At 37.6% G+C, this 59,099-nt stretch overlaps 1 protein-coding gene and 1 long non-coding RNA gene across 2 annotated transcripts; one reads left to right on the forward strand and one right to left on the reverse strand.

Annotated features, from left to right (window-relative positions):
• The first annotated feature begins 14,341 nt into the window (after positions 1–14,341).
• Positions 14,342–29,784, forward strand: LOC133235880 (uncharacterized). The gene is made up of 4 exons (XR_009732690.1): positions 14,342–14,420; positions 18,006–18,289; positions 18,892–19,050; positions 28,478–29,784. It is a non-coding gene; the product is annotated as an uncharacterized LOC133235880 (long non-coding RNA).
• A 9,084-nt stretch (positions 29,785–38,868) lies between these two features.
• DEFB114 (defensin beta 114) lies at positions 38,869–41,540 on the reverse strand. Its single transcript, XM_061397671.1, has 2 exons — positions 41,458–41,540; positions 38,869–39,141 (listed from the first exon to the last, which is right to left on the reverse strand). Exons 1-2 carry the CDS (start codon positions 41,513–41,515, stop codon positions 39,005–39,007), a joined length of 195 nt encoding a protein of 64 aa, XP_061253655.1. The 5' UTR covers positions 41,516–41,540; the 3' UTR covers positions 38,869–39,004.
• Between the last annotated feature and the right edge of the window lie 17,559 nt (positions 41,541–59,099).

Raw genomic sequence — 59,099 nt, forward strand, 5'->3', positions numbered from 1 at the left:
AATAATTTTGACATAGTCTTTAACAGGATTAATGTCTGGAAAGAAAATGAATGGTTTAGGAATGGTGTCAGATTAAAGGAGACTGAGAGATATGAAAACTAACATGGGTGATTTCCTGTTCAGTTCAGTTCAGTTCAGTTCAGTTCAGTCGCTCAGTCGTGTCCGACTCTTTGCAACCCCATGAATCGCAGCATGCCAGGCCTCCCTGTCCATCACCATCTCCCGGAGTTCACTCAGACTCATGTCCATTGAGTCAGTGATGCCATCCAGCCATCTCATCCTCTGTGATCCCCTTTTCCCCCTGCCCCCAATCCCTCCCAGCATCAGAGTCTTTTCCAATGAGTCAACTCTTCGCATGAGGTGGCCAAAGTACTGGAGTTTCAGCTTTAGCATCAGTCCTTCCAAAGAAATCCCAGGGCTGATCTCCTTCAGAATGGACTGGTTGGATCTCCTTGCACTCCAAGGGACTCTCAAGAGTCTTCTCTAACACCACACTTCAAAAGCATCAATTCTTCAGCACTTAGCTTTCTTCACAGTCCAACTCTCACATCTGTACATTAGATCCTTGTTGGAGCACACTGCAAAAGAATTTTTTATTGAGACAATTTGATAGCCCTTGAATATGGATTTTACATTAGACAATAGTATTGCATCAACTTACATTTAAATTTTTAAGTTTACTGTGACTTTGTAAGAAATGTTTTTGTTCTATGAAAATATACAGTGAAAATTTAGTGGTAAATGGTCATTAGATCTAAAACTTACTCTCAAGTGATTTAGTAAACAAATAAATAAATAAAATGCATGTATGTCTATGCACTGTGTGTCTATTAAGAGAAAGTGAAAGAGAGGAAAAGCACACGCAGGGAATTATAGCCATTATCCTGTAATAATCTCTAATGGAATATAATCCACAAAAATACTGGATCACTATGCTGTACACCTGAAACTAACACTGTATTTTTAGTATTAGTGTCAAGTATACTTAGCAGCAGCAGCATACTTCAATAATAAATTAAATTATGAAAAGCATGAATGGCAAGTTGATTTTTTGAAACTTTACATGTTGACAAATGACTTTTATTTTAACATCATTCTCTATTTGCATCTTAGGTGGGTAGACAAGTCTTACTAAGACTTCCAATCTTTTCCAATATCCCTTCAAGTCCTAAGAACATGGAACAACAACCCAAGTGCCCGTCAACTGATGATCAGATTTAAAACTGGACTCTCTATACGTATATATATATATTATATATATGCATAAATATATAATGGAATATTACTTCACCATAGAAAATAATGAAGTTCTGCCATTTGCAGCAATATGGATACACTCATAGTATATGTTGCTTACTGAAGTAAGTCAGACAGAGAAAGACATGTACTGTATAATATCACTTATATGTGGGATTTTAAAAAAACACGAATGTATATGCAAAATAGAAACAGACTCACAGATATAGAGAACATTCTTGTGATACCAAAGGGAAGAGGGAAGTGATAAGAGACAAATGAGTATGGGATTAACAAACTACCATACACACATTTAAGGAGTGTTCTGTCTGAAATTTTGTAATAGGTAAAAAAGAAATTTCTAAGCAAATATCAATGGTTGCTATTTCAAATTAAGCCCACATAATGCATATAATCAAAGTATTTTCTCAATATGATATTAATCACAGTATGCCATTAAACATCTGAGAATTTTATTTAATCATAATAATATATTCACTGGAGAATGAGATTTAAAAATAAGATAAGACTTTTCTGGGAGGATAATAAGAGGTATAAGTTTTGGATCATGCAATGATTTTTTGAGTGTATGTCTTCATCCATTACAGAAACTAATAAATAACATCTAAAACTAAATAAAAAATGGTAATATAAATACATTATATAGAATATAAGGTAGTAAAAAATCAAACAGTCCAAAGCCCCAAGGAATGGAATTTAGGGCTGGGAAAGGGTGGAGCAGAGGCTACTAATTTTTATCAAAAATCTAAATTACTATTTGATCTTTTAAGAACATGTACATCTTTCTGGGAAAGATTGAAGGCACAAGGAGAAGGGGACGAGGATGAGGTGGTTGGATGGCATCACCAATTCAATGGACATGAGTTTGAGCAAACTCCAGGAGATGGTGAAGGACAGGAAGGTGTACTACAGTCCATGGCATTGCAAAGAGTTGCAAAGAGTTCGACACAACTTAGCGACTGAATAACAACAACAATAATATCTATCATTTGGATAAAAACAAATTTAAAATTAAGCCCACTAAATATAAAAGTTAAAACAAAAATATACAAAAGAATTCAGGAGTTATTATGTACAAAGCCCAGTAAAAGGAAATTTGTATGTATTGTCTCATCCAAAAGTCAAAGCAAAGTATAAATATTTATTTTCTTTTCATATTCTCTACATAGTTCCTATGAGAAAGGAGAATCCTCATAGCTTAATAACTCACCAGGATCATACAATATGACTGAAATGAGAACTCAAAATTGTGTCTGTCAGATTTCCAAACAAACTTCTAATAAGTACAAAATGCTGTTTTAACCATCTCATTGATTCACTTAATAAATATATACTTGGACACTTACTATGTTCTGGGCTCTGAGCTAATGCACAGTTAGCTAACTGAGGAGTTAAATGAATTTTGAAAACATCATGTAGTTACAATTTGCTGTGTTCTAAGAAGAAAGCACCACAATCCCACCCCTAGACATTACTTTTGGGTGGAATAGAATCCTTCCTTCCTATCCCAGAGAATTCTCTGACAAAAGATGCAGATTGCCACAGAATTCTTCTTACTGTCCATAATTGTATTACCCAGCAATATGGAAGAATGAACACAGTATAGGTGAAAACTTTGACCAGTAAGAAATGAGTATTGATGGATAAATTTATTCCTCTTTCTTTTCTTGAAGCACAGTCCTGAAACATAGTTAGTAGTATGGCTGCTCAAAGACTGGCCCCATGAGATAGAGAAGTGTCTACATAGCAATGTCTCAGCCAGTAATGACTGTTTACATTGCCTTTAAGGATCCAGAACAAACAGTTTATAAATAACCAATTTTTATTTTATTTTTTTTAATTTTAATTAATTTTATTTTATTTTTAAACTTTACATAATTGTATTAGTTTTGCCAAATATCAAAATGAATCCACCACAGGTATACATGTGTTCCCCATCCTGAACCCTCCTCCCTCCTCCCTCCCCATACCATCCCTCTGGGTCGTCCCAGTGCACCAGCCCCAAGCATCCAGTATCGTGCATTGAACCTGGACTGGCATCTCGTTTCATACATGATATTTTACATGTTTCAATGCCATTCTCCCAAATCTTCCCACCCTCTCCTTCTCCCACAGAGTCCATAAGACTGTTCTATACATCAGTGTCTCTTTTGCTGTCTCGTATACAGGGTTATCGTTACCATCTTTCTAAATTCCATATATATGCGTTAGTATACTGTATTGGTGTTTTTCCTTCTGGCTTACTTCACTCTGTATAATAGGCTCCAGTTTCATCCACCTCATTAGAACTGATTCAAATGTATTCTTTTTAATGGCTGAGTAATACTCCATTGTGTATATGTACCACAGCTTTCTTATCCATTCATCTGCTGAGGGACATCTAGCTTGCTTCCATGTCCTGGCTATTATAAACAGTGCTGCGATGAACATTGGGGTACACGTGTCTCTTTCCCTTCTGGTTTCCTCAGTGTGTATGCCCAGCAGTGGGATTGCTGGATCATAAGGCAGTTCTATTTCCAGTTTTTTAAGGAATCTCCACACTGTTCTCCATAGTGGCTGTACTAGTTTGCATTCCCACCAACAGTGTAAGAGGGTTCCCTTTTCTCCACACCCTCTCCAGCATTTATTATTTGTAGTAATATGTGGAGGAAGAAAACTTAGTAAAGGAGTCAACAATGTTAGTACTGGGAACCAGGTGACAGTTGCACCAAAAATAGAAGTAAGTGAAATTTAAGGAAGTGAGCTCCTCATCTGGATAAAATTTAAAGATACTCATAATGAGAGGCTTCCCTGGTAGCTCAGCTGTTAAAGAATCCACCTGCAATGCAGGAGACCCCAGTTCTATTCCTGGGTGGGGAAGATCCCCTGGAGAAGGGACAGGCTACACACTCCAGTATTCTTGGGCTTCCCTGGTGGCTCAGACTAAATCTGCCTGCAATGCAGGAGACCTGGGTTTGATCCATGGGTTGGGAAGATCCCGTGGAGAAGGGAATGGCAACCTACTCCAGCACTCTCTCCTGGAGAATTCCATGGACAGAGGAGCCTGGCAGGCTACAGTCCGTGGAGTCACAGAAAGCTGGACATGACCAAGTGACATTCACTTCATAATGAGAAAGACAAATCAGAGGTAGATGAAAATAAGATGAAGGGAGAGTTTTTAGAAAATAAGAGTAATTTAAATGGTTTCATGGAATGAAAGGAAGAAATCAGAATAGAGAGAAATGGAAAACGATTGTTGACATGTCAGAGAAATACTAGGGGATGGACTTTCCCTAAAGATCAGCTCAGGCAGGGGAAACCCCTCACTGCCTGAGACACCTTGGAAGACAGTACCAGGAGGGCAGAGATAGACACAAAGAAGTACAGTTGGGATAGCCCATGATTGGTAGACATTTTATTTTTTCTTTGGCTTAGTGAAGAAGGATGCTGAACTAGATTTGAAGATGGCTGGAGGGTAATCCCCAGGTGGCCCCATGTTAAAGGATCCACCTGCCAATGCAGGAGCCACAGGAGACACAGAGTTTCCATCTCTGGGTGGGGAAGATCCCCTGGAGGAGGAAATGGCAACCCACTTCAGTGTTCTTGCCAGATTGAGCACTGATGCACAGAGGATAATCAGGGAATATCCATTTTCTCCAGCAGCATGCAGCAACAGAGTATGGAAGAGTAGAGACTGAATCTATCTAAGGTTAGAGTATTTCAGGGTGGGTTGGGCACAGGAGTTGAAAATGCTGGCAGGAAAGTGGTTGAAATTTATCATCAAAGGTAATAGGGAACCCTCTTCCACTGTTGGTGGGAATGCAAACTAGTACAGCCACTATGGAGAACGGTGTGGAGATTCCTTAAAAAACTGGAAATAGAACTGCCTTATGATCCAGCAATCCCACTGCTGGGCATGCACACCGAGGAAACCAGAATTGAAAAAGACATGTGTACCCCAATGTTCATCGCAGCACTGTTTACAATAGCCAGGACATGGAAGCAACCTAGATGTCCATCAGCAGACAAGTGGATAAGAAAGCTGTGGTACATATACACAATGGAGTATTTAGTTCAGTTCAGTTCAGTCACTCAGTCGTGTCCAACTCTTTGTGATCCCATGAATCGCAGCACGCCAGGCCTCCCTGTCCATCACCAACTCCCGGAGTTTACCCAAACTCATGTCCATCGAGTCGGTGATGCCATCCAGCCATCTTATCCTCTGTCGTCCCCTTCTCCTCCTGCCCCCAATCCCTCCCAGCATCAGAGTCTTTTCCAATGAGTCAACTCTTCCCATGAGGTGGCCAAAGTACTGGAGTTTCAGCTTTAGCATCAGTCCTTCCAATGAACACCCAGGACTGATCTCCTTTAGGATGGACTGGCTGGATCTCCTTGAAGTCCAAGGGACTCTCAAGAGTCTTCTCCAACATCACAGTTCAAAAGCATCAATTCTTCCGCACTTAGCTTTCTTCACAGTCCAACTCTCACATCCGTACATGACCACTGGAAAAACCGTAGCCTTGACTAGACAGAACTTTGTTGGCAAAGTAATGTCTCTGCTTTTGAATATGCTATCTAGGTTGGTCATAACTTTCCTTCCAAGGAGTAAGCATCTTTTAATTTCATGGCTGCAATCACCATCTGCAGTGATTCTGGAGCCCCAATACACAGCCATTAAAAACAATACATTTGAATCAGTTCTAATGAGGTGGATGAAACTGGAACCTATTATACAGACTGAAGTAAGCCAGAAAGAAAAACACCAATACAGTATAATAAAGCATATATTTGGAATTTAGAAAGATGGTAACGATAAGGTCTGTTATCTGTATGCGAGACAGCAAAAGAGACACAGATGTATAGAACAGTCTTTTGGACTCTGTGGGAAAGGGCAAGTGTGGGATGATTTGGTAGAATTACATTGAAACTTGTATATTATTATATGTGAAACAAATTGCCAGTCCAGGTTCGATGCATGATACAGGATGCTCGGGGCTGGTGCACTGGGATAACCCAGAGGGATGGGATGGGGAAGGAAGTGGGAGGGGGGTTTAGGATGGGGAACACATGTACACCCGTGGCAGATTCATGTCGATGTATGGCAAAACCAATACAATATTGTGAAGTAATTAGAATCCAATTAAAATAAATAAATTTATATTAAAAAAGTAATAAGATTTTGCTGGAAATAAACTGGGATTGACTTTTTTTGTTTTTAGTGTAGCTTTCCTTTGCTGAAAGAGGCAATCCAGGTCTATTATAAATGCAGATATAGTCAACATTGTTTGACATGATGCTCAGAAGTTATATGTAATCATGAAATAGAGATAATATGGTGAAAATTAAAACTATTGAGTAAATGTGCTTACCATTGCCCTTTTCTATCAGATATGAACAGTTTTGAAGCAAGATGTAGTAAGAATCATGTAGGACTTTTTTTTTATTATTGCAAAAATTTTTATACTATTTTGACATGTATAAATGAATAATTTTTTTCCTTCCGATGTTTCTGTGGTGAGAGAGTATGATTGTGTGTGTAGCTTGTGTGCGTACACATCCATGTGCAGGTACCATAATTGTGATCTGAAGGCTGGTTATGACTTATGCATGCGTCATAGATTTCTACTTTGGTGCCACTGCCAGCCTTCCCTGTGACACCAGTTGGAACTCTGCTTACATCTCTGCCTGACCTATTGTGGCTGAGACACAAGAGGAGTTTCTCATTAAACATGCTCCACAGCTGGAATCTTGTCTGCAGTATCAGCCAAAGGACTCTAATCTTTCAGACTGGACTCTAGAAGGCTGTCTATTCAGTTTTGCATGCTGCTTAATCAATTGCTGTTTTGGACATAAAGGACATCTGTCTTTGGAAACAAAATGAAATTATTTCTTCTTTGGTAATTTGTTTGAATCCATTTTTTCCTGTTAATTATATATGTATACATATATATAATCTAAAAGGAGAGGTTTAAATGACTTTTACTACATGCATTATAGAAAAACTGTGTTTTAATCTTTTTGAAATAATGAAAAAATTTACTAACATCTCTTTCTCTAAAACACAAATGACTAAAAAGAAGGACAAAATTATAGTGTTGAAATTTATCAGCTTTTTTTTCAAGATGAAGAATTATAAAAACTCATAATTCTTAGCTTATACATTCTTTTTAGTAAAACTGCTTAGGTTTTATGAGACTTTATTTGCAATAATAAAAATAATATTCATAAATTGTACAAGCAAGAAAGCTGTTTTTCTTACATTCTATACATTTCATCTTCAAAATAATTTCTGCTTTGCATTGAATATATTGAAGAAATTGCAGGGAATTTGATATCTATATGTATAGAATTTCTGTCAATAAATTAACAGATTAGGAAGAATATTTTTAATGTACTGTATGGCTTGATTTTCTTGTCCAGACAAATAAAATCCAAACAGAGTTAGACGAATCCTTAACTTTGTTTCAGTTCTGATTTCTCTTTCCAATTGTTCCACTGACTTGAATATATCATTTAATACATTCAGACTTCAGTTGCTTCATCTGAAAAACTGACAAAGCACTTTCTCCTAAAATACAGTGGTTCCATTCTTGCAAAAGGAAATGACCACTTTCCTATAAATTCAAGTTCTCGTCTCAGTTATCATCTTAATGACATCTTTTACAAGTTTGGTGCATTTCATCCTTCCTGAAACTCCTTGCCAGGGCTGCTTCTCCTGTATACAGTGCTGCTTTGAAACTTAATGGCATTTGCATCTGTTACTGCTCTTTTCTGGTCCTTTCCCCCTTTTAATAACTCCCATTTCTTCCTCAGCCCTACTTCTGAGTGTCCCCATGACACTTCCCTGGATACAGCTGATCAGCTCATTATGGCATCTTCTTTTGTTTCTTTGTATTTACTTTCCTCATTCTGTTAAGAATAACGCTTTAGGATAATATTTTAAGACATAGAAGATTTGCCAGTGGAAAATAACAGAATACAATAAATTAATTGGTTTCTCAAGGTGGAAGGAAATAGGTGATTTAGATTTTTAAGATTTCAGTAGTTTCCTAAATATTCTAAAACGAGCCAGAAGCACCAGTGAATTGTTCATTCACTCTTACATCTTTTTATTCTCTGCTCACTAGAGTGGATATTAGAAAGAAAAAAAATTGATTTCTTTTCCTAGAGTAATTAGAAGACAAAAGCTGGGTTGGACTGAGAGAAATAAAGAGAATCGATACCAATCACTTTCTCAGTTTTTTCATTCTCCAACCACGAAGATTGCAGTGAGGTTACTTGTATTCTTTAATGCAACACTTCTTTTTTTCAAAGAGTAGCTTAAATCAACATGCATGCAGTCAATATAAGTTAATTAAAACTTTAAAAAGAGATGCAGTTTTGATTACACAATTACTAATTCTGTCACTGACTGCAGTGGTTATATTTCCTAATTTCTGGAATAAGGCACATATATCTAAGAAAGTCTTGTTTCAATAAGAATGGTTTGCTTTCTTAATCCTGAATATTTCATTTTTATTTCTAATGCCTTTTTTCATATCTTCATTAGCTCTTTTATAGATGACTTCCAAATTTTATTTCCATCTGCAACTTCATGACTGATATTTACACCCTATTACAAAACTATTCAGGGACTTGACTAGCTCACATTTTCAATGTGAGGGTATATGAATTTGAATAATTTATTTAAAGATGGTATCATCACATTCGCTCCCAAGAAGGTTCTCCTTCAGATTTTCTACAGTGATGTACTTCAGCTCAACACTTATTCAGTCTCTCGTGCTGAGAAACATGGAGCTAACTTTGGTTCTTTCTTTTCCTTCAACTCTTTTTATCTAGTCTGATCTCAAATCATGACATATTTTTCTTCACAGTATCCCAGGGAAAACAGACCTGGGACTTGAAAAGAATGGTTACAAGTCCATACTTTAAGAGGAAAATAAAGAGAAATAACTGGGTGTTCAGCTCATAGCATTCTAAGATCACAGAATGTCCTTGGAAGAGGTCAGGGGACCATGGGACCTAGTCAGTGAAGAAGAGTAAAGACAAAAGTAAGGAATTGGGGTAATGTAATGTCATGCAGGTTTAGAGAAGAAACTAAACAAAATTTGGAATTTTCCAAGATCAATATATCTATTATGTAGAAAAGATTGAAGAAAGGGGAGTTTGCAGTGGTCAGGTGTGTGTTTAGAAAGACAATGAATAGAATGGTTTTGCACTTTTATTTTGTTGATGCAAATTGTAGTAGAAGGTTTTCCAATGTTACAACATCTTTACATTTCTAGATTTATTAAATCACTGTTTTCTTAACTACATAGCATCTAAATCTCTTTGTAATATTTGACCCTCTTACCCTTTTCTAACACCCTTCTCTTATACCTTCCCTGGTGGTTCAGATGGTAAAGAATCTGCCTGCAATGCAGGAGGCCAGGGTTTGATCAGATTGGGCAGATCCCTTGAAGAAAGGCATGGCAACCCACACCAGTATTCTTGCTTGGATAACCCCATGGATGGAGGAGCCTAGCATGTTACAGTCCATGGGGTTGCAAAGAGTTGAACATGAACGACTAACACAACTTTCATTTCTTTTAATTTCTTTAAAATTTGTATAAAACATTTGCTTGAAGTTTTCATAGAATTTAGCCAAGTTTTTCATTGATCTAGATAGAGGTAAGGTGGGTAATTCATTGAGATATCTTGAAGCTGCTTTTGTGGCCTATGTTTACCAATGTAAAGAAGTAAAAATTAAGTCTACACTGGTAATACTGGAAGACAATACCGCTACATAGCTGTGATGTTTTTAATAATTGCTGTTATACTGAAGAATTGATGCCTTCAAACTGTAGTGTTGGAGAAGACTCTTGAGAGTCCCTTGGACTACAAGGAGATCAAACCAGCCAATCCTAAAGGTAATCAACCCTGAATATTCATTGGAAGGACTGATGGTGAAGCTGAAGCTCCAATACTTTGGCCACTTGATGTGAAGAACTGACTCATTGGAAAAGACGCTGATGCTGGGGAAGATTGAAGGCAGGACGAGAAGGGGATCACAGAGGACAGGAAGGATGGCGTCACCAATGGACATGTGTTTGAGCAAGCTCTGGGAGATGATGAAAAGTTAGGGAAGCCTGGTGTGCTGCAGTCCATGGCGTCACAATGAGTTGGAGATGACTGAGTGACTGATCAATAACAACAATGATATCCTCGGCTAGTGATCATCCTCTTGGTAGGCTTGGACAAGATTTATTCGAGCTCTAAGCAATGCCTAAAATCATGACTTCACAAGAGTACAGTTGGGTACTGTTAGTAGTTTGGGGTTCAGCAAAATAATCTGCAATATTGTCCCTTTCCCAAGATACACAAAGTTACAAGAATGCCCCTGAAAAGTGTGCTAGTCTGTGACAGAGTACACACATATCCAGGATGCTCCAAAACACTGCTGAAACCCAGGTCTCTCTGCACCCCCTTCACTGGTCTACTTCTAATGGTTGTAACTGACATGAGAGAGAGGTCAAAGGCAAGGAAAATTCAGTTTACCTTTCATAATATTATTTTTTTCTTCTCTAGGAAAAAAAGTCCTTGCAGCAGTTTGCTAGAAGCAAAGTCACATTCAGCACAGGGACCAGTATCTAAAGCTAACTCAATCCAGGTGTCCATGGAAACTCATATCTCAGGATTTTCAGAGATTAAAATGCTTTATGTCAGAGTTATTTCAGACTTATGCTCAGTAATGTCTTGCTTAAAATTATATGCAGCTTAGAATCGAAAGAACTACCAAAAGTGATTCAGTTTAACTCTGTTTTGTGGATAGGAAGACTGAGAACAAGAACAGCTAAATGAAATACCCCTGCCAATGGCTACAACACAGTTTTGAGAAAGGAGAATTTCTTACAGTCCAGTTCCAAACCTAACCAAGTTTATTTTTTCTTTCTTTTCTGCTTCATATTCCTTCTGTGTAGAAGAGTTGAGAGACTGGAGAAAATTAATTTAAATTAACCCTAAATCTTTTGCCATCTTTTTTCTTATAAATGTATGAGACCATACAATCAGCTCCTGAACTTTCTAGTTCTCCCTTTTATACTTTCTGTGACTTTGTACACTAGAGGCTGTTTTATTTCTCTGAGTTTATACTTCAGTCTGATTAAGTGTCAATGTGATTTTGAAGTTATGGTAAGTCTGCCTCTTCAGAGAGCTAACAAAGAAGTTACTGACTTGTACAGAGAATAATACACAAGGTAAAAGATAATGAAAACTTCTATAATGGTTGCATCCATAAATTTTCCTGAAATAGAACATTTTTTTAAATGGAAAGACTTTTAAAATTGCTAAAATGTATAACCTTATGTCTACTGTAGTACAATGTGATATATGAGCACAGTGAAGCCTCTGATGGAGATTGTGGATGACTGCTCCCACAACACTCATTCTAGTTCTTTACCAAGTCCAACCCAAGGGAGGTGAGTTGCCCTCCAGCCTTCCCTGAAGTAAATCAGTTATGTATACAAAGCCCCACTGCTCCATGGCAGCTTCTCTTCTTTCTGTCTTGAGTAATATTGATAGCTATCAACAATCCAGAAGGAAGAGGGAGGGTAGGAAGTGATAAAGGAAGGAAGCTTAAACTAGTAGAAGAAAGAAATTCTCATAATGTAACCTTGACCAAATCAGTTATTAGCAGTTAGAGGATTCACATCAGTGGAAACACTTTGAACTTCTTAAAATGTTGCAATGGAGAGTTAGTGGCAGGCAGCGAGGATCTGAGTTAATACCCTTTACTGAACATACAGATCAACAGGACATTAGGTAACATGCATAGTTCAAAAATATCTCTAATACAGTAATACACAGCATTAACATAAAAACGTACATATATATTATACATAATACATATATGTAAATCAGGGAAATAATTGGCAATATACAGATAAGCAAAATCTGTTTCTGAGATGGATATAGTTTCTAGACAGGTACTCTCAGTTTTCCTTAATTTTCCTCTGTATGTCAAATCATGTCTGGAAGAAACTTGAGAAGGAAAAATTAGCTTTGCTAACTTAATGAGGGTTAATTATCCCTAGATAGAGAGATACTTTTGGTTGTGATAATTACATTAGACTGTATGAGTAGATAAAAATGAATCCAAACAGGGGAGGTGTTTCATCACTAGTCACGCACTGCCTGGAATCTTGCATTTGATTCTAGAAAAGAAAATGGAGTGCTATGGAAATCCCCAGGCAGTTTCTAGGCAGCAGTGCATGAATGGTATGAGGATGTGAAACCATATTGTATGAAAAAGACAATGGAGGGTTTAGCAAAAGAAATGTAAAATATAAGGAGAGACTTTGGAGATAATGGCACCCCACTCCAGTACTCTTGCCTGGAAAATCCCATGGACGGAGGAGCCTGGTAGGCTGCAGTCCATGGGGTCGCTAAGAGTCGGACACAACTGAGTGACTTCATTTTCTCTTTTCACTTTCATGCACTGGAGAAGGAAATGGCAACCCACTCCAGTGTTCTTGCCTGGAGAATCCCAGGGACGGGGGAGCCTGGTGGGCTGCCATCTATGGGGTCACACAGAGTCAGACACGACTGAAGTGACTTAGCATAGCATAACATAGCATAGCATAGCATCAGATATTTAAAAGTTGGACTTGAGAAGGTGATTAAACTTGCTAAATAAAATCTCCAATTATAGAGCCGAGATGTGAATACTTCAGGGGAAGTGAAGACTGATCATGGGGAAGATGATTTTTAGATCTCTCAGATCAGCTATCTAAAAGTGGAACCAGTCAATCCTGGAAGTTGAAATTTCACTGTTATTGAGGTTATTCAAGAACAAGTTGAACAGTTACAAGGGTAACTATTTGGTGGGAACATGTTTGAAAGAATTCAAGCATCAAAAGCAGGATGGACTCAAAACAGAGACTGATATCTTTTAATCTTAAATACTGGTTACAAATAAATGAGCATGAAACCTGACTATTACTCCCACAAAGAACTATTTGTGTCTGATTAGTCAATTTGTATGCCAAAGAACATGAAGGATACATTTTGTGCAACCATTGAACTAATCCTACTGGAACACTTGGATCTCTAAAATGAATTCTATGGTTAGTATTAAAGCATTTAGTTGTGAGTAAATTTAAATATTATTTACTCTTCTTTTTTATTAGAGTATGCTGTTTTACAACATTGGATTATTTTCTGTTGTATAATGAAATGAATCAGCTGTATTTATACATATATCCCTTTCCTCTTGGACTTCATTCCCACACCTCCTCCCCATCCAGCCTACTTAGGTCATTACAGAGCACTGAGCTGAGCTCCCTACTTGCTCTTCTTTCTGAGCTCATGTGTGTGTGCGATTTTCGAGTGCCTGATTTACAACAGGCTTTACTGAGTATTAGGGGTATACCAAGAATGTAGAGAGTTTTTAACCTGTTTACCTTATTTCTCTTTTCTTTTTTATTTTCCTTTCTCTGCATATTTAGACACTCCAAACATCTTGACTTTTAACTTCACACTACATATAGATTTTAGTCCAAGTTTTGTCATTTATCAGCTGAATAATCTTGGTAAAATCCCTAATGTCGTTAAGTTTTAGTCCATTTTTGTGAAGGATGATAATAGAACCAACTTCACAGTGGGAGCTCAGTGAGATATGGACATATTTCTTAGCATATAATTAGTGTTCATCCAGTCATTGCTATTGATAGCTATTACAGTATTGTTCAAACTCACTGTCACATCTACTCTTATAATCTCTTATTAAACCCTTCTTTTTCTGGGTTCATTAGTGTCTCCAACAAACCACACTGTTCACCTCATTGTCATCACCCACTCTCTTCCGTGGTTATTCTATCTTGTTATGGAAAAAGATGAGCTTTCCACTTCAGTTTAAACCTCTACGCAGTCATACCTCTACTCTCAACTCTTGCTTTACATGGGGAGATGGACAAATCTACTTGATAATGTCATAGAGTTCTAGGTGTGTTAGTAGCTCAGTCATGTACGACTCTTTGTGACCCCAGGGACAGTAGCCAGCCGGGCTCCTCTGCCCGTGGATTTCTCCAGGCAAGAATACTGGAGTGGGTAGCCATTCCCTTCTCCAGGGATCTTCTCTACTCAGGGATTGGACCTGGGTTTCCTGCATTGCAGGCAGACTCTTTACCATCTGAGCCATCAAGGAGGTTGGTAAAACTAACTTATTTAGTCAACCATCTCATTTTAGAGATGAGTAACCTGGGATAACTCCGGGAGTTGGAGTTGGACCGGGAGGCCTGGTATGCTGCGATTCATGGGGTCACAAAGAGTCGAACATGACTGAGTGACTGAACTGAACTGACCTGGGATAACAAAGACAGGTCTGACATTTTTCAGATAACAGAGCAATTAGTTAATAGGAGCAAGTTATTAACAGAGTAAAGTGCTCCTCTGCTTTGATCCAAACAGTTGTGAGTGAATTGAGACTAGGGAGAAAAAAAGAAGAAGGTCAGAATTTGATCTATAGTACTCGGTAGCATATAGGCCAATGTTTTGAGTATGAAAAAAGGAATAAATTAAGAAATAAAATAACATATTTTTATATGTTATTCTGTCCTGAGCACTAAGATAGTTTCTTTATATATAGTGCATTATTTAATCCTCTACAACAAAACCAAAACATAGAAACAAACTTTCTCTTCATTTTTTTAACTGAGTCAATAAAGCTCAAAAAATTATATTTGGCTAATTTAAATACACTAATAAATAGTAGTGCTACAATTTTAACCTATGTTTTTATGAATGTAAAATTTGTGCTCTTTGGCTGCTTTTATAGCAATGCACACTCTTCCCAATCTTGGCTATTATATAATCCTAGTCCTCTAAGGCAAATAAGTCCACTTCTCCTAGGGATGTCCAAGACACTTACAGTGTATTTGTCTTCGGGAGAAGAGATAGGTATAGAAATTAACTAGGTAGGCTGTCATTCTGTGTGGTTTCCTGGGCACTAGGAAGTGTAATTTAAACAACTCATCAGGGTACTTACCCCTAACTTTATTCTACAAGAAGTTGGATCTCACTAAGAGAGATGGGGCAAAATTCCTCAAGTTCCAGGAACACAGAGAATTATTTAATACCAGAGAGGGAAAGAGTGTGGGCAAAATAATTTTTTTCTATGAATATTAAGAATTGTTGGAATCTTAGATTTTTCACTGGTAACTTCAGATAACAGGAAACATTGGAGTGGCATATTCAGTCTGTATGTTATTTCTGCTTAATGCACTATCCTCTCAAAGAGCAACATTTACAAATCATCGTTCAACTTTTGGAAAAAAACTCCACAATTCTCTGGTTTGTGGTATTGGTTAGTTTCTGTGTTATAAATACTCCTACATTACCAGTTTCAAGGTACCAGCATGAATTTGCTGACTGCAGAGTTGAAAGAGATATACACATTATCTTTGGTGAACCCAGTGCAAGTCCTTAGGTGCATATGACATGGATATATGGATATTTAATATAGGTACCTGAATATTTTATGTGTATGCATAGAGAAAAAAGGTCTGGGAAAATATGCAAAAATTATTTTATCAGTTTGCTCTGGAAAGAAGAGTGGGTTTAAGATAGGTCTGACAAAAGACAACTTTCTCACTTTATTCTGTATATTTTTGAATCTTTCTAAAAACATTTTATTAGCATGTATACATAGGATCCTCTATGACCCTCCTCCCAGAATATTGGAAATAAAAGCAAAAATAAACAAATGGGACCTAATTAACCTTAAAAGCTTCTGCACATCAAAGGAAACTATTAGCAAGGTGAAAAGACAGCCTTCAGAATGGGAGAAAATAATAGCAAATGAAGCAACCGACAAACAACTAATCTCAAAAATATACAAGCAACTCCTACAGCTCAACTCCAGAAAAATAAACGACCCAATCAAAAAATGGGCCAAAGAACTAAATAGACATTTCTCCAAAGAAGACATACAGATGGCTAACAAACACATGAAAAGATGCTCAACATCACTCATTATCAGAGAAATGCAAATCAAAACCACTATGAGGTACCATTTCACACCAGTCAGAATGGCTGCGATCCAAAAGTCTACAAATAATAAATGCTGGAGAGGGTGTGGAGAAAAGGGAACCCTCTTACACTGTTGGTGGGAATGCAAACTAGTACAGCCACTATGGAGAACAGTGTGGAGATTCCTTAAAAAACTGGAAATAGAACTGCCTTATGATCCAGCAATCCCACTGCTGGGCATACACACTGAGGAAACCAGAAGGGAAAGAGACACGTGTACCCCAATGTTCATCGCAGCACTGTTTATAATAGCCAAGACGTGGAAGCAACCTAGATGTCCATCAGCAGATGAATGGATAAGAAAGCTGTGGTACATATACACAATGGAGTATTACTCAGCCATTAAAAAGAATACATTTGAATCAGTTCTAATGAGGTGGATGAAACTGGAGCCTATTATACAGAGTGAAGTAAGCCAGAAGGAAAAACATAAATACAGTATACTAACGCATATATATGGAATTTAGAAAGATGGTAACAATAACCCGGTGTACGAGACAGCAAAAGAGACACTGATGTATAGAACAGTCTTATGGACTCTGTGGGAGAGGGAGAGGGTGGGAAGATTTGGGAGAATGGCAATGAAACATGTAAAATATCATGTAGGAAACGAGTTGCCAGTCCAGGTTCGATGCATGATGCTGGATGCTTGGGGCTGGTGCACTGGGACGGCCCAGAGGGATGGTATGGGGAGGGAGGAGGGAGGAGGGTTTGGGATGGGGAACACATGTATACCTGTGGTGGATTCATTTTGATATTTGGCAAAACTAATACAATTATGTAAAGTTTAAAAATAAAATAAAATTGGAAGAATAAAAAAAAAAAAAAGTACATGTACAATAAATTTATAGTTCAGTTTTCATAAACTGAACACTTCTAAATAGCCACTTATCCAGATCCAGAAACAACATTATCAACACTATTCATATCTCTGCCAGTCATTTAGTCCTCAACATCCCAGAAGTAACCATTATTCTGGTTTCTAACATAATAGATAACTTTGTCTGCTTTTGTAATTTGCATAAATGCTGCTGCTGCTGCTGCTAAGTCACTTTAGTTGTGTCCGACTCTGTGCGACCCTATGGACAGCAGCCCACCAGGCTCCTCTGTCCATAGGATTCTCCAGGTAAGAATACTGGAGTGGGTTGCCATTTCCTGGTATAACATAAATTTTGCTAGTTACTTAACTCAAATATTCAATGACATAAACATTAATTTTAATTAATGATAATAAAGGATCATTATTGATAATGACAAAATAAACTTTTTATTTATGTTAAATTCTTTTGTATCTAAATTCTTTTCTATAACATTTTTGTGAAATTCATCATTAAACATACCAAGAATTCCCTGGCTGTCCAGTGATTAGGACTGGAAGCATTCATTGCCCCAGGCTTAGGACCGATCCCTGGTTGGGGAACTGAGATTTTACAAACCATGTGGTGCAGTCAAAAAAAACAAAAAGACAAAAAGCAAGCAAAAGACATCATCAAACTTCTCAAAACAGACAATAACAATCAATAATGCTATGTGTAGTTGAAGGCCATTCATTTTTATTGCTGTATAGGATTCTATTGTGTGAATATAATTCCATTCATTAATCATTCCACTGTTGACAGCCTCAAGTTATTTCATAAATGGAGAGTGGCTACACCTACTTCTATTAATCTCGTTCCCATTTTTCTCACTACTCCCTTGGACAGCTTGAATTTAATGTAGCCCCTGAAGTCTTTGTATTCTTTGGGATAAAGGCGATTTCTCTCGGAGTCCTTGATGAGTATGGTATGTCACCTCTTCAGAGACATTATGTAAGAAGTTTATAATCCTGGGTCCAGAAAAGTCAACAGAATTCAAGGTGTATTAGTAGTCAAATGGATTGGGAAAACGTATCTTAAAAAACAACAACAACAGCAAATCAGAGATGCAGCTCTATTTCCTAAGAAGTATTAAAGAAGTGTTAAAGAAGGAATGACATCTAAGAGAAAAGGTAATTTTGACTTTGGCCAAGTGAAGGATGAATAGGCTATAATTTTTGTGGCTATTTTGTGGCTATATCTATCTATATCTATATCTATATCTATATCTAGGTGCTTTATACTTAGGTTTAAGTTAGAATGTACCCATGTCACTGGGGTTTCCTTCATTGCTCAGTGGTAAAGAATTCACATGCTTATGCAGGAGACACGGGTTTGATTCCTGGGTCGGGAAGATTCCCTGGAGAAGGAAATAACAACCCATTCTAGTATTCTTGTCCAAGAAATCCCATGTACAGAGGAGCCTGGTGGGCTACAGTCGATGGGCTTCCAAATGGATCAGACATGATTTAGTGACTAATAGCAGCAACTGTGTCACTAAGGAGGAATGGCTTGGTGATTTTAATCTGCCAGCCAGTATGATGGGCTGCTTTTAATAATTTATGGTAAGGCTAGGGCAAGTAGCTGTGGAAATATATTGATTACAGACTGTTGTTCAACTGTATTACCTGGGGCCTGAATCAGCACTGCTTCAGACCAATGTACAAGAAAGCGTGTAGGGAAGAAAGCACAAGAGGGAGTGAGAGAGGGAGAAATTCTAATTATTTCCCTACAGGACAAATGGCAGTTTCAGGCCCCTGGAGATCAAGGAAGACTTGCAGGTGATGGCTACGCCTGGTGGTGTACTTTCTGAGCAAGTACAAGCAGCAGAGATGTGAAGAGGAAAACCGACAGCCTTACCTGGAAGGAAAATAGGAGGATTCTGGTTTCATGGGTAAGTCTCATATCATTCCAAGAGTCCTACGTACTTCTGTGGAGTCTTGGCTGTGACTATGAGCTAGTGATATTCAGGAATTAATGGTACTATGTCCACAAATATACCCATAATCTGGAAGAGTACTAATGATTTCTATTGAATCCGTACTTCACTTATAATGAAACTGAGTCTATGAAAAAGTTGGAAATCCAAAGAAGTATGGTATGGCAGTTCTTGGAATCCCAACAAGAATGCATGTCATAATAAGAAAAAATAATAATGTTTTGATTGTGTCATGATGATTTCACAACTTTTGTCTAGAGAGGAAATTCTAATATCTTTTTGTAGCTTTAGCCACAGTTTGCAAGTGATACTGGGATATAAGACTTCTTTCTAATGATCTCATGCTGGTAGTATTGGAACCTAGTGTTGAGGCATAGAATTACTTTAGAAGAGATTCTGAAACAAGAGGTTAAAAATAGTGCTTTTTCTATCAAAATGGATGAAATTTTTTGGTTGAATAAAAGATATATTCTAGAGATGTCACTCTTCCTTCTACAATTCTCCTTGTCTCAACCCAAATATAGAAAGTGTGATGTATCTCACAAATATCTATGCCAGATCCTTGCAGAATCAATTTTTCAAAATTTAGTATAAATGTATAGCCTAACATACTTATTAAGAATTTCCCAAATAGAGACATTTTATAAAGCAAAGATATATGCATAAATAATACTTCTTTTATTATGATTATAACCTTATGATGACTATTTCAGGGAGTTTATTATTCAGTGACCACTTAATAGAAAAAATGGAGGAATAGTAAAATTATTTAAACATTTTTTCTATCACAAAGAGGTTTGTGGTTTCGTGTCAGAGAAAAACACCTAGGGAAATAATTCTGAAAGCTATTTTTCTTTTCTGGTCAAATTTAGTATATGGATATGCTGCTAGGATAGAACATAGGTGTCAGTGTATAACTACACTCCAAAATAAATATATACATTATATAAATTTACTAAGGTTTTGTATATTGGAGTTCCAGCTATTCAAGATTTTCTGAGGATCACATTAACATAATGAATTTTTAATCATCAGTTTTTTTTTAGGGTTTCTCATGGATTTAGGGCTTCCCTGGTGGCTCAGAGGTTAAAGCGTCTGCCTGCAATGCGGGACACCTGAGTTCGATTCTTGGGTTGGGAAGATCCCCTGGAGAAGGAAATGGCAACCCACTCCAGTATTTTTGCCTGGAGAATCCCATGGACGGAGGAGCTTGGTGGGCTACAGTCCACGGGGTTGCAAACAGTCAGACACGACTGAGCGACTTCACTTTCACTTTCATGTGGATTTACTCTTTTTGATGCCACAACGAGAAAATTTCAATTTTAGGATGCAAGACATAATCAGAAGGTTTTTTCATGTTATAACTACAGAGACTATAATCCAAGTATTATTTCATCCAGGAAATTTTTAAAAACTGGTTTTAAGGGGTTTTATTTTATATTATGGGTGCTGTTAAAGCCAAAGGTGGAGAAATAGAAAACTCTTCATAAAAATATAACTATCATCATGCAGTCTGAAGAATGAGGAATTTCACAGGCTAAAAATAAGAAAGAACATTTTTAAAAATATAGCTCAACAAGTAGTCTTACAGCTCTGTATGTCACCAGACGTGAGGCGCTGAAAATATTAGGAAGAATAGGCCACTGTGAAACCGACAGAATAAATATTCTATACAAATGAGAAATCAGCATGCTTAGGATTGAGAGTGGCTTTAGAAATTTTCTTTTCTAAAGATATGCCTGGGGAAGTTGTGCCGCAACTTCTACACTACTGGCCAAAGAGAAGAGGGGCTCCAGACAATCCACACTGGCAATTAGAACAGAGGAACATCCATAATCCAAACTTGAAAACTACAAGGAGTATGATAAATCCAGAGTCTGACTGGATTCTGAAATTAGAAACTAAAATTGTCATGAAAAGGAGAAAAATTGTTCTAAAGTTTCAAGGACACAAAAATACAGTTCAGTAGTAATTTAAGGAAACAGGTAAGGGTTGATTACTAAAGCTCACGTAAAGATGATTTTAGAAACAGCAAAAAAGAAGGGCCAGACCTGAACGACAGCTCTGGCAGGAACTATTGAGAGAAGTTGGCTGAGGCTGTGACTAGGGATCCTCCTTTGGGATGGGGGTTGAGATTAGTATTTGTGGCTTCATTATAAAGTCACTTAAATGAACTTTCCACACAAAGCTGAGTTTGACAGTCAACCTCCAGTCTGATACTTAAATAACTTTCTAGAATCTTAAGTTAATCCGAGGAACACTAGAAACCTAGTGTGAGCAAGCTCATCTTTTACCTGGTGGAGAGAAGGAGGAATTACTGCACTACCCATGAGGACTTCTGGACTATGTCTTAATTAAGATTCTGCCACCCATGTGCAGCAAGCTTCATCTAGTTCCGCTCATCTCCATTGTAGGAATGCACTCTAACACCATCTCTCATTTGTAATTCTCCAACAGCCTCTGAATTTATCTAGATGTACACACCCTTGATCTTCCATTCCCTACCCAACAGTCACAAAGCTCTCTTTTGTTTCGCTTTCTGTACTCTTCCCCCTTAAGCTCTCATATACTTCCCTTGACCATTCACGACCTTGGCTCACCCAAGCGTTCACCTTCATATATTTTTCTAATACTACTCTTCCTTTATTTAGCAACCACATTGAATTTTTCTGTTACTTATACTATGTCTTTGCCCTTTTCTACCTCAGGACTGTATACATTTACCTACTGCATTTACCAGAAACATCTATAATTATTCTTCTCAACATGTGCCCCTTCTCAACTCTATGGTAACATCCAGCTTATCTTTTTCATGTTCTTCAGATCCTAGTTTAAATGCTATTTTCTCAATACAATCTTTCCAGAGCCCCTTACTTCAAGGTAAATTTAGAACTTAGATTTCTTCTACTTTAGCACATGTCATACTAATAAATATATATTTAATAGTTACAGCTTTCATGGAAACTATATTCTTTTCCATTCAGTGTTACACCCCAAGTGCCTAACCCATGTTGACTGATTTATTTTTTAGTTTAAAAAATGTATCCATATATTTACTGGTGTCTTCACCACACTGCATGTGGGATCTTGGTTCCCCAATCAGGGATCAAACCTAGGAACCAGCATCGAAAGTGCAGAGCCCCAGCCACTGGACTGCCAAAGTATTCTAATAGTGATTGATTTGATTCCTATAGACTCTTTCTGTAACTTAAGTAGGGACTAACCTGAAAGACAAACATCACATTAGGTATGTGCCATGGACATGGGGAAGCAGGGCTGACTATAGGGCTGGAGCAAGTCTGTATTGGCAAGAATTGAAAGAGCAGTTTCAAATAGTATTTATGGACTGGAATAAATGTACTTATAGATGGAGATGATAAGGAAGTAGTCTTGTCCTTTAGGTGATGCTAACAATGATCACAAACAATATAGGGGAAGTCAGGATATGAGGATGAGAACAAGAGAAGACAGAATTATGCTGATAGTGTTGAATTTAAGAAGTCTACAGAGTTTTCATGGGAGAAAGCAATGGCACCCCACTCCAGTACTCTTGCCTGGAAAATCCCACGGACGGAGGAGCCTGGTGGGCTGCAGTCCATGGGGTCGCTAAGAGTCGGACATGACTGACTTCACTTTCACTTTTCACTTTCACACATTAGAGAAGGAAATGGCACCCCACTCCAGTGTTCTTGCCTGGAGAATCCCAGGGACAGGGGAGCCTGGTGGGCTGCAGTCTACGAGTTCGCATAGAGTTGGACACGACTGAAGCGACTTAGCAGCAGCAGCACAGAGTTTTCATAAGATATCCAATAGGCAGAGTTGCATCTTGAGCCAAAGAAATAAGTGAAGATTAGAGACACAGAGTTGGGATTCATTTCAAGTGATTGAAACAGTGCTTATAAATACGTTTGTTCAGGACTTTATTCTTAAGAAGTAGGCTGAAGGTGTGCTCCTGGGATGTTGACAGTGTTTGTTCTATTGTGACACAAGAAGCCCACAGAATTTAATTATGCTTGAGAATAAAATGATTAGAAACTCTTACATTTTTCAATATTATTATTATCTGCCCCTAAATCTTTAGCTTAGCAAAAGCAGTTTGAATTTGGAGATTTTAAAACATAAACATAGCTACTATTATTGTTCATCTTTTGGCTTGCTATTCTTTATTCTCCAAGAGACTTATGACTTGGGAAATATTAATATGTAGTACCTTAGAGTAAAGCTTTAAGTTTCTTGTCTTTGAGCTTTATCACTAAGTTATTCTAGCCTGCTTCCCTGATAGCTCAGTTGGTAAAGAATAGTCTCAATTCCTGGGTCTGGAAGATCCTCTGGAGAAGGGTTAAGCTACACTCTAGTATTCCTGGGCTCCCCTTGTGGCTCAGCTGGTAAAGAATTTGCCTGCAATGTGGGAGACCTGGGTTCGATTCCCTGGAGAAGGGAAAAGCTACCCACTCCAGTATTCTGGCCTGGAGAATTCCATGGACTGTATAGTTCATGGGGTTGCAAGGAGTCCGACACAACTGAGTGACTTTCACTTTCACTATATACCAGATAGTGTTTTACTTGGATTAGCTCATTTAATTTTGTCAAAGTTATTCAGTGAGTGTATTATTATTTTTATCTTATAAATAAAGACTTTCAGGCATAGAGAGCTGCTAATAATTTTTGTTCAAGCTAATAATTTTTGTTCAAATCACATGGCTCAGAACATAGTTAAGTTGAGAATCAAACTCAACAAATCTAACTTCAGAACATGAATACTTAATCACTATGGTAATACTCTTCCCCCACCTTCCTGACTCAAGTGTCTTACTCCTAGAGAAACCTCTAGCTTCTTAATCCCTATTTTGGAAACAAAATAAAATTATTGGTTCCTCAATCAAACCTTTAGCCATCAATAGATATGCACAGGGACAGTGCATATCTTTCACTCATGGGTTTAATTTTATTTGTTAAGATGCTAAGGATACTGGAGTGAGTTGCTACTTCCTTCTCCAGGGACTCTTCTCAACCCAGGGATTGAAACTGGGTCTCCTACATTGCAGGCGGTCTCCTGTCCTGTCAGTTCTCAAATTGGCCAAGTCCATGTCAAAATAAAAGCGAATAGGTTGTGGCTGGACTCTTGTAACCTAGGAAATGATTGATAAGAAGCAGCAGCACAATAAGCTCTTTTCTGTCTCTTTTGATATCCTTCTGAGTTAACACTGAAAAGTACAAACACAATATAATATTATAACATGGGAGTTTATCTTGAAGTCTTACTAGTATTTGTTTTATTCAATATGTGGAGCATAATTTGGGAATAAAACATTTGCAAGAATGTCTCAAATTGGTCAGCCTTTGTCTTTAGGTCAGCCTTTATCTCTGTACACCTGGATTATTTCAATCAACTCCCATCAGTTCTCCCTGTACCCATGTGTTCTAGGTATGCTTGCTACCCTATGCCGGGGCACAGTATAGATTTACTATATGCTTTGTTATCCTGTGGGCAATAGGGAACCAGTGAAATGTGCTTTCTCAGTTTCTTTCACTAGCTGAGAGACTCATTATATTTATTATTTGACAAAAAATGATTCCCAGATTTAATAACAGCTAAGATTGGGTAGATGACACCACCCTTGTGGCAGAAAGTGAAGAGGAACTAAAAAGCCTCTTGATGAAGGTGAAAGTGAAGAGTGAAAAAGTTGCCTTAAAGCTCAACATTCAGAAAACGAAGATCATGGCATCTGGTCCCATCACTTCATGGGAAATAGATGGGGAAACAGTGGAAACAGTGTCAGACTTTATTTTTGGGGTCTCCAAAATCACTGCAGATGGTGATTGCAGCCATGAAACTAAAAGATGCTTACTCCTTGGAAGGAAAGTTATGACCAACCTAGATAGCATATTCAAAAACAGAGACGTTATTTTGCCAACAAAGGTCTGTCTAGTCAAGGCTATGGTTTTTCCAGTGGTCATGTAAGGATGTGACAGTTGGACTGTGAAGAAAACTGAGCACTGAAGAATTGATGCTTTTGAACTGTAGTGTTGGAGAAGACTCTTGAGAGTCCCTTGGACTGCAAGGAGATCCAACCAGTCCATTCTAAAGGAGATTAGTTCTGGGTGTTCTTTGGAAGGAATGATGCTAAAGCTGAAACTCTAATACTTTGGCCACCTCATGCGAAGAGTTGACTCATTGGAAAAGACGCTGATGCTGGGAGGGATTGGGGGCAGGAGGAGAAGGGGACGACAGAGGATGAGATGGCTGGATTGCATCACTGACTCAGACAAGAGTTTGGGTGAACTCCGGGAGTTGGTGATGGACAGGGAGGCCTGGCGTGCTGCAATTCATGGGTTGGCAAAGAGTCGGACATGACTGAGCAACTGAACTGAACTGAAGACTAGGCTGTTGAAATTAAATCTAGGAATTATCAAGAAAGATGTCCCAGTTGTCAGTGTGTACTTCAAGTTCTAGTTCTGAGAGCTGGACTCCTCCTTTCCAAGTGCAGTATTTAATGCCCGGCAGAATTCCCTTTCTAGCTTTGTCCTTTCTGCTTCTCATGTACAAAGGAGCCAAGAAGAAAAACATTCAAAATACAGCTCTTTATGTATTGTCAGACAGAAATCCGGCTGAAGGAGAGGTGGGAAAACCTCTGAATGGGACCCAAAGCCTCATCTTGTTCTTTGTTCCTATAGTTGGTGGAAAGAGATCTGGCTTTATACCTTGAAAAACTCCCTGATTTGTCATTGCACACAACTCACAAACAGAATTTTACACGGTGCTATATATTATAGTAGTGGTTACTCAACATTTCAACTTTATAAAATCTTTCCCAGCATCAGGGTCTTTTTACAATGAGTCGGCTCTCCACATCGGCTCTCCACGATGGCCAAAGTATTGGAGCTTCAGCTTCAGCATCAGTCCTTCCAAGGAAGATTAGTGGCTATGTCTTATTTCCAGATGTGGCATCTTTTTAAAGTTCCATGTGTGTATATGTCAATCTCAGTTTCTCAATTCACTATTGATGCACAATTGATACTATGTATATATACTAGATAACTAATGTGAACCAACTGCATAGCATGGGGAACTCAATACTCTGTGGTGACCTAAATGGGAAGGAAATCCAAAAAATGGGGGATGTATGTATACATATAGCTTCTTCCTTTTTCTGTATAGTAGAAAATAACACAACATTGTAAAGCAATTATACTCCAATAAAAATAATAAATAAATATAATTCCTTGTGTAAGAGAACAAATGGAACAGTGAGAGACTTTATTTTTGGGGGCTCCAAAATCACTGCAGATGGTGACAACAGCCATGAAATTAAAAGATGCTTGCTCCTTGGAAGAAAAGCTATGACAAACCTAGGCAGCAGATTAAAAAGCAGAGACATTATTTTGCTGACAAAATTTCATCTAGTCAAAGCTATGGTTTTTCCAGTAGTCATCTATGGATGTGAGAGTTGGACCATAAAGCCGAGCACCAAAGAACCGATGCTTTTGAACTGTGGTGTTGGAGAAGACTCTTGAGAGTCCCTTGGACTGCAAGGAGATCAAACCAGTCAATCCTAAAGGAAATCAGTCCTGAATATTCATTGGTAGGACTGATGGTGAAGCTAAAGCTCCAATACTTTGGCCACCTGATGCGAAGAACTGACTCATTGGAAAAGACCCTGATGCTGGGAAAGATTGAAGGCAGGAAGAGAAAGGGATGACAGAGGATGAGATGGTTGGATGGCATCATCGACTCAACAGGCATGAGTTTGAGCAAGCTCCAAGAGTTGGTGATGGACAGGGGAGCCTGGCATGCTGCAGTCCATGGGGTCGCAAACAGGTGGACACGACTGAGCAACTGAACTGAAGAGAACAAATGCATGAAACTGAAGGGTTGGACTGACTCCTGGACTTCCTGATTGTAGTGAATCAAGTCATGTCCCTTGATCTATAATCTGATGAAGATCCTATTTGTTCCATTTCTTTGGTCTCTTTCAACTTCTCATTCATTTGGAGAAGTGCTCCTAGCAGTTTGGATACCTTTGAATTGAAGGCTCCTAATAATAATAAATATTTTGGTGTCATTTAGCATTTTCCTGCCTGGAGAAGGCAATGGCACCCCACTCCAGTACTCTTGCCTGGAAAATCCCATGGACGGAGGAGCCTGGTAGGCTGCAGTCTATGGGGTCACTAAGAGTCGGACACGACTGAGCAACTTCACTTTCACTTTTCACTTTCATGCATTGGAGAAGGAAATGGCAACCCACTCCATTGTTCTTGCCTGGAGAATCCCAGGGACAGGGGAGCCTGGTGGGCCACCATCTATGGGGTCACACAGAGTCGGACACGACTGAAGCGACTTAGCAGCAACAGCATTCTCCAGCCAGTTAATAGAGAATTTATATCCAAAATAATGAAATGGTTTTCACAGAACCACCCAACATATTTTTTAAAAGATATCAGATCCTTAAAAGAGAAATTAGTTCCTCAAATGATGCCATGTGACCAAGAAAACAACACATACTGTGCAGGAGTGGTTAGTAATTCAAGCTCATTTATTACTAATCCTGATACTCACTGTATTTTATTTTTCAGGGATGTTGATTTTTATTTCAGACTTCTATATACCACAGTTGGCATTTAGTTTTGTGCAGAAACGAACTGGTGTTTCAAAATTTTGGCATGCAAGCCTACATTTGCCTCTCTTGAGAAAACAACTATAGGTGTCTTTCATGGCACATTTCACTGTTAAAAGGAAAAAAAAAAGCACATAAACCACTTAGTTATTATATGTGACATAGGGCCCCGAACATGGAATAAATCAGTTGTTGATATGAAATTTATTATAACATCTGCACATGCTAAGATTCCTCCCCTCACTCCCTTTACAATAGAGTTTTAAGAAGTCATTTATTTCACTGTTTATCCAACCATGACAGTTTTGTGATTTGTTGTCTGCTCTCTCTGCAACTTTTGGCCGGGCCTGCTACCAGCTACAGCTTACTTCTCCATGAAAATTTATAAATAGTTGTTGTTAAATCCAGAATAGCTTTGCAGCAGACAATGTATATTCCTAAGCGTAACCTACCCACCTGATTACTTTTTCCTCTAATTCAAAAGAAATTAAATATTTAAATTTTTTGACTTTACAAGTCAAGAATGGGAAAGTCAATTCATGTTGTTTAAATAGCTCTCTTGCTTTTATCTTTAGAACTCTCTCTGATAGGAAGAATGAATAGAACCCTAGCAGGCACTGGGTTAAGAGGGATTCTTGAACACACACAGATCTGAGGCTTTCAGGGAAGAAGGAAACACTGTACTAGTGATTCCATGCATGAGCAGCCTTAGATACACAGTGAAGTGTAAAATCACTTAGCATTTCCTTTTTTTTTTTTTTTTTCAGAATCCCCTCCTTTATAAAGTACTCAAATTCTCCTTGATCACAACATATACCAATGGACAGAATCATCCATATCATGGATGGAAGACTTGCTGTTTCACCTCTTCAAGAAATGCTTGCATTTTTAAATGAGTCACCAACAGAGGGAAACTCACAAAGTAAAAACATTAAATGTAATGGTGAATTATCAGGTATCCGCAAAGAAGGTATACAGTGGTCTTTGCTCTTCACCTAGAATCTTACTTTATAGGATCCAGTTGTGGTGGAGTTGATGGTACTGGTAACCTGATATATATTGATGCCCTCAGATTTCAGCAAACTTAAGCTAGCATAAGATCTCTGTTACTTTGGATAACTAGGCCGTATAGGGAAAAAGTCAAACCCATATTACATTGACTTTTTTTTTTTTCATATATTTTAGTCCATGTGATATCACTGTTCCACTGTATAAATTAATGATGTCTCTTTATTTATAATATCTAGGGAGATGTTATTTATTGCTTTTGATGCTGGAGGGAAAAGACATTATCTTACCAGCTTAAAAATGCATCCTCAAATTATACCATCCTACATGAGGGGTGTGAAGCATGTATGTCGACTTAATTGGAATTTACAAATAACAGAAGATGACAGCTGTCAAGCACCAGTATGAGGAAAAGAATAGCATTATTTAAGTGGCAATTCTAAATTAGCATATTTCCACTAGTAACAAAAACAACAAATATCTTTTCTCTAGATAACAGCTATTGCATCATATAAAAATTCATATTTATGCACAAGAAGGAATTGCAAATTTTTCAACTTTTAGATTAAACCATGCACATAAACATGTCTCTTAGGTTTCTGAAAATGCTGAAAATGTCATGAAGGTTTTCACATAAGTTTTTCAAAAGCAGATGACGTGAGGGACACATGTAAATCATGATCACATGATTGAAAGTAATATTTTATTACCCAAATGTGGTTGCTCTGTATACTAGTCTTTTCTATTTTAAGGAAACCTTTGTTTGGGGTTGGTATAAAGCAAAACATGATTTTAATTCTGTTTGTTCTGAGTTTAGAAAGATGTCATACAATAACAATTCTCATAATTTTCATCTGAGAAATTTTATTTTAATTGCAAAATAGTTGAAGTCATTTGACTCTTTTCTCCAAGATATTTAGGTTTTTGAGTTTTAAATTTACCCAAAGGTAGACTTAACTGTTAGAGAATTTGGTTTCATTTATACTATTAAGGAATGGAATGTAAGTTCAATTAGTAAATTATTGAAATTCTAGCCACTTCTAGATAAAAATTCCCCATAGTTTTATTTGTTTGCTTGTTTGTTTTGTTTGGTTTTAAGGTGAATGGAATTATTTTGGGGGGTATGTGTTTTTACAGTGTTCTTATATATACAACAAACAAACAAACTTCTTTTTCTATCCTAAGTAGCCCAAAATACATCAGAACAACCCATCCAATGATCTCTATCAAGACACATCGGGTACACAACTCAAGCACATGAAATCCAACAGAGAAACTTTGCGTTTTATTCTCCAATGGAGGTCAAAGTAGAGTTTCTTCCTCCAAAATGAGGCACCAAGAAGTTACTTTCTTTCTCAGACATTTCAAAACAATGTAAAAGTAATCAAAATATTTCAGAAGGACATCATCATAGTCGATATTAGGCACTTTGCATATTTACATATCTGTAATCCTCATGATAATATTATTAAATAGATGTACTTACTACACTTAATTCATGGTATTGTGGCCAAATCTATCATTCAGTGTATGTTAGTGAAAAATACACTGTTACTGCACAACGCACAGTGCCTCACTGTTTCTCAAGGATCCAGACGATTATACTTTAATATCCTATCTACTTGGTCTTTCTGGATGGCCAGCCTAGACTGAGAACAAAGCATTTGCTCAAGTCCTTAAACTCTCTCCCATAATAATATAACTCACCAGGAACCTTTTTAGTAAGATCACAAGTCCTTTCTGTAAGACTTACTTCTGGGGCTATCACAAACCACTCTCTTGGCAATTCAGTCACTCTATCTCCAGCTGACATCAACCAAAACTTATCCCTCTATAAAGATTTCAACCACTCAATTAACTTTTCCAGTTTTCCTGGTGACAGTGGGGCCAGGAAGAAAAATACAACGAAGAGAAGGACAGGAATCTTCACGACTGAACAAAGTCAGTTAAGTCAGCAGCTCTGAAGTCTTTCAGTAAGAAGGTGGAGAGTGTATCTTTTTATATTTCTCTTCCTACAGTGATATGAATTTAGTCATTCATGTTTATCAAAGTTAACACTCCTGTTTAGCAGTGCCTGGGGCAAAAGTACTGGACATTGCTTCTCCTTTATCTTTTTTTTTTTTTTTTTGCATTTTTACATCTTTATTCCAGTTATTCTGTCCTCAATGTTTGCATTTGGCAGTATTTTTCCATTTTGCTACATAGACTCTGTTACATCATTTTTAATGGTTAATATTTTATTAACTAAATATCCCAACACCTCTCCTTTATCTTGATAACATAAAGGGCTTAAGATGTTGCCAGCAGATTATCATGATTTTTAGTAGCTAGTTGTCTAAATAGTCCCATATCACTGGAATTTCTTACAGGAGGTCTGAGGAGTATAAATATGACAGTGTGATCTTTTATTTTCTTTTTTTATTGCTTAAGAAACTATGCAAAAATAAACCACTGAATTTTAAAAGTAGCAGAAATTTTTTTCTGCTAATTTATTACTTTTGCTGTTAGAATCTTTCCCCCTGTGATCTATAGTTATTGTTAAAACCCTCTTCATCATTACAGAAATAAATAATTCTTTGCTGTCTCTCACATGCAATGTGGATTTTAAAACACAATAGGTATAAGAGAATTTCACAATGAATACTTGCATTCACACACATCTTTTCTTCTTTCTTCTTTGAAGTTGCTCAGTCATGTCAGACTCTTTGCAACTCCGTGGACTATAGCCTACCAGGCTTCTCTGTCCATGGGATTCTCCAGGCAAGAATAGTGGAGTGGGTTACCATTTCCTTCTCCAGGGGATCTTTATGACCCAGGGATCAAATCTGGGTCTTCCGCATTGTAGGCAGACACTTTAACCTCTGAGCCACCATGAACTCCCATTCACACACATATATACACAGCCAAATAATAATGTGTGTAATGTCATATTTGTAAAATGCCAAATGATGACATCTTCAATAAATACTTACTAGGAGAATTATTTGAATGGTGTACATAAGTAGTTATTTTATATATGGTCATATAAAGGAGATATTTAGCTAAAGATCCAAGTCAAGTTTTGCTTTGTGGTTCTTTTTTTAAGATCTAGAAGTAATAGGATTATTGGAAAATGTATTTACCATGAAATTAAAAAGACACTTACTCCTTGGAAGGAAAGTTATGACCAACCTAGATAGCATATTGAAAAGCAGAGACATTACTTTGCTGACAAAAGTCCGTCTAGTCAAGGCTATGGTTTTTCCAGGAGTCATGCATGGATGTGAGAGTTGGACTGGGAAGAAAGCTGAGCGCCGAAGAATTGATGCTTTTCAATTGTGGTGTTGGAGAAGACCCTTGAGAGTCCCTTGGACTGCAAGGAGATCCAACCAGTCCATTCTAAAGGAGATGAGTCCTGGGTGTTCTTTGGAAGGACTGATGCTAAAGCTGAAACTCCAATACTCTGGCCACCTCATGTGAAGAGTTGACTCATTGGAAAAGACTCTGATGCTGGGAGGGATTGGGGACAGGAGGAGAAGGGAATGACAGAGGATGAGATGGCTGGATGGCATCACCAACTCAATGGACGTAAGTATGAATGAACTCCAGGAGTTGGTGATGGACAGGGAGGCCTGGCGTGCTGCGATTCATGGTGCCACCAATGCTGGCAAAGAGTCGGACATGACTGAGTGACTGAACTGAACTGAACTGATTAAAGAGCTGTGTTACTGAAATGCCCAATTTAAAGGCATTCCATTTCTCTATTCTTAGAAAGCAAGGAAAGTTTATCTATTAAAGATAAAAAAATTCAATAAACCTCCTTATGCTTAATTTCTGAACCAAGAAACCTGAAACAGATTTCCAGATTATCCAATAAGTGTTATAAAGGAAACTGTTGAATTCCTAGGACCAATCATGAAGCAAATTTGCAAAAATAGTATAGGTCTTCCAAAAGATACTTATTCTTAGGGTATGTTCAAAACCTTGATAATTATTCTAAGTGAATCTTGATAGTTTCAGATTTGATATGACCTTCAGTCCAAAGAATGCTATCAAACCTCTGGTGCTCATCTAAGACCTATGTTTTTAGGACATATTTTCATTTTCAGCACACTAGTCATTGCAGGCATCTTTTAAGTGTCTTTTAATTGATTAATTAGTTAAAAGATGCTTGCTCCTTGGAAGAAAAGTGATGACCAACTTAGACACCATGTTAAAAAGCAGAGACATTACTTTGCCAACAAAGATTCCTCTAGTCAAAGCTATGGTTTTTCCAGTAGTCATGTATGAACGTGAGAGTTGGACTATAAAGAAAACTGAGCACTGAAGAATTGAGAAAACTCTTGAGAGTCGGTTGGACAACAAGGAGATCCAACCAGTCCATCTTAAAGGAAATCGGTCTTGAATATTCATTGGAAGGACTGATGCTGAAGCTGAAACTCCAATACTTTGGCCACCTGATGTGAAGAACTGACTCATTGGAAAAGACCCTGATGCTGGGAAAGATTGAAGGCGGGAGGAAAAGGGGAAGACAGAGGATGAGATGGTTGGATGGCATAACTGATTCAACGGACATGAGTTTGAGTAAGCTCCAGGAGTTGGAGAAATCACAAAAACTCATTAAAGGAGAAATTTGAGTAAGCTCCAGGAGTTGGAGCTTACTCAAATTTCTCCTTTAATGAGTTTTTGTGATTTCTGCAGTTGATGGAGTCTCAAAGAGTTGGACATGACTGAGTGACTAAACTGACTGACTGAGTCATTGCAAAGGCTACCTTTGCTGCTACAGAAATCACAAAAACTCATTAAAGGAGAAATTAGTATGAGAATAGCAAAAGAACATCTTCTCCAGATACTGTGGGTTCCTTTGGTGGACCTCTTTTTAATCTGGGAAGAGTAATTGTCTAGAAGTTATGGTACCTGATTTCTTTTCCTTACGTTCTGTGTGTGTGTGTGCTCTGCCACTTCAGTCATGTCTGACTCTTTGCAACCCCATGGACCATACTCCTCCAGGCTCCTCTGTCTATGGAATTCTCCAGGCAAGGATACTGGGATGGGTTGCCATGCCCTCCTCCAGGGGATCTTCCCAACCTAGGGATCGAACCAATATCTCCTGCATCTCCTGCATAGCAGACAGATTCTGAGCCACCAGGGAAGCCCCTTTCTTAAGTTACTGATTTGTTAAGAAACATTTTGGTCAATTTATCTAACTAGGCTTCTCATCCTTTTCATTGTTGTTTTTCAGTCATTAAGTTATGTCCAACTCTTTGTGACCCCATGGACTGCAGCAGGTCATGCTCCCCTGACCTCCACTATATCCTAGAGTTTGCTCAAACTCCTGTCCATTGAGTCAGTGATGCTGTCTAACCATCTTAACCTCAGTCAATCCCTTATCTTTTCGCCTTCACTCTTTCCCAACATTAGGGTCTTTTCCAGTGAATTGGCTCTTTGCATCAGGTGGCCAAAGTATTGGAGCTTCAGCATCAACATCAGTCCTTCCAATGAATATTCAGAGTTGATTTCCTTTAGGATTGACTAGTTTGATCTCCTTTCAATACAAGAGACTCTCAAGAGTCTTCTCCAGTGCCACAATTCAAAAGCAATTCTTTGGCACTCAACCTTCTTTATGGTCCAACTCTCACATCTGTATAAGACTAATAGAATGACTATATAGCTTTGACTATGTTTTGATTGTTGAGCAATAAAAGCTAACATTTGGCACTGTTTTGAACTATTTCTATATGTTAACTCATTTTATCCTTACAAGGTAGGTAAAATTATTATTTCTTGCTTATAAATGTGGAAACTGAGACATAAGGAGATGAAATAATTTGCCCATCTTGGTACAGTTAATAAATAGTAATGATTGCAATTGAACCCAAGATGTTAGATACCAGAGTCACACCCCTTGACTGCCTTCTACACTGTGTAATGAAAGGTGTGATTAAATTATTTAAATCTCACCAGTGAAAATGTGATATTGCTCTGATTTCTTTCATTGATTATGACATAGCAAAGATAAAAATGTTTGTAAATGTAAAATACTAGAAAATTATGTGATATTATTATTATGAAATCATTGAGATATCTAATCCTGTTAGTATGGCTTTTAAAAAATAATTTTGCTATTTCTGGAATACCTTGGTTGAACTTGTTAAATATTTTAAGTAATCATATTGCACATCATTTCAACTGGTATTCATAAGACAAAGCACAGCACCCATCTAATAATTTAATTAACAGTCTATCACATGTACTGAATAAAAGTACAATAGCAAAGTCTCTTTGTTCTTCAAAAGAAGAAACTTCTATAGGAACCCAAGAAAGTGAGACTCTCTGTGGTATCAGAGTTGTAACATTGATTTCTGATGGTTGAGCAGATAGGATCAAGGGCAAGATCTAAAGACAAAGTAACCTAAAAAACAGCACAAAGAAAGATGTACTTTACTAGGTATCAGCATACTACAAAGTCACAGTATTCAGAATAAGATGATATTTTTAAAAAATTGGTCAATTGATCTGCAGGTCCACATGTATATTCATAAATTTAGTTTCTCATGAATATAGCATGTCAAATCTGTGTGGAAAATGTGGCACAAATGTGGCACAAATGATGTTGGGATCAGCAAACTATCAGAAAAAATGTGCAAAAACCCATGTCTGCTAACATATGCTGAATATTAATAAAATTATATATAATTATATTCTTTAAAATGAAGTATATGTATATCTGTATGTATATTTATACATGCATGCATATAGAATATATAAAAAATAAATATGGACATATTTATAATCTTGTCACAGGGAGGGACTTTCTAATCAAGAAGAAAGGCCTTAATAGTTATACAAAATATAATATTATTTAATGTATACACATTTATAATTTATTTATGAATGAAAATCCAGAAAAGCTTAAATAAAAATACTTACAAAATGTAATAGCCAAAGGGTTATTGTACATAAAAAGTGAGTGCAAATTATTTTAAAACTACAAATCATTCTAAAGAAAATTAAGAGCTATTTATGAAAAAAAGCAAGTCATAGGAGAATAAATGAAAATAGCCAGTAAACTGACCTAAAATATTTAACTCACTTGGAATTAGAAAAATATAAATAAATGCATTTGTGACATGTTTCATAATCATCTGTTCATTTTTTGTTCTTTAAAGAGCAATCAAGACCTGTGGGCTTATTGTGGAAAAACAGGCATGACATCCTGTGTATAAACATTAAAAATGTACTTTGATCCAGGAGTTTCAAAAATTTATGTTCCTCCTACTGGCAGTATGCCAATACTTTATGATGTCACCTATATGCAGAATCTCAAAAGCAAAACAATTAAATAAAACAAAATGAAAACAGATGTACAGATACAGAGAACAAATGGGTGGTTACCAGAAAGGAAAAAGAGGTACAAATCTCGAGTTAGTTATGCAACAAATAAATCACAGGGATGTAATGCATAGCACAGGGAATAGTCAATACTACTGTAATAACTTTGTATGGAGACATAAGGTTACTAGACATCATGGTGATAATTTCTTAACATATGTAAATGTCAAGTCTTTATATAGTCCACCTGAAACTAATATAATATTGTACATCCACTATATTTCAATGAAAATGGGCATCTAATAAATATCTTTGAAATGGAAAAAAGAACAGGTGGAAAACTGAAATGTCTAGGATAAATGTTCTTATTATTTTCCAACATTTATTGATTGATATCTACTATGGTTACAAGCCTGTTATAAGTTTGAGGAGAGACAAAGTAATAGATATAAACCCTTTCTAAGACTTCATAATTTACTTGAAATCCAGCTGAGGCTCCAAGAGAGTGGTATCTCTCGGAGTCAGAGTACAGTGAAATACGAAAAGCAAGTCAATACACAGTGCTGACAATACCTTGGCTGGAGCTTTAGAACTGGGGATAATGTACATGGATCTTTGTTCTTAATTAAAACACCGAATCAGGCTATTGGGAAATGGGAATTCTGGATACAGACCTGCCACTGACTGCAGGCATGAGTTAAAACTCATTTTCCCTTTCCTCAATTTTCCCAGTCGTGGCCAAGTTTCCTTTCCACTCCCAGTAGTGTTTTTCTTAATATGGAGGTGTTTCTTGGAAATGATCCCCATCTGCTCAATTTCAGGATTTCATAGGAGTAGATTTTCTCAACCCCTTCATATATTGCTAATCACTTCACTTGCCCACTGTTAAAGTGAAAAATCCCTCCTAGATATAGCTGATATAAACAAATCGGTATGCTCTTCTTCCAACAGCAGTCATTGTATGGGACTCCACTTTTCTGCACATCCAAAGAAAGACTGCATTTCTTCCATCTGATTTCTCCCGTTAGATACAGATTTCACAATAGACTTTAAGCTATTGGTTTTTTTTCCCCCTCCACCCATTTTTATGATAAAGTATGTGGAGATATCTTGTCACCTAGTTTGTTATAATTTTTTCACGCATTTTGGTTTTACTATTATTTGTTCTATTTTAAAAAAACTGTGTTGCTGGTACCATCTTCCAGAATCCCTCTCCTCAAAGTTTTAAAGTAAATCTTGAGTTATTTTGCCTTATTTCTTATTGCATTCAGTGTTGTCAACTTGTTACTTATCCTTGAATTTCTTTATATATGTCTCTCTTCTGTTCTCAAATCTTTGAATTGGATAATGTTATCTGGTTCTTGAGCCTATAGAAGTACAGATTCTGGTTAATCTTCTTGCCTCTAATGGATACATTCTACTTGAATTCAACATTTTCCTCTGAGGTACACAACACTTAAACCCCTGGTGGCTATATGAAGTCCATCTTGGTACAAATTCTTTAACGTAGACATTCCCTAGGTTCACCAGATTTTCAATTAAAAAAAAAAAAAAGGCAATAATCTTGGGCATGTAGTTAAATTAGTTCTAAAGAATATGATGATTAAAAATATGTTTGGGGACATTATAGAATATTGATAAAGGGTAGATTTATCCCTTGATTTTAGCTGAAAAACAAATTCTAGTCTTCACGTTTCTCCCCCAACTTTTAACATTAAAACACTATTCGTGTTTAGTACTTATGCTGTGCTGTGCTTAGTCGCTCAGTCATGCCTGATTCTTTGCAATCCCATGGACTATAGCTTGCCAGGCCCCACTGTCCATGGGGGCTAGGTGTTCTCACCCTCCACACAGCCAAAAATCTATATATAATTATAACCTGTCCTTTATATCCACTGTTCTTCTGTATCTTGGTTCTTTGTTATTGGTGGTTCTGCCTCCCCAAGTCCAACCAAGCAGGATGGTATAGCACTGTAGTATTTACTATTGAAGAAAGTTGACATGTAAGTGGACCTTGCAGTTCAAATTTGAGGTATTCAAGGGTCAAGTGCATAAGCATCAGATAATATAAAATAAAATGTCTTTTTGAAAGAGAAAAACCTTGGTAGAAGAGAGAAAAAGCCAATAAATATCTCCATGCTCTACTGTAGCTCATGCATTCATCTCTTACTTAGGTTTCCTGTCTGTTAATGTCAATAATGTGATGAGGATATTTAGACAATTGACAAACTTATAAGTATTAATTTTCATGAACCAAGTTTCTATAGAGATCATAGTTACATTGGAAAGTGCTCAGTGGTATAAGTTTAGGTGAACCACCAGACACAAAAGTGGTCCGTCACTGATGCAAATATAGTACCCATGATAAGAAATTAGCAAAAGATATGCCTCTATCAGGGCTTTCCTCTTGGCTCAGATGGTAAAGAATCTACCTGCAATGCAGGAGACCTGGGTTCAATCCCTGAATTGGGAAGATCCCCTGGAAAAGTGATAGGGTACCCATTCCAGTATTCTTGGGCTTCCTTGGTGGTTCAGACGGTAAAAAATCTGCCTGCAATATGGGAGACGTGGGTTCGATCCCTGGGTTGGGAAGATCCCCTGAAGGCGGGCACAGCAACCCACTCAAGTATTCTTGCCTAGAGAATGCCCATGGACAGGGAGGCCTGGCAAGCTAAAGTCCATAGAGTTGCAAAGAGTCGGACATGACTGAGTGACTAAGCACAGCACAGCACAGCATGCCTCTATCAAACCTTTTAGAGAAAATAAGATAGATCCTACCTCATTCCATTGAACACCTAATTAACATCTATGAAGGAAGATAACAATATTGGTTTAGTTATTTATTACAGAGCTTCTAATTGCATTCCGACATCTCTCTGCACTGGGGGCACACATGATTCCTTTGAGTTCAGTTCAGTTCAGTCGCTCAGTCGTGTCCGACTCCTTTGGTCAGAGGTAAATCTTCCTTTTCAAGATCAATCATCCTCGAATGCCCTCTCAATGCAGCAAATCTTACTTGGTGACAAACATAGCTCAATTTGCTTTTCATACCTAGCACAGCGTTTCTTACATTGACCATACAATTTTGAGCATCGTTCAGGATCCACCAAGGCTAGAATAAAAGAAGAGTAATTGAAATTACTGATTTTTTAATTTAAGGATGTACTATTTGTGATTATAAAAAGTCCTATGTGTACACTGTAACAAATTTACAAAATGCCAAAAAATAAAAAGACACTGAAACATTATATATCTCCATTATACATGTAAAATTGAAATATTCTGAATTAATACATGATTAGATTGCATGACATATATTGGTCTTCAACAAGATTCAAAAGTTTTAGAGCTACATAATATTCCCTTGAAATTATATATAAGATAATTTATCAATTTTTCAGCTACATAACATTTAGAACTTTATGAGGTTATTTTTTAAATTTATTTTTAATTGGAAGATAGTTGTTTTACAGTATTTGCTGACTTCTGCCATACACCCATGTCAGGTTATCATAAACAAATTCATATTACGTATCTTAATCTTTGCATAATATATGTTTAGGATAATGGTGAAAGAGTTTGATTCTAGAGTTTTTAGTTTATATATTGCCACCAACAGTGTATGTAAATTTTACATCCCCCTCAAAATGGCATCCACTGCAACTTTAATTTATATGCCTTTGGTTATTTGTTTTGTACAATTTTTCTTGCTTTTTCTTTATTTTACTGCTTATATACTTTGCTTATTATATTATTGGTATAATTTTTATTGTTAATGAAAGAAGAGCTGGCTGCACTTGAGTACGTTCTTGTACTCCTTATCCTCTACTGCTTCCTCGTCTTTTTTCTTTCTACTTCTATTCCTCTTCTTTCATTTCTTGAAATATTGCAATGCAGTCTTCAGTGTGATAAATACTTTGCTTACACTGTTTCTTTTAATCTTTTCAAAACCTTATGAAATTAAATTACCATCCATTTTACAGTTAAGAAAACTAAAGCTTTTACCACAGCTACAAAGGAGCTCCAGGTCCTTAATGGAAAACCTGGCCCATTTAATGGCAAGCTCACTATACAAACTATTATAGTATGCCATGTTCACTATCCCTATAGATTATTTTATGCTTGCACTTCCCCTAAAATACTGGCCATTCCTTCATGTTTTAATCAACATCAGTATTGATTTCATCATTTCACAACTCGTCTCTCCAGCATGGTATCACTCTGGACCAAACACTCATCTGACATCCTCACAAAGTATTCACTTAGATTAGACACTTTTTATTGCTTCTTTTTTTACTTTAAGGTTTTATCAATAGTCAAACCACACCATTCTGCAAGTGATATGTACTACTTGATGAACTCTTTCAAAGCCACTCACTTTGATATCTTGAATTGCCTTTCCTGTTTTTTTTAATTTGTTTTTATTTATTGATTGATCTATGAAAGGCCAAACATAGAGCATTCCGTCCATTTCAGCTGGCATTTCATAACAAGAACAAAGTTTTATGTCAGGTATTTTACCTTTTCTACAATTGCTATTGATTCTGCTGTATTTCCTTTGCTTTTTGTTAAGGACATTAAAAACCCACTTAAATTCTCTAAGTGGCAATGTGCACAAGCTATTGAGTAGGGAGTTAGTAATAAAATCCAGATTTTCTAAGTTTGAATTCAGTTCTATTTCTAAATACATGCTGCACCTTTTGAAATTCCAGCTCTCTAGTGCCAAATTAACACACTTTGGGGCACATATTTGTATCTCCCTTGTTAGAGTCTGGATTACCTCAGTGGCAACACATATTAAAAAGAGCATGTAATCATCCCTGGAGCTACATATTTTGATGATTCACTTTTAACTGATTTTAAAACTACTGTTGTATTCCTTTACTAATGCATTAACTAATTCAACTAAGATTTTTAAGGTCCTATTTCTTTACCTGCCTTTTTATTCTCATTGCACCTCATTGCCCAGCATATTTTGAGACTATATCCTGGATCATTTTATAGAGTTTGTTATTGGTATCCCAAGAGATATATACCTATTCTTAGTCTATTCATCTTCCCTGGGGTTCAATTTATTATGAAGTCTTCACTGATAGAAGACTAAATAAATTAAATAAATTATTATATTCTTAATAACTTGAATATCAAAACAAATAAACACTCCAAGAAGAAAAAATCTCACCTTAATCAGCTTATTTTATTTGCATTTTGATTTTCAAATTGAAATAAAGTATTGGTATAGCACTATTCTAAAATAGGAAACTGAGTTTCAATATCATCAAGAGACTTTTTTTCAAGAGATTTTTTAATCGAAAGATTTTATTAGAAACCTACACTTTCTAATTTATAATTGAATACTTCTATTTTTAGCCTGGCGCAATAACAACAACCATATGATACATACAATCACACCAGAAGCATCTATTACCTGGTAGAACGAAGGTCGCATAACACAGAAAATGAAAAAGATAATAAAAGATCTTCATTTTGTAGAAAGAAGCTACTGAAAGATTTGCTAACAACTAAAACACTTTCTAGAAAGCCAAGAGGCATTTACTATTTATAGTTTTCTAGGGGAAGAAAGGCCCTCTTTTTCCGGAAACTGTTTTAATTTTGTGTTCTTATCTCTGCTCCACTGACTAGAGTTGTAGGCAGAATTGAAAACATTTGATATTAATCAGTCTTTAGGGAAGAATCTGTATGTAGAAGATAGTTGTAACATGACATTCTTGTAACCGATGGCGATCAATTAAATACCAACACAAAGGATCACGCATGGAATGGGCTTGAGATAAATATTTACCACTTTAGATGTAAAACAAATGAGCACTACTGTCAGTTAAACTTCTGATTATTTTTCAAAATATATTCCAATTACTAACCTGGTATGAAAATTCATCAATATGTTCATATATCCAAAATTCTACCTTATATCCAGCCATCTCATTAGCTTCCCCAAATTACTCATTTACCAAAGTCTAGATATTACATCTCACTTTTGTCACTAATTTTTATTACCTTTTTTTTTTCAGGTGTGACTTGAATATTTATGAAGTGCTGTTTCTTTCTAGAAAGGCTCAATTAGTTTCCACTTATTTTAAAGTTTTTGGCACAGTAAAATAAGAAATATTGAAAAATAACTTGCAATGAATATAATTTCCTACCTCAATTTTCTAAGTTTTGTGTGTTCTGGTTACTATAAACATAAGAATTTCTCCTTGCTTTGCAACCACAGAGTGTATCTTTTGTCTCCAGTTAAAAAAAAAAAAAAAGAATTTAGACAACTTACACCTTCTTCTGTGATGGCCTTCTCCTCAAATATTTGAAAGTTATATTTTTTTTTTGTAAATAATCTATAGGAATCTTTAAGCATTTAAATACTTTATCTTTTCCCCACCAACTTTAGTCACAACATTAATTTTTCTGTATTTAAAGTAGCTGTGTTGTCATATGGTTTTACTTTTTCTTGCATATATATCTGAGAATAGGATTGCAGAATCAAATGATTACTCCATGTTTAACCATTTTAGGAAATGTTCAACTGTTTTTCAAAGTGTTTGCACAAATTTACTCATCAGTACCGTGTGGAAGTTATAATATCTTCATATCCTCTCCAATATTTGTTAATGTTGTTTGGTTATATCCCGTTTAGTGGGTGGGAAGTGATAACTCATCATGGTATTGATTTGCATGCCCAAGATGGCTATTGAGGTTAAACATATTTCTACGTGCTTTTTGAGCATTTTTATATTGTCTTTGGAGAAATGTCTATCCAACTCCTAGTCCATTTTATAATCGTGCTTTGTGTTTCTTTTTGTCTGTCAGGGGCGGCAACCGAGAGGAGCTACCCCACGTCCCAGGTCAGGGGCGACGGCCAAGAGGAGCTACTCCATGTCCAAGGTCAGGAGGGGAGACCTCGTCCAGGGTAAGGAGCAGCTGCTGCACTTTGCTGGAGCAGCTGTGAAGAGATATCCCACATCCAAGGTAAGAGAAGCCCAAATAAGATGGTAGGTATTGCAAGAGGGCATCAGAGGGCAGACACACTGAAACCATAATCACAGAAAACTAGCCAATCTGATCACATGGACCACAGCCTTGTCTAACTCAATGAAACTAAGCCATGCTGTGTGGGGCCACCTAAGATGGACATGTCATGGTGGAGAGGTCTGACAGAATGTGGTCCGCTGGAGACGGGAATGGCAAACCACTTCAGTATTCTTGCCTTGAGAAACCCATGAACAGTATGAAAAGGCAAAATGATAGGATACTGAAAGAGGAACTCCCCAGGTCAGTAGGTGCCCAATATGCTACTGGAGATTAGTGGAGAAATAACTCCAGAAAGAATGAAGGGATGGAGCCAAAGCAAAAACAATACCAAATTGTGGATGTGACTGGTGATAGAAGCAAGGTCTGATGCTGTAAAGAACACTATTACATAGGAACCTGGAATGTTAGGTCCATGAATCAAGGCAAATTGTAAGAGGTAAAACAGGAGATGGCAAAGAATGAACGTTGACATTCTAGGAATCAGTGAACTAAAATGGACTGGAATGGGTGAATTTAACTCAGATGACCATTGTATCTACTACAGTGGGTATGAATGCCTTAGAAGAAATGGGGTAGCCATCAAAGTCAACAAAAGAGTCTGAAATGCAGTACTTGGATGCAGTCTCAAAAACAACAGAATGATCTCTGTTCGTTTCCAAGGCAAACCATTCAATATCACGGTGATCCAAGCCTATGCCCCAACCAGTAACACTGAAGAAGCTGAAACTGAACGGTTCTATGAAGACCTACAAGACCTTTTAGAACTAACACCCAAGAAATATGTCCTTTTCATTATAGGGGACTGGAATGCAAAAGTAGGAAGTCAAGAAACACCTGGAGTAACAGGCAAATTTGGCCTTGGAATATGGAATGAAGTAGGGCAAAGGCTAATAGAGTTTTGGCAAAGGAACGCACTACTCATAGCAAACACCCTCTTCCAACAACACAAGAGAAGACTCTACACGTGGACATCACCAGATGGTCAACACCAAAATCAGATTGATTATATTCTTTGCAGCCAAAGATGGAGAAGCTCTATACCGTCAACAAAAACAAGACCAGGAGCTGACTGTGGCTCAGATCATGAACTCCTTATTGCCAAATTCAGACTTAAATTGAAGAAAGTAGGGAAAACCACTAGACCATTCAGGTATGACCTAAATCAAGTCCCTTATGATTATACAGTGGAAGTGAGAAATAGATTTAAGGGACTAGATCTGATAGATAGAGTGCCTGATGAACTATGGACGGAGGTTCGTGACATTGTACAGGAGATAGGGATCAAGACCATCCCCATGGAAAAGAAATGCAAAAAAGCCAAATGGCTGTCTGGGGAGGCCTTACAAATAGCTGTGAAAAGAAGAGAAGCAAAAAGCAAAGGAGAAAAGGAAAGATATAAGCATATGGATGCTGAGTTCCAAAGGACAGCAAGGAGAGATAAAAAAGCCTTCCTCAGTGATCAATGCAAAGAAATAGAGGAAAACAACAGAATGGGAAAGACTAGAGATATCTTCAAGAAAATTAGAGACACCAAGGGAACATTTCATGCAAAGATGGGCTCGATAAAGGACAGAAATTGTATGGACCTAACAGAAGCAGAAGATATTAAGAAGAAGTGGCAAGAATACACAGAAGAACTGTACAAAAAAGATCTTCATGACCCAGAGAATCACGATGGTGTGATCACTCACCTAGAGCCAGATATCCTGGAATGTTAAGTCAAGTGGGCCTTAGAAAGCATCACTACGAACAAAGCTAGTGGAGGTGATGAAATTCCAGTTGAGCTATTCCAAATCCTGAAATATGATGCTGTGAAAGTGCTGCACTCAATATGCCAGCAAATTTGGAAAACTCAGCAATGGCCACAGGACTGGAAAAGGTCAGTTTTCATTCCAATCCCAAAGAAAGGTAATGCCAAAGAATGCTCAAACTACCGCACAACTGCACTCATCTCACACGCTAGTAAAGTAATGCTCAAAATTCTCCAAGCCAGGCTTCAGCAATACATGAAATGTGAACTTCCAGATGTTCAAACTGGTTTTAGAAAGGCAGAGGAACCAAAGGTCAAATTGCCAACATCTGCTGCATCATGGAAAAAGCAAGAGAGTTCCAGAAAAACATCTATTTCTGCATTATTGACTATGCCAAAGCCTTTGACTGTGTGGATCACAATAAACTGTGGAAAATTCTGAAAAAGATGGGAATACCAGACCACCTGACCTGCCTCTTGAGAAACCTATATGCAGATCAGGAAGCAATGGTTAGAAGTGGAAATAGAACAACAGACTGGTTCCAAATAGCAAAAGGAGTGTGTCAAGGTTGTATATTGTCACCCTGCTTATTTAACTTATATGCAGAGTACATCATGAGAAACGCTGGGCTGGAAGAAGCACAAGCTGGAAACAAGATTGCTGGGAGAAATATCAATAACCTCAGATATGCAGATGACACCACCCTTATGGCAGAAAGTGAAGAGGAACTAAAAAGCCTCTTGATGAAAGTGAAAGTGAAGAGTGAAAAAGTTGCCTTAAAGCTCAACATTCAGAAAACGAAGATCATGGCATCCAGTCCCATCAGTTCATGGGAAATAGATGGGGGAAACAGTGGAAACAGTGTCAGACTTTATTTTTTGGGGCTCCAAAATCACTGCAGATGGTGATTGCAGCCATGAAATTAAAAGACGCTTACTCCTTGGAAGGAAACTTATGACCAACCTAGACAGCAGATTGAAAACCAGAGACATTACTTTGCCAATAAAGGTCCGTCTAGTCAAGGCTATGGTTTTTCCAGTTGTCAGGCATGGATGTGAGAGTTGGACTATAAAGAAAGCTGAGCACTGAAGAATTGAAGCTTTTGAACTGTGGTGTTGGAGAAGACTCTTGAGAGTCCCTTGGACTGCAAGGAGATCCAATCAGTCCATCCTAAAGGAGATCGGTCCTGGGTGTTCATTGGAAGGACTGATGCTGAAGCTGAAACTCCAGTGATTTGGCCACCTCATGTGAAGAGTTGACTCATTAGAAAAGACTCTGATGCTGGGAGGGATCGGGGGCAGGAGGAGAAGGGGACGACAGAGGATGAGATGGCTGGATGGCATCACCGACTCGATGGACATGAGTTTGAGTGAACTCTGGGAGTTGGTGATGGACAGGGAGGCCTGGTGTGCTGCTATTCATGGGGTTGCAAAGAGTTGGACACGATTGAGCGACTGAACTGAACTAAGATACTCTTTGTATGTTCTTTACTATTACGGTTGGGAGATGGCTGGTTTGCAAGGCTCCTGGAATGGGCTGGGATGAGTTGGAAGGTAATAGGCCAGTTAAAATGCCACAAACATATTTAGAGATTTAGCACTTTTTCTTGAATATATGCTCTTTGGATTTTTTCAAGTCTGTGGTTAATTTTCAGAGGTCTTAAAAAAGTTTATGTTGATCATTTTATGCCAGTGTTTTGTTACTTTTATGAAAGGGGAAATTTTTGCAGTTATTTAGTAATTTCCCATTTTATTGTTTTCCCATTAGAACAACAGAATGGGAAAGACCAGAGATCTTTCAAGAAAATTAGATATACCAAGGGAACATTTTAAGCAAAGATGGGCACAATAAAGTACAGAAATGGTATGGACCTAACAGAAGCAGAAGAGATTAACAAGAGGTGGCAAGAATACACAGAAGAACTATTCAAGCAAGTTCTTCATGACCTAGATAACCACGATGGTGTGACCACTCACCTCGAGCCAGACGTCATGGAATGCCAAGTCAAATGGGCTTTAGGAAGCAGCACTACAAGCAAAGCTAGTGGAAGTGATGGAATTCCAGTTGAGCTATTTCAAATCCTAAAAGATGCTAGAAGTGCTGCACTCAATATGCCAGCAAATATGGAAAGCTCAGCAGTGGTCACAGGACTAGAAAGTGTCAGCTTTCATTCTAATCCTAAAAAAGGGCAATGCCAATGGATGTTCACACTACTGCAAGATTGCACTCATCTCACACACTGTCAAAGTAATTCTCAAAGTTCTCCAAGCCAGGCTTCAACAGTATGTGAACTATGAACTTCCAGATGTTTAAGCTGGATTTAGAAAAGGCAGAGGAAGCAGAGATCAAATTGCCAACCTCCGTTGGATCATAGAAAAGGCAATAGAGTTCCAGAAAAACATCTACTTCCACTTTATTAACTATGCTAAAGCCTTTGACTGTGTGGATCACAACAAACTGTGGGAAATTCTTCAAGTAATGGGAATACCAGACCACCTGACCTATCTCCTGAGAAATCTGTATGCAGGTCAAGAAGCAACAGTTAGAACTGGACACGGAACAACAGGCTGGTCCCATATTGGGAAGGGAGTGTGTCAAGGCTGTATACTGTCACACTGCTTATTTAACTTATATGCAGAGAACATCATGAGAAATGCCAGGCTGGATGAAGCACAAGCTGTAATCAAGATTTCTAGGAGAAATATCAATAACATCAGATATGCAAATGATACCACCCTTATGGCAGAAAGTGAAGAGGAACTAAAGAGCTTATTGAAAATGAGAGAGGAGAGTAAAAAAGCTGGCTTAAAACTCAATATTCAATAACTAAGATCATGGCATCTGGTCCTATCACTTCATGGCAAATAGATGGAGAAACAGTGAAAACAGTGACCAATTTTATTTTATTTTTTTGGCTCAAAAATCATTGCAGATGGTGACTCCAGAAATGAAATTAAAAGATGCTTGCTCCTTGGAAGAAAAGTTATCATCAACTTAGATAGCATATTAAAAAACAGAGGCATTACTTTGCCAGCAAAGGTCTGTGTAGTCAAAGCTACGCTTTTTCCAGTAGTCATGCATGGATGTGAGAGTTGGACCATAAGGAAAGCTGAGCACCAAAGAATTGATGCTTTTGAACTGTGGTGTTGGAGAAGACTTTTTTTTTTAATTTAATTTATTATTTTATTGAAGGATAATTGCTTTACAGAAGTTTGTTGTTTTCTGTCAAACTTCAACATGTATTGCCCATAGGTATACCTATATCCTCTCCCTTTGAATCTCCTTTCCATCTCCCTTCCCATCTCACCCCTCTAGGTTGATACAGAGCCCCTGTTTGAGTTTCCTGAGTAAATACAGCAAATTCCCACTTGGCTATCTATTTTACATATAGTAATGTAAGTTTCCATGTTACTCTTTCCATACATCTCACCCTCTCCTCCCCTCTCCCCATGTCCGTAAGTCTATTCTCTATGTCTTTTTCTCCAATGCTGCCCTGTAAATAAATTCTTCAGAACCATTTTTCTAGATTCCATATATGTGCATTAGAATACGACATTTAACTTTCTCTTTCTGACTCACTTCACTCTGTACAATAGGTTCTAGGTTCATCCACCTCATCAGAACTGACTCAAATGTATTCCTCTTTATGGCTGAGTAATATTTCATTGTGTATATGTACTGCAACTTCTTTATCCATCCATCTGCTGATGGGCATCTAAGTTGCTTCCATGTTCTAGCTATTGCAAATAGTGCTGCAATGAACAATGGGATACATGTGTCTTTTTCAACCCTGGTTTCCTCAGGGTATATGCCTAGGAGTGGGATTGATGGGTCGTATGGTGGTTTTATTCCTAGTTTTTTACAGAATCTCCATACCGTCTTCCATAGTGGCTGTATCAATTTACATTCCCACCAACAATGCAAGAGCATTCCCTTTTCTCCACACCCTCTCCAGCATTTATTGTCTGTAGACTTTTTGATGATGGTTATTCTGACCCGTGTGAAGTGATATCTCACTGTAGTTTCGATTTGCATTTCTCTAATAATGAGCAATGTTGAGCAGCTTTTCATGTGCATGTGTTTGTTAGCCATCTGTATGTCTTCTTTGGAAAAATGTCTGTTCAAGTCTTTTTCCCACTTTTGTTTGGGTTGTTTGTTTTCTGGTATTGAGTTGTATGAGCTGCTTGTATATTTTTGAAATTAATCCTTTGTCAGTTGTTTCATTTGCTATTATTTTCTCCCATTCTGAGGGTTGTCTTTTCACCTTGCTTATAGTTTCCTTTGCCATGCAAAAGCTTTTAAGTTTAATCAGGTCCCACTTGTTTACTGTTGCTTTTATTTCTATTACTCTAGGTGCTGGGTCATAGAAGATCTTGCTTTAATTTATGTCACTGAGTGTTCTGCCTATGTTTTCCTCTAAGAGTTTTATAGATTCTGGTCTTACATTTAGGTCTTTAATCCATTTTGAGTTTATCTTTGTGTATGGTGTTAGGATGGAGTAGGCAATGGCAACCCACTCCAGTACTCTTGCCTGGAAAATTCCATGGGCATAGGAGCCTGGTAAGCTGCAGTCCACGAGGTTGCAAAGAATCGGACATGACTGAGTGACTTCACTTTCACTTTTCACTTTCATGCATTGGAGAAGGAAATAGCAACCCACTCCAGTGTTCTTGCCTGGAGAATCTCAGGGATGGGGGAGTCTGGTGGGTTGCCATCTATGCGGTCACACAGAGTTGGACATGACTGAAGCCACTTAGCAGCAACTTAGCAGCATGGTGTTAGGAAATGTTCTAATTTCATTCTTTTACATGTAGCTGTCCAGTTTCCCCAGCACCATTTATTGAAGAGGCTGTCTTTAACCCCATTGTATATTTTTGCCTCCTTTGTCAAAAATAAGGTACCCGTAGGTGCATGGGTTAATTTCTGGGCTTTCTATCTTGTTCCACTGGACTATATTTTTGTTTTTTGTGCCAGTACCATACTGTCTTGATGACTGTAGCTTTGTAGTATAATCTGAAGCCAGGAAGATTGATTCTTCCAGCTCCATTCTTTTCTCAAGACTGTTTTGGCTATTTGGGGTCTTTTGTGTTTCCACATGAGTTGTGAAATTTTTTGTTCTAGTCTGTGAAAAATGCCATTGGTCATTTGAAAGGGATTGCATTGAATCTGTAGATTGTGTTTGGCAGCATAGTCATTTTCACAATATTGGTTCTTCCTACCCAGGAATATGGAATATCTCTCCATCTGTTTATGTCATCTTTGATTTCTTTCATCAGTGCCTTATAATTTTCTGTGTACAGTTCTTTTGTCTCCTTAGGTAAGTTTATTCCTAGATTTTACTTCTTTTTGTTGCAATGGTGAATGGGATTGATTCCCTAATTTATCTTTCTGATTTTTCATTGCTAGTATGTAGAAATGAAAGTGATTTCTGTGTATTGATTTTGTATCCTGCAACTTTGCTAAATTCATTGATTAGCTCTAGTAATTTTCTGATATTATCTTTAGGGTTTTCTATGTACAGTATCATGTCATCTGCAGACAGTGAGAGCTTTACTTCTTCTTTTCCAATCTGGATTCCTTTTATTTCTTTTTCTTCTCTAATTGCTGTATCTAGGACTTCCAGAACTATGTTGAATAAAAGTGGTGAAAGTGGACACCCTTGTCTTGTTCCTGATCTTAGAGGGAATGCTTTCAGTTTTTCACCATTGAGAATAATGTTTGCTGTAAGGTTATCATATAAGGCCTTTACTATGTTAAGGTAGGCTCCTTCTATGTCCATTTTTTGAAGAGTTTTAATCATAAATGCATGTTGAATTTTGTCAAAGACTTTTTCTGCATCCATTGAGATTATCATATGGTTTTATCTTTCAATTTGTTATTATGGGGTATCACATTGATTGATTTGCATATACTGAAGTATCCTTGCATTCCTGGAATAAACCCAACTTGATCATGGTATATGAGCTTTTTGATGTGTTGCTGAATTCTGTTTGCTAAAATTTTTTTGAGGATTTTTACATCTATGTTTATCAGTGGCATTGGCCTGTAGTTTTGTTTTTTTGTGTTGTCTTTGTCTGGTTTTGGTATCAGGATGATGGTGGCCTTGAAGAATGAGTTTGGAAGTGTTCCTTCCTCTGCAATTTTTGGAAAAAGTTTTAGAAGGATAGGCATTAGATCTTCTCTAAATGTTTGATAGAATTCTCCTGTGAAGCCATCTGGTCCTGGGCTTTTGTTTTTTGGGAGATTTTTGATCAAAGCTTCAATTTCAGTGCTTGTAATTGGGTTGTTCATAATTTCTGTTTCTTCCTGGTTCAGTATTGGAAGATTGAACTTTTCTAAGAATCTGCCTGTTTCTTCCAGGTTATCCATTTTATTGCCATATCGTTGTTCATAATAGTCTCTTATAATCCTTTGAATTCTTGGATTGTCTGTTGTAAGCTCTCCTTTTTCATTTCTAATTTTGTTGATTTGATCCTTCTCTCTTTTTTTCTTGATGAATCTGGCAAAAGGTTTGTCAATTTTATCTTCTCAAAGAATCAGCTTTTAGTTTTATTAATCTTCACTATTGTTTCTTTCAGTTAATTTTCATTTATTTCTACTTGGATTATTATGATTTCTTTCCTTCTACTAATTTTGGGTGTTTTTTTTTTCTGTTCTTCTTTGTCCAATTGTTGTAGGTGTAAAGTTAGGTTGTCTATTCAATCTTTTTCTTGTTTCTTGAGGTAAGATTGTATTCCTATACACCTCCCTCTTAGGACTGCTTTTGCTGAATCCTATAGGTTTTGAGTTGTCATATTTTCATTGTCTTTTGTTCCTAGAAATATTTTGATTTCCCTTTTGATTTCTTCAGCAACCTGTTGGTTATTTGGAAATGTGGTGTTTAACCTCCATGTGTTTGTGTTTCTTACATTTTTTTTCTTCTTGTAAATGATATCTAGTCTTATAGCCTTGTGGTCAGAGAAGCTGCTTGATATGATTTCAATTTTCTTAAATTTGCTGAGGTTTGATTTGTGACCCAAGATGTGGTCTATCCTGGAGAATGTTCCATGTGCACTTGAGAAGAAGGTGTATTCTTCTTCATTTGAATGGAATGTCATGAAGAGATAAATGAGATCCATCTCATCTAATGTATCATTTAAAGTGTGTTTCCTTATTAACTTTCTGTTTTGATGATCTTTCCACTGGTGTGAGTTGGGTGTTAAAATCTACTATTATTGTGTTACTGTCAATTTCTCCTTTATGTCTGTTAGTGTTTGTCTTATGTATTGAGGTGCTTCTATGTTGGGTGCATAGATATTTACAATTGTTATGTCTTCCTCTTGGGTTGATTCCTTGATCATTCTGTAGTGTCCTTCCTTATCTTTTGTAATCTTTTTTAAGATCTATTTTGTCTGATATGAGAATTGCTACTCCAGCTTTCTTTTGCTTCCTATTTGCATGGAATATATTTTTTCATCCTCCCACTTTCAGTCTGTATGAGTCTTGAGGTCTAAACTGGTTTTCTTGTAGACAGAATATATATGGGTCTTGTTTTTATATCCATTCAGCCTGTCTGTGTCTTTTGGTTGGAGCATTTAATCCATTTACATTTAAAGTAATTATTGATATACATGTTCCTACCGCCATTTTCTTAATTGTTTAGGGTTAATTTGTAGATCATTTTGCTTCTCTTGTATTTCTTGACTATATAAGTCCATTTATCATTTGTGGTAAAACTGGTTTGGTGGTACTGAATTCTCTTAACTTTTGCTTGTCTGAGAAGCTTTGGATTTCTCCATCGATTTTCAATGAGATCCTTACTAGATACAGTAATATTGGTTGTAGATTTTCCCCTTTCTGTACTTTAAATATATCCTGTCATTCCCTTTTGGCCTGCAGAGTTCCTGCTGAAAGATCAGCTGTTAAGCGTATGGGGTTTCTCTTGTATGTTACTTGTTGCTTCTCCCTTGCTGCTTTTAATATTCTTTCTTTGTGTTTAGTCTTTGTTAGTTAGTTTGATTAGTATGTGTATTGGTGTGTTTCTCCTTGGGTTTATCCTGTATGGGACTCTTTGTGCCTTTTGGACTTGATTGACTATTTCCTTTTCCATGTTGGGGAAATTTTCAACTATAATCTCTTCAAAAATTTTCTCATACTCTTTCTCTTTCTCTTTTCCTGGAACACCTATTATTTGAATGTCGGTGCGTTTGAAATTGTCCCAGAAGTCTCTGAGACTATCCTCACTTGTCATTCTTTTTACTTTATTCTGCTCTTCAGAAGTTATTTCCACCATTTTATCTTCCAGCTCACTAATTTGTTCTTCTGATTCAGATATTCTGCTGTTGATTCCTTCTAGAGTATTTTTAATTTCAGTAATTGTATTGTTTGTCTCTGCATGTTTATTCTTTAATCTTTCTAGGTCTTTATTAATTGATTCTTGCATTTTTTCCATTATGCTTTCAGTTTGTTTTTTTTTTTAATCATCTTTACTATCATTATTCTGAATTATTTTTCAGTAGTTTGCCTATTTCCTCTTCATTTATTTGGACTTCTGTGTTTCTCGTTTTTTCCTTCATTTGTGTCATATTTGTCTGCCTTTTCATTATTTTTTTTTAAACTTACTGTGTTTGGGGTCTCCTTTTTCCAGGCTTCAAGGTTGAATTCTTTCTTCCTTTTGATTTCTGCCCTCTAAGGTTTGCCCAGTGGTTTATGTAAGCTTTTTATAGGGTGAGATTTGTGCTGAGTTTTTGTTTGTTTGTTTGTTGTTTGTTTTTCCTCTGATGCGCAAGGCTGAGTGAGTTGGTCATCCTGTCTGCTGATGACTGGGTTTGTACTTGTGGTTTGTTTGTTGTTTAGACCTGTGCACAGGGTGCTATTGGTAGTTGGGTGATGCCTGGTCTGGTATTACAGTGGTTTCCTTTGTGTGAGTTCTCACTATTTGATACCTTCTAGGGTTGGTTGCTAAAGCTGAAACTCCAATACTTTGGCCACCTCATGTGAATAGTTGACTCATTGGAAAAGACCCTGATGCTGGGAGGGATTAGGGGCAGGAGGAGAACGGGACGACAGAGGATGAGATGGTTAGAGGGCATCACCGACTCCATGGACATGAGTTTGAGTGAACTCTGGGAGTTGGTGATGGACAGGGAAGCCTGGCATGCTGTGATTCATGGGGTTGCAAAGAGTCGGACACAACTAAGCGACTGAACTGAACTGAACTGAGGGTTGGTTCTCTGGTAGTCTAGGGTCTTTGAGTCAGTGCTGCTACTCTAAAGGCTCAGGGCTTGATCTCTGCTCAGGAGCGAAGATTCCACAAATGGTTTGTTATGGCATTGCTGATGCTAAGTCTCTTCAGTCGTGTCTGACTCTGTGCAACCCCATAGACGGCAGCCCACCAGGCTCCTGCATCCCTGGGATTCTCTAGGCATTAAGTGAGAGTAAAACAAATATCCAAAAATGTGAAACCAAAGATGAACCCCAGACAAATGGCAGTTACAAAATCAGGCAAATAATAACTAAAATAATGGAATATACAAATACACATGTACATCCATGAGCAAAGTGAAAACGTTACAACAAAAATAAAGTACAATAGATTGACCCTGTGAACAAAGGAAATCAAGAATTATATTTACCAGTTAAGAACAAAACTAACTAAAAGCACAAACTGGAAAACAAAACTAAAGCAAGGTGCCAACTGGGGAATAAAGCAATGAAAACAAAACTAACAAATATGTGAGAGGAAAGGAAAGACAGAAAAGAAAGAAAGAATAGATATGCAAAGTTAAACAGAAGTAGATGAAGAAGATTTATGTATATTAAAGATTAACTGCAAGGGGAAAAAACTGTAGGAAAAGCAAACAAAGGAATAAATGTACAAAAATGATAGGTTTAAAAAATTAAAATTAAACAAAGAGAGAGAGAGAGAAACAAAAAAACACTCCTTAGAACTGTAAAAGCCCAACATAGAGGCAGAGGTTTATAACAACAATAAAAGACGTGATTGAGAAAAAAAGAAAAGAAAAAAAGCTCAAAAGCTTAGTTAAAATTCATAGTGCCAATAAAATCGACAACTACAACAGAGAGGGGAAGAAAAAGAATAAAAAAAAAAAAGAAAAAATCCAAAAGAATATACAGAACAAGTCAAAACATAAGAATAATAAATGTTTTTCTTTTTTATGAGTACTTTAAAAAAAAACTTTTTAATAAATGTTTTTCTTGAGTCACTGCTGTCAGAGTCCTTTCCCTCCCTGGGAGTCATAGTCCACTTCACTTCCATAGAATGCCCTCTTACACTGTGCTGATCTCTGGACCTGCTGTGAGAGCAGCTGATTCTGATCTGCTCCTACTCCTCTGTGTTCTCGTCTCCAGTGTCAACAGCTATCAGACCTAGTGCGTTTTCTTTTGTGGGAGCTCTCAATAACCTTTTATATATAACTCAGACACAGATCTGCTTAGTTGATCATGAGCTGGTGGGAAGGTTTTGGGTTTTCTTCCTTAGTCACACACCCCTGGGTTTCAATTGTGGTTTTATTTCCACCTCTGGATATGGGTTGTTGTCCACTGGGGTTTGCTCCTGAGGCTGCCCTGGAGGACTTAGGTTTGCCCCTGTGAGGGCCAGGTGTGGAGGTGGTCCAGCTGCTTAAGTCACAAGGGTTCTGGCAGCACCAGGTATTCAGGGCAGTTGGCAGCTAGGGCAGCAGGAAATATAGTGCTCTAGAAGGGTATGGCAACCATTATTGGCCAATACACTCCAGGACTCTTGCCTGGAGAACCCTCTCCCTGACAGAGAAGCCTGGAAGCCCACAGTCCACAGGGTCGCAAAGAGTCAGACACTACCAAAGCGATCCTCTGTTCATAGGCACAAGACTTTTTTGCCTGTTGCAGCTCTGTCCCAGTGAGAGTTGACCATGAAGCTAGTGCAGCTGCTTGGCTTGCAGGGACCCTGGAAGTGCCAAGCATGCAGGGACACAGACTGCCTCTGCGGAAGGAGTTATGGCCCTATCAGAGTCTTTTTTCAAGCCTCTTGTAGCTGGTGACCAGAAGGCCTCTTTGACCAGTCTTCTCCATAACTTTCCCTGTTCAGGCACTTAGAAGGCCCCCTTGCCTGGGGTCCTACTCTGTTGATCAGCATGTCAGGCACTTAAAGGAGCACCCTGGGTGGGGTCCTACTTTGTACTTCAGTGCATCAGGCATTTGATGGGCCAGCCTCTTTATTGTTCAGCAGCCAGTGCTGGCATGTGGAGGGAGAGAGGCTATGGTGATGGCTCCACCACCTAGCGTGACTCAGCAGTATCGCCTTGCTTCCATGGCTGCCCGGCTTTCCTCTACAAGCATTTCCCACCACAATCTCCTTCCTCACATCCCCTCGATCCATCTCTCCACAGTCAACAGCAGCCCTCGCCCTTGAATTGCTCCACAATCCCTAAAATCCAGCTCCCAGACACTGCGCCATCTAGGGTATGTATGCCTGTGGCAAGGACTGTCTGATTCTCATTCCATTTAGGCTGCCACAGACCAGCTGTTTCACACTCAGCCTTAAATGTTTCTCTTTTGACTCAAACAATTGCCCCGATGTGGGGATTGGACCCTTGCTTCAGTTCCCCCACCCACTGAGGGCAGATCCAGTCCTACTAACACTCCCGTTTCCCCCCCTAATTCCTTCATCCTACTGAGTTTTGTGTGGGTCTATATTTTCTTTTCTGCTGGTCAGGTACTCTGATTCGCTCTCAGCTGGTGTTCCCCATGCACGTCTTATCTGAAGGTGTATTCCTGATGTATGCGTGGAGAGAGATGTATTCCACATCCACCTACTCTTCCACCATCTTGTTTTTCCTTGGAAAGGACTCTTAAGAGTCCCTTGGACTGCAAAGAGATCAAACCAGTCAATCATAAAGGAAATCAATCTTGAATATTCATTGGAAGGACTGATGCTATAGCTAAAGCTCCAATACTTTGGCCACCTGATGGGAAGAGCTGACTCATTGGAAAGGATCCTGATGCTGGGAAAGATTGAAGGCAGGAGGAAAAGGGGACGATGGAGGATGAGATGGTTGGATGGCATCACGGACTTTATGGAGCTCTAGGAGTTGGTGATGGGCTGGGAAGCCTCGTGTACTGCAGTTCATGAGGTTGCAAAGAGTTAGACATGACTGAGTGACTGAACTGAACTCAGTTTCATCATTTCAGAATTCCTGGCTGTGATTCATTATGTATTATTTCTTTTTCTTTTTTTTTTTTACACTTTTGTTTTGTTTGGAAGTTATACACTGGTTAATATTGGTGTACAACAAATTACTCTGAAACTTGATGACTTAAAACAAAAACCATTTTACTATGTTCATCAATTCTGTGGATCAAAAATTAACACAGGGCATAATAGGAATCGCCAATAATCTTGCCTAGAGAATTCCATGGACAGAGGAACCTGGTGGGCTACAGTCCATGGGGTCACAGAGTTGGACATGACTGAGTGACTAACACACACACACACAGAGTAGGAATGGATTGCCTCTTTTCTTCTTTGTCTGGAATATTATTATTTGGGAAGGCATGAAGCCTGGGAGAGAGTTCTCACTGACTAGCTTCTTCTTACTCCCCCTTGTAGTTTCCAACTTTTTCTTAACATACCTAAATGTTATTGCTTGAAATTTCAGACTTTTTCCTTCTTAATTTTTCTTTAAGTGATTCCCTTAAGTGATTTTCTCATTGCTTTCAATATATATTTGAAATATCTCAAATCTATATTTGAAGTACATTTTTTCTTTCCTGCATTTCATACATGTTTACAGTAGGAAAATCTAAACTCAAAATGTCAAAGTTTCCTTTAGATCTGTAAATTTTACTGTATTTCCTAATGAATGTGTTGTTCATCAATTTCTTCAAGTAAGAAAGCTGAGATCAGTAACCTCAGTTATGCAGATGAAACCACCCTAATGGCAGAAAGAGTGGAAGAGCTAAAGAGCCTCTTGATGAAGGTGAAAAAGGAGAGTGAAAAAGTTGGCTTAAAACTCAACATCCGAAAAACTAAAATCAGGGCATCTGGTCCCATCACTTCATAGCAAATAGATGGGGAAAAAATGGAAACAGTGGCAGATTTTATTTTCTTGGGTTCCAAAATCACTGTGGACCATGACTGCAGCCATGAAATTAAAAGATGCTTGCTCTATGAAGAAAAGCTATGACAAACCTAGACAGCGTATTAAAAAGCTAAGACACCACTTTGCTGACAAAGGTCCAAATAGATAAAGCTATGGTTTTTCCAGTGTCTATATAACAATGTGTGAGTTGGACCCCAAAGAAGACTGAGGACCAAAGAATTGATGCTTTCGAACTGTGGTGCTGAGAAGACTTCTGAGAATCCCTTGGACAGCAAGGAGATCAAACCAGTTAATCCTACAGGAAATCAACCTGAATATTCCTTGGAAAGACTGATGCTGAAGCTCCAATACTGTGGCCACCTGATGCGAAGAGCTGACTCATTAGAAAAGACCCTGATACTGGGAAAGGTAGAAAGCAGGAGGAGAAGGGGACAACAGAGGATGAGATGGTTGGATGACACCACTAATTCAATGGACATGAGTTTGAGTAAACTTAGGGAGATAGTGAAGGACAGGGAAGCCTGGAGTGCTGCAGTCCATGCAATTGCAAAGAGTTGGACACAACTGAGTGACTGAACAATAGCAAACAGAAAGTTGAGACTTACCATTTCTTCTTAAATCTCAAATTGACTAAACTGTTTTCATTTGCTCTGACCTTTTTCTTCCAGATGTATGCTCTGCTGCTGCTGCTAAGTCACTTCAGTCATGTCCAACTCTGTGTAACCCCATAGACAGCAGCCCACCAGGCTCCCCCATCACCGGGATTCTCCAGGCAAGAACACTGGAGTGCTTTAGCTACATGTAAAAAATACACTCAGTGGAGACTTGAGATTCTGAATATCAAGCATTTACTGATGGAAAGATTCATAATTCATAAAACAGTGTATGTTAACAGCTTTACAATGTGATAAAATTAATGTGGAATGTGGAAAACTGGAAACACAATAGATTTATTGAAGACAAAGATGAGGACAAACATATTAAATACAGAATTATAAGGTGAAGGAATTAAATAAACTCTTATGAACCAGGAGAGAAGACTCATGTATTGGCTCCCTATGTTACTGATTATGAGAAATAGTGGCACAGGATGGCAGAATTAGAAATGATTTTTATCGTTAAGCATTTCTGTGATTTTCCAAATGTTGTTACTATCAGAAGAAAAAGTATATCTTCTAATATTTTTAACTTGC

Source organism: Bos javanicus, chromosome 23 (genome assembly GCF_032452875.1).
Source record: "Bos javanicus breed banteng chromosome 23, ARS-OSU_banteng_1.0, whole genome shotgun sequence".
Lineage (NCBI taxonomy): Eukaryota > Metazoa > Chordata > Mammalia > Artiodactyla > Bovidae > Bos > Bos javanicus.

Coding starts and splice junctions, on each gene's coding strand:
- DEFB114 (XM_061397671.1), bottom strand. CDS start 41,515: ATGAAGATCTTTTATTATCTTTTTCATTTTCTGTGTTATGCGACCTTC. Junction 39,142..41,457: donor TGCGACCTTCGTTCTACCAG/GTAATAGATGCT, acceptor CTTTTATTCTAG/CCTTGGTGGATCCTGAACGA.